This window comes from Heptranchias perlo (genome assembly GCF_035084215.1).
Source record: "Heptranchias perlo isolate sHepPer1 chromosome 15 unlocalized genomic scaffold, sHepPer1.hap1 SUPER_15_unloc_1, whole genome shotgun sequence".
Lineage (NCBI taxonomy): Eukaryota > Metazoa > Chordata > Chondrichthyes > Hexanchiformes > Hexanchidae > Heptranchias > Heptranchias perlo.
In genome coordinates this window covers 565,940-638,028 of record NW_027138214.1, presented here as the reverse complement: position 1 = coordinate 638,028, position 72,089 = coordinate 565,940, and the positions used below count along the sequence as shown (strand labels likewise).

Genomic DNA, 72,089 nt, shown 5'->3' with positions numbered 1-72,089 from the left:
AGAGGCTGGGCAGAGGCTGGGAGCAGAGGCTGAGCAGAGGCTGGGAGCAGAGGCTGAGCAGAGGCTGGGAGCAGAGGCTGGGCAGAGGCTGGGCAGAGGCTGGGAGCAGAGGCTGGGCAGAGGCTGGGCAGAGGCTGGGCAGAGGCTGGGCAGAGGCTGGGAGCAGAGGCTGGGCAGAGGCTGGGAGCAGAGGCTGAGCAGAGGCTGGGAGCAGAGGCTGAGCAGAGGCTGGGGGCAGAGGCTGGGCAGAGGCTGGGCAGAGGCTGGGAGCAGAGGCTGGGCAGAGGCTGGGCAGAGGCTGGGGGCAGAGGCTGGGAGCAGAGGCTGAGCAGAGGCTGGGAGCAGAGGCTGAGCAGAGGCTGAGCAGAGGCTGGGAGCACAGGCTGGGCAGAGGCTGGGAGCAGAGGCTGGGCAGAGGCTGGGAGCAGAGGCTGGGCAGAGGCTGGGAGCAGAGGCTGAGCAGAGGCTGGGAGCAGAGGCTGGGCAGAGGCTGGGCAGAGGCTGGGAGCAGAGGCTGGGCAGAGGCTGGGCAGAGGCTGGGCAGAGGCTGGGCAGAGGCTGGGAGCAGAGGCTGGGCAGAGGCTGGGAGCAGAGGCTGAGCAGAGGCTGGGAGCAGAGGCTGAGCAGAGGCTGGGGGCAGAGGCTGGGCAGAGGCTGGGCAGAGGCTGGGAGCAGAGGCTGGGCAGAGGCTGGGCAGAGGCTGGGGGCAGAGGCTGGGAGCAGAGGCTGAGCAGAGGCTGGGAGCAGAGGCTGAGCAGAGGCTGAGCAGAGGCTGGGAGCACAGGCTGGGCAGAGGCTGGGAGCAGAGGCTGGGCAGAGGCTGGGAGCAGAGGCTGGGCAGAGGCTGGGAGCAGAGGCTGGGCAGAGGCTGGGAGCAGAGGCTGGGCAGAGGCTGGGAGCAGAGGCTGGGCAGAGGCTGGGCAGAGGCTGGGAGCAGAGGCTGGGGCAGAGGCTGGGCAGAGGCTGGGCAGAGGCTGAGCAGAGGCTGAGCAGAGGCTGGGAGCAGAGGCTGGGCAGAGGCTGGGCAGAGGCTGGGAGCAGAGGCTGAGCAGAGGCTGGGCAGAGGCTGGGCAGAGGCTGGGAGCAGAGGCTGGGCAGAGGCTGAGCAGAGGCTGGGCAGAGGCTGGGAGCAGAGGCTGGGCAGAGGCTGAGCAGAGGCTGGGCAGAGGCTGGGAGCAGAGGCTGAGCAGAGGCTGGGAGCAGAGGCTGGGCAGAGGCTGAGCAGAGGCTGGGCAGAGGCTGGGAGCAGAGGCTGGGCAGAGGCTGGGCAGAGGCTGGGCAGAGGCTGGGAGCAGAGGCTGAGCAGAGGCTGGGCAGAGGCTGGGCAGAGGCTGGGAGCAGAGGCTGGGCAGAGGCTGAGCAGAGGCTGGGCAGAGGCTGGGAGCAGAGGCTGGGCAGAGGCTGAGCAGAGGCTGGGCAGAGGCTGGGAGCAGAGGCTGAGCAGAGGCTGGGAGCAGAGGCTGGGCAGAGGCTGAGCAGAGGCTGGGCAGAGGCTGGGAGCAGAGGCTGGGCAGAGGCTGGGAGCAGAGGCTGAGCAGAGGCTGGGCAGAGGCTGGGCAGAGGCTGGGAGCAGAGGCTGAGCAGAGGCTGGGCAGAGGCTGAGCAGAGGCTGGGCAGAGGCTGGGAGCAGAGGCTGGGCAGAGGCTGAGCAGAGGCTGGGCAGAGGCTGGGAGCAGAGGCTAAGCAGAGGCTGGGCAGAGGCTGGGAGCAGAGGCTGGGCAGAGGCTGGGAGCAGAGGCTGGGCAGAGGCTGGGAGCAGAGGCTGGGCAGAGGCTGGGCAGAGGCTGGGCAGAGGCTGGGCAGAGGCTGGGAGCAGAGGCTGGGCAGAGGCTGGGAGCAGAGGCTGGGCAGAGGCTGGGAGCAGAGGCTGGGCAGAGGCTGGGAGCAGAGGCTGGGCAGAGGCTGGGAGCAGAGGCTGGGCAGAGGCTGAGCAGAGGCTGGGCAGTGGCTGGGAGCAGAGGCTGGGCAGAGGCTGGGAGCAGAGGCTGGGCAGAGGCTGGGAGCAGAGGCTGGGCAGAGGCTGGGAGCAGAGGCTGGGCAGAGGCTGGGAGCAGAGGCTGGGCAGAGGCTGGGAGCAGAGGCTGGGCAGAGGCTGAGCAGAGGCTGGGCAGAGGCTGAGAGCAGAGGCTGGGCAGAGGCTGAGCAGAGGCTGGGCAGAGGCTGGGAGCAGAGGCTGAGCAGAGGCTGGGCAGAGGCTGGGAGCAGAGGCTGGGCAGAGGCTGGGAGCAGAGGCTGGGAGAAGAGGCTGGGCAGAGGCTGGGAGCAGAGGCTGGGCAGAGGCTGGGAGCAGAGGCTGGGCAGAGGCTGGGAGCAGAGGCTGGGCAGAGGCTGAGCAGAGGCTGGGCAGAGGCTGGGAGCAGAGGCTGAGCAGAGGCTGGGCAGAGGCTGGGAGCAGAGGCTGGGCAGAGGCTGGGCAGAGGCTGGGAGCAGAGGCTGGGCAGAGGCTGGGAGCAGAGGCTGGGCAGAGGCTGGGCAGAGGCTGGGAGCAGAGGCTGGACAGAGGCTGGGAGCAGAGGCTGGGCAGAGGCTGGGAGCAGAGGCTGGGCAGAGGCTGGGAGCAGAGGCTGGGAGCAGAGGCTGGGCAGAGGCTGGGAGCAGAGGCTGGGCAGAGGCTGGGAGCAGAGGCTGGACAGAGGCTGGGAGCAGAGGCTGGGCAGAGGCTGGGAGCAGAGGCTGGGCAGAGGCTGGGAGCAGAGGCTGGGCAGAGGCTGGGAGCAGAGGCTGGGCAGAGGCTGGGAGCAGAGGCTGGGCAGAGGCTTCGCTGTCAAAATGTTCATTTCGTTGCTTCTAGTTCAATTTAATCCAATATCTGATCCTACTGTAAAACTTGTGTCCAGTTTATTCATGATGTGGAGATGCCGGTGATGGACTGGGGTTGACAATTGTAAACAATTTTACAACACCAAGTTATAGTCCAACAAATTTATTTTAAATTCCACAAGCTTTTCACACCGTTCACCTGAGGAAGGAGGAAGCCTCCAAAAGCTTGTGGAATTTAAAATAAATTTGTTGGACTATAACTTGGTGTTGTAAAATTGTTTCCAGTTTATTCATTTTGGTCTGTGGAGATCCCAAAGAGCGTTTGATCCTTTGTGGAGATTGCCATCTGGTGGATACAACTCAAACCTGGGAAACAATAAGAAAAACACAACATGCTGGAGAAGCTCAGCCAGTCAGGCAGCACCTGTGGAGAGAGAAAGAGTTCACGTTTCAGGTCGAAGACGTTGCCTTGCTGAGTATTTCCAGCATTTTCTGTTTTTATTTCAGATTTCCAACATCCAGCAGTATTTTGCTTTTGAAACAATAGGTCTCCTCCTGTCTCCTCCCCACTGTCTCCCCCCTCCCCCTGTCTCCTCCTTTCTCTCTTTCCTTTACTCTCCTTGCTATCTTTTCCTCCCTTTCCATTTTCTCCCCTCCTCTCCAATGAGAGCACTGATTCTCACTTGACCTGTGGGGACCCCATGCTAAGGTTCGGTTTGGGGCCTCTACATTTTACTAAACAATGATATTAAATACAACCTACTCGATCCACTGCCAAATCCACACGCACACGATTGTGAAAAAGAGCGTTTATAATATTTAGTATTAAAATAATTGACAAAATGATAAGCAATGAATAACACAAGAGAAAATGACACTGAACAATTATACAGGTCTTGAAACGCTGATGTTATTTCAGTACCTGAGCCTATGATAATTCAGGAACTTGCTTTTCGTGCTTTAGCTGCAGCGAAATCTTGAAACAGCGTGTGGTGCTATTGATGTTTTATTACTCCTAATCTTCCACCCCTGATAACGACCCTTAGGGCTCATTAGTTTCTCTTTGAAGCATGGTACTACAGTCCCAATCTTATATAATACAACAACATGCCCTGATAGATGCTTAATTCAGACAGGAATTGATTTCTGCCCAACGGCAAAAATGAAACTTTGAGGTTAAAAAAAGCTAACCAAAAGACAAGGAATTTATTTCACAAAGGCAAGCAGCCTGAATTCCAATTGACCATTCATGCCCTGGTGGCTCGGTGAGTACCACTCTTGCCTCTGAGGTCAGAAAGCTATGGGTTCAAGTCCCACTCCAGAGACTTTGAGCACATAATCCAGTGTGGTACTGAGGGAATGCTGCACTGTTAGAGGTGCCAGCTTTTGGATGAGACGTTAAACTGAGGCACTCTCAGGTGGACATAAAAAATCCGATGGCACTATTTCGAGAAAAGCAGAGGAGTTCGTTCCGGTGTCCCGGCCATTATTTACCCCTCAACCAACATCACTAAAACAAATTATCTGCTTTATAATATAAACTAAATGGTACAATTTTAAAGGGGGTGCAGGAACAGAGAGACCTGGGGGTGCACATACACAAATCTTTGAAGGTGCCAGGACAAGTTGAGAAGGCTGTTAAAAAGGCAAAGGGGATCCTGGGCTTTATTAATAGAGGCATAGAGTAAAAAAGCAAGGACATTGTGCTAAACCTTTACAAATCACAGGTTCGGCCCCAGCTGGAGTAGTGTGTCCAATTCTGGGCACCACACTTTAGGAAGGATGTCAAGTCCTTGGAGAGGGTGCAGAGGAGATTTACTAGAATGGTACCAGGGATGAGGGACTTCAGTTATGTGGATATACTGGAGAAGCTGGGGTTTTTCTCTGGCATGGATTAAGAATTGGTTGACAGACAGGAAACAGAGAGTAGGAATAAACGGGTCTTTTTCCGGGTGACAGGCAGTGACTAGTGGGTACCGCAGGGATCAGTGCTTGGGCCCCAGCTATTCACAATATATATCAATGATTTGGATGAGGGAACTAAATGTAACATTTCCAAGTTTGCAGACGACACAAAGCTGGAGTGGAATGTGAGCTGTGAGGAGGATGCAAAGAGACTTCAATGTGATTTAGACAAGTTGGGTGAGTGGGCAAGAACATGGCAGATCCAGTATAATGTGGATAAATGTGAGGTTATCCACTTTGGTTGTAAAAACAGAAAGGCAGATTATTATCTGAATGGTGATAGATTGGGAAAAGGGGAGGTGCAATGAGACCTGGGTGTCCTTGTACACCAGTCGCTGAAAGGGAGCATTCAGGTGCAGCAAGCAGTTAGGAAGGCGAATGGTATGTTGGCCTTCATTGCAAGAGGATTTGAATACAGGAACAGGGATGTCTTACTGCAGTTGTACAGGGCCTTGGTGAGACCACATCTGGAGTATTGTGTGCAGTTTTGGTCTCCTTATCTGAGGAAGGATGTCCTTGCCATGAAGGGAGTGCAACAAAGGTTTACCAGACTGATTCCTGGGATGGCAGGACTGACGTATGAGGAGAGATTGGGTCGACTAGGCCTATATTCACTAGAGTTTAGAAGAATGAGAGGTCATCTCATCGAAATATATAAAATTCTAACAGGACTAGACAGACTAGATGCAGGGAGGATGTTCCCGATGGCTGGGGAGTCCAGAACCAGGGGTCACAGTCTCAGGATACGGGGTATGCCATTTAGAACCGAGATGAGGAGAAATTTCTTCACTCAGAGGGTGGTGAACCTGTGGAATTCTCTACCACAGAAGGCAGTGGAGGCCAAGTCATTAAATATATTCAAGAAGGAGATAGATATATTTCTTAATGCTAAAGGGATCAAGGGATATGGGGAAAAAGCGGGAAGAGGGTACTGAGTTAGACGATCTGCCATGATCATTTTGAATGGCCAAGCAGGCCTGAAGGGCCGAATGGCCTGCTCTTGCTCCTATTTTCTATGTTCCTATGTTTCTATGTTAGAGCAGAGAAGGTTAAGGGGAGATTTGATAGAGGTATTCAAAATCATGAAATGTTTTTATCGAGTAAATACGGAGAAATTATTTCTATCGGCAGGAGGGTCAGTAACCAGAGGACACAGATTTAAAATGATCGCCAAAAGAACCAGCGGTAACATGAGGAAACATTTTTTTACGCAGCGAGTTGTTCTGATCTGGAATGCACTGCCTGAAAGGCCGGTGGAAGCAGATTCAATAATAACTTTCAAAAGGGAATTGGATAAATCCCTGAAGTGGAAAAATTTACAGGGCAATAGGGAAAGAGCAGGGGAGGGGGACTCTTTGTGGAGATCCTAAAGAGCGTTTGATCCTCAAAGAGCTGTCACAAGCACAGTAGGCCTCGTTCTGCACTGTATCATTCTATGATTCGATGACTGTATGATTATCACATTGATGTTTGTGGGACCAGGCTCTGCACAAATTGGCTCCACGTTTCCTACATTAAAGAAAGAAAGAAAGAACTTGCATCTTTCATGACACAGGACATCCCAAAGCACTTTACAGCCAATGAAGTACTGTACTTTTGAAGTATAGTCACTATTGCAATGTAGGAAACGCAGCAGCCAAATTGCACACAGCAAGGTCAGTGATAGTGACCAGATATTCTGTTTTAGTGATGTTGGTTGAGGGTTAAATATTGGCCAGGATACGAGAGGGCACTCGGGGTTTATGATGTTTAACGTCTCACCTGAAAGACGGCACCTCTGACAGTGCAGCACTCCCTCAGTACTGTACTGCACTGTCAGCCTAGATTTATGCTCAAGTCTCTGGAGTTAGACTCGAACCCACGACCTCCTGACAATAGTGGCTACACTTCAAAAGCACTTCATTGGCTGTGCACTTTGGGACGACCTGAGGTAATGAAAGGTGCTATATAAATGCAAATCTTTCAAATCGTCAATTTGGGCAGTTTCCGCTTGTGACTCATTATAGAAGGAATGGCTTGAAAGAAAGGTGTTTCAGTGTACCAGTGTGTAATGTCGGAAAAGATGGTGTGTAAGTTGCTTCAGTTGGATCGGATTTTGTTCCCTTGCAAGCGTGTATCTTTACCTGGACAGCTATAACTGTTGCAGCACAATGGGGTGGATTTTCAACTTGCTGCCTGGGTATAAATCTGGCCTTGTGGATCTTTAACCCATTATCGAACCCATTCGATTTTTACTTCCATTTGAATTAATTTCAATAGAATTGAGAATTTGCGGTTTCTATAACGGGCGGCCAATCTTCAATGCCAGATTCATGCCGGGGCAGCAAGTTGAAAATCCACCCCAATAACATTTAATATCTGAATCGTATTTAAATTACAAAACACTGTTGGGTTTTTGATTAATTGGCAAGTAGAGAAAAAAAATTGCTGGAAAACCCAGTTCCGAAATTTAAATTTTTATGGAAATTTCGGGAGGGGGCAGTTTTGCCCACTGGGTACAGTAACCCAGTGGTTATGGTACTCGACTCATAACTCGATATCTGAGTTCAAATCCCACCATGGAAAGTTGTGAAATTGAATTCAGAAAATCTGGTGATTTGTGAAAATGACCATGAACACGACAGATTGTTGTAAACACACAACTAACGTCCTTCAGGTAAGGGAGCCTGATACTCCATCCTGGTCTGGCCTCTACGTGATTAAAGTCCCACACTGTGTAGTCTGAACCTTTGTGTCCTCAAGGCAGCCAGTATCGCCCAGATCCAGGAACAAATACAATTGTCCTTTCTGAGGCTGAGATACATTCTTTCTATCCTCATGCTAAAGGTGTTGGTCATTGGACAATCATCTGGGCAGTACAATAACTTTGGACTACCAGCTTTAGAAATTCATAGCCAGTCTGTGTATGCACACGATCCAGCTCTCACAGCCAGTTTTGTATGCACACAGGCCAACTCTCAGGCAGTCTGTGTATGCACACAGGCCAACTTTCAGGCAGTCTGTGTATGCACACAGGCCAACTTTCAGGCAGTCTGTGTATGCACACAGGCCAACTTTCAGGCAGTCTGCGTATGCACATAGGCCAACTTTCAGGCAGTCTGCGTATGCACGCAAGAAATCTCTCACCTTCAATCTGTGTATGCACACGAGCCTGGTCTCACAGTCAGTCTGTGTATCACAGTATAGTACAGCACAGGAGGAGGTCAATCGGACCATTGAGTCTGTGCCAGCTCTTTGAACGAGCTATCCAATTCGTCCCATTCCCCTGCTATTTTCCCATAGCCCTGTAAATTTCCCCTTCAAGTATTTATCCAATTCCCTTTTGAAACTTACAATTGAATCTGCTCCCTCCACCCGTACAGGCAGTGCATTCCAGATCACAACTCACTGTGTAAAAAAATGTTTCCTCATGTCGCCTCTGGCTCTTTTGCTGATCACCTTAAATCTGTATCCTCTGGTTACCGACCCTCCTGCCACTGGAAACAGTTTCTCCTTATTTACTCTGACAGGGCTAGACAGACTGGATGCAGGGAGGATGTTTCCCCTGGCTGGGCGGTCCAGAACGAGGGGTCACAGTCTCAGGATACGGGGTAGGACATTTAGGACTGAGATGAGGAGAAATTTCTTCACTCAGAGGGTGGTGAACCTGTGGAATTCTCTACCCCAGAAGGCTGTGGAGGCCAAGTCACTGAATATATTTAAGAAGGAGCTGGATAGATTTCCAGATATAAAAGGCATCAAGGGGTATGGGGAGAGAGCAGGAATATAGTATTGAGATAGAGGATCAGCCATGATCATATTGAATGGCGGAGCAGGCTCGAAGGGCCGAATGGCTTACTCCTGCTCCTATTTTCTATGTTTCTATGTTTCCACTCTGTCAAAACCACTGATAATTTTGAACACCTCTATTAAATCTCCTCTTAATCTTCTCTGTTCTCGGGAGAACAACCCCAGCTTCTCCAGTCTCTCCACATAACTGAAGTCCCTCATCCCTGGAATCATTCTAGTAAATCTCCTCTGAACCCTCTCCAAGGCCTTGACATCCTTCCTAAAGTGCGGTGCCCAGAAATGGCCACAATACTCCAGCTGGGGCTTAGCCAGTTTTTTATCAAGGTTTAGCATAATTTCTTTGCTTGTGCAAAGCCCAGGATCCCATATGCCTTTTTAACAGCCTTCTCAACTTGTCCTGCCACCTTCAAAGGTTTGTGTATATATACCCCCAGGTCTCTCTGTTCCTGCACCCTCTTTATAATTGTCCCATTTAGTTTATTTTGCCTCTCCTCATTCTTCCTACCAAAATGTTTCACTTCACACTTCTCAGCATTAAATTTCAACTGCCATGTGTCTGCCCATTTCACCAGACTGTCTAAGTCCTCCTGAAGTCTATTACTATCCTCCATATTGTTTACTACATTACCGAGTTTCGTGTCATGTACAAACTTTGAAATTACATCCTGTATACTCAAGTCCAGGTCACTAATATACAACAAGCACATCAAGCACCTTCAATCTATGTGTACACACACGGGCCATTTCTCACAGTCAATCTGTTTATGCTAACAAGTCTATTATGTGGTACTTTATCAAATGAAGCAGTCTGTGTCCGCATGCAGCAAAACCTGGACAACATCCAGGCTTGGGCTGATAAGTGGCAAGTAACATTCTCCAACAAGAGAGAGTCTAACCACCTCCCCTTGACATTCAACGGCATTACCATCACCGAATCCCCCACCATCAACATCCTGGGGGTCACCATTGACCAGAAACTTAACTGGACCAGCCATATAAATACTGTGGCTACAAGAGCAGATTAGAGGCTGGGTATTCTGCAGCGAGTGACTCACCTCCTGACTCCCCAAAGCCTTTCCACCATGTACAAGGCACAAGTCAGGAGTGTGATGGAATACTCTCCACTTGCATGAATGAGTGCAGCTCCAACAACACTCAAGAAGCTCAACACCATTCAGGACAAAGCAGCCCGCTTGATTGGCACCCCATCCACCACCCTAAACATTCACTCCCTTCACCACCAGCGCACTGTGGCTGCAGTGTGTACCACCCACAGGATGCACTGCAGCAACTCGCCAAGGTTTCTTCGACAGCACCTCCCAAACCCGCGACCTCTACCACCTAGAAGGACAAGGGCAGCAGGCACATGGGAACAACACCACCTGCACGTTCCCCTCCGAGTCACACACCATCCCGACTTGGAAATATATCGCCGTTCCTTCATCGTCACTGGGTCAAAATCCTGGAACTCCCTTCCTAACAGCACTGTGGGAGAACCGTCACCACACGGACTGCAGCGGTTCAAGAAGGCGGCTCACCACCACCTTCTCAAGGGCAATTAGGGATGGGCAATAAATACTGGCCTTGACAGCGATGCCCACATTCCATGAACGAATAAAAAAAAAGTTCATCAAATGCCTTTTGAAAGTCAATATACACAACATCAACTGCACTACACTCATCGACCCTCTTCGTAACTTCATCGAGGATCTCAATCAAGTTAGTCAAACACAATTTTTATTTGACAAAACCGTGCCAATTAATTTTGTCCCAGTTTCCCCACCACCCGATGTTAGGCTGACTGGCCTGTAATTGTCAGGTTTATCCCTCTCCCCTTTTTCGAACAGGGGTGTAACATTTGCAATCCTCCAGTCCTCAAGCACCATCCCCATATCTAAGGAGGATTGGAAAATTGTGGCCAGAGCCTCTGCAATTTCCACCCTTACTTCCCTCAGTAACCGAGGATGAACCCATCCTGACCGGGTGACTTTTCTACTTTGAGTACTGCCAATCTTTTAAGTACCTCCTCTTTATCTATTTTTACCCTATCCAATTTCTCTACTGCCTCCTCCTTTACTGTGACATTCGAAGCATCCTCTTCTCTAGTGAAGACCAATGTGAAGTATTCATTTAGTACCTCAGCCATGCTCTCTGCCTCCACAAGAAGATCTCCCTTTTGGTCCCTAATCGGCCCCACATTTCCTTTGTCTATCCTTTTATTATTCATATGTTTATAAAAGATTTTCGGGTTCCCTTTTAAGTTATCCACTAATCTATTCTCATATATTCTCATTGCCCCTCTTATTCCCTTTTTCAGTTCTCCCCTGTACTTTCTGTATTCGGCCTTGTTCTCTACTATATTATGAAACTGACAATTATCATAAGCCTCTTTTTTCTGTTTCATTTTAATCTCTTTATCTTGAGTCCCTATATCCAGGGAGCTCTGGCTTTGGATGCCCTTCCATTCCTCCTCACGGGAATGTGTCTAGTCTGTAACCAAACTATCTCTTCTTTGAAGGCGTTGTTGGGTCCATTGTCCAATTCCTGTTTTACCTGCCAGTCTTTCATTCCACTCCACCTGGGCCAGATCCCCTTTCAATTCACTGAAATTAATTCTCCTCCAGTTGAGTATTTTAAAAGTCAATGTTTTCAAAACTAAACCCACATTCCAAGATGCAAATGAGCAAAACATTTGAAATCGCCACAATTATGAAAGCAATAAAACATGCATTGTTTATTAAGATTGCTAAATACAATGGTTCTTCCCTGAGTTTCACAACAATCCCTATCTGTGATAGAGGGAGGTGACCTCACGCTGGCTGGTGTTTCTCATTTCCCCTTTGTCCAGTGCTAACTGCTCTGACCTGCCTATTGTAAGGGGTTTTTACTGTTTCTCGGGCTTATTATAGGTCAGCCAGTTATGTTTTCCTGAGCTGTCCTGCCCGCTGTGTGGTTGCGAATCGCTTACCCCTTCCTGATTCTGAGCTGAGGACTTATCGGGCGGTAACAAAGACAGACGAACAGACCAGTGGATTGGTACAAGGAAAACCAATGTTTATTAATAAGAAAACTAAAACTACAAGGTAAACAGTATTATACAGAAGATAAAGAAATCGCTATAGATACAATACAGTCTTACACTTTAAGGGGTGGAAGAAACGGACACATCGAGGGAAAATTCTAAAATCACAAGTTTAGCAATATCCCCTTTAACCCCCACCCTTAGACCTATGCTAGGTTGTCTTGTGGCGGCCAGAAAATTAATGCTCACCGGTGAAACAGATGAAAAGGCCTGGCCTCCTGCTGCTGCCGTCGACATGTGTTTGCGAGGTTTACTGGATGACCTTCCTTCTTGGTTGCTAGCAAGCAGCAGGACCCCGGCCACCAGGCGAAGAGAGAAGAGGGAGAGAGATACTGGGAAGCCCCAGTTATAGTCTCCCTATAATGGGTTATTCCATTGTCCGATTTGGGCTGAAAACGTAAGACAAAAGGGGTCCCAATCTCTGGCCCATTTACATAATGGCCGGTTCCTGCACTGATCTGTTCCATAACTGCTTTACCATTGTTCCGAATGTTCCTTGATGGTCTATCTTTTGTCCTGGAATTTCTCCTGCTCGAATTTTGATGTGTAGGCCGGCCATGTTGATGGCTTGCCTCAGGGCTTGAATGCAACTGCATTGTTTAAAGAAACCTGTCTGAAACACGAAGCCTGCCAAGTTGTTGGAGAATCCAGCAGGCTTTTAGGCCATGTGTCTGACCGCAGCCATTTTGAGAGACCCTGGATTTTTTAAAACAGTCACACCAGGGTTTCTTTAATAACTCCGATAAAATCTTCGGGGGGTGGTGGACATGTGAAATTTTGCGAATCCCTTCACTCCCCCCTGTGGATACTTAAACTTGCTTGAAGTGTCCATGCAAGTTGAGCAAAAATTTCTGACCATCGCAAACAACCTTCCCCTTTATTTACCTATCCCTAATCCCTCGACACATACATTCCCTTACTTGGAGAGAGCCCCAGTGTATGACAGGCATTCGGATAGAAAACAAGGTTGAATTACAACAATCCCAGCACGGAGGGGTCCAAATACCCCTGCACCACTTGGGATGAAACAGTATTTCGCATACTATACAACACAACAATGAACAATCTTTATTCAAAACAACATCAAAACGAAAACTTACTTTATTGAAAACAACAAATGGAAGGGACCATCTTTATTAAAATAATGAAGCAGGCTGCCATCGCTCGCAAGGGATGCGTCCCCGAACTCACACGGGTGTTTCGTCTACCCGAGCATCCTGGTCCTTCCATACCCTTTGTGTTCTAACTACTACCTCGAGACCCCTATTCCTACACTGGACGCAAACCAGGTAGAGGACGATCCCGAGCTGACAGATTACTAGCACGTGTGATGCCAGACGAATCCAGGAGGGGACCGCTATATTCTCAAAGATGTCCCACCAGGGTGGGGTCGTAATACTCAGAATATCGGCCCCTATCTGGACAGTCTTCTGTTCCAGCGTGTAAAAGTGTTTTTGGGACACCCCTACTGCTTTTAATAATTTAACGAGGTGTTCTGGGAGAGGGGGATCTGGTAGCCAAAGTGGGCTACATACATTTGGAGGTTGGTGAAATTCTCTTTCACAGTGAGGTGAACAGTGGATGGTTCAGGGATGGGGACAATTCGTATCTGTGCCACTTGAACTTCTGCCTCGGGTTTAAAGCAGAAACTGCTGTCACTCACCGCACACCAGCTGTGCTGACCATGCTGGTAGTGAGACGCTGTTGTGGTGACGCAATATGTCCCACCTCCTATATACGCCACCTGTGGGGGAACATGGCCTTGTGCCATGGCTACCATGGTGCAGTTTATAGGCTTCGCGTCAGCAGCTCTGAACCCGCACTGCGGTTTTGAACAGGCCGTTCAAGTGCTGGGGACACAGGATTATGTGTGATCCCCGGCTCCGGCACCCCGAGAGGTCAGTACCCATCATACCATGCTCCCACTTTATGACGTAGGGTGGGACCACTGTGAAACGAACGTGTGCACCCCCCTGAATGACACCAATGTTCTCCACCCTGTACACCGGCTTAAATTGCGTTATTAAACCATTAATCTGGGTCTGCAGCTCGATGTCATCTCAGCTGTTGATGACAGAAGACCCCGTGTTAAAACCAGTAAAGACATCGTTTAAAACACCCCTTCTTTGTCTCCCAATCCCGTCCAAAAGCTCGTGGGTGTTTAGTCTGGTTCTGTCAACGCCTGAAAAATCAAACTGATAAAATTTAACATCTGGCCGGGCCCCATACAGGCTGCCTGGCTCGGGTGAAGTGTGAGCGGGTCCCTCGACCTCGGCTCACGTAGACAATACTGGAACGGTTCCATCTTAAAATTACATTACGGTTCCACACCTTATAATAAACCTATACATCTTAACTTCAAACTACAAACTTAACTGCTAAAGTTATATACATCCGCCGCCCGTCTCCGAGCGGCCAGCTCAAATTCTGTCAGGACTGCTGCAGGCTGCTCCCTGCGGCTTGGCTGTACTGAGCTTTACTTCCGGTCCCTCACAGCCCGCGACTGCTGGCTGAGGACCTTTGTCTTTCGACTTAACTTTAGCACGGGAGGTAGCCCTTTTAAACTGGGGAGCCGGCGACCATGCCTTCCTAGGCTGGGGTGTCCGAGGGGACCTCCTAGGAAGTGCTGTTGGTGGGGCTACCCTGGCGAGCGGACCCTTGCTGTGGGTCGCATCCCTCGCTGGCTGGGGGCTTTTCCCCTGTGGCTCCTCCCTTCCCAAGTCTGAGCTGGGGACAGGCAACCCCTCGCTGCCTGCTGCCGGAGGCTGAGAGTCTTCCTCTCCAGGTTCAAAACCTGGGTCGGGGGCGGGGCTACCTGCCTCGGGCTCCTCCTCCTCCCCACCTGAGTCCCAGAAGAGAGGGGGATTGGTTTGGACAGGGGTCTGGGTGACTCCTCCCCTGACTGCCCCTGCAGGTGCTGCCTGTGAGCTGTGACCTGCTGGGAGCTGGGGATTTCTAACCTCGGGTTCGATCCCAGCTGCCTGCTTTTTCACCTCCGCAGGACTGGGGACTGGTAGCTCTTGGACCGCTTCCCTCCGAGCCTTGTCTATGGCTCTTTCCCCTGCGCAGATGGTCAGGCCCAGGAATTTCACCTCCTGCTGGCCGATCCGCGCTTTCTTATCCAGTCATAGTGGGGCATCGTCAGGGGGGGCTGAGGGAGCTCCCACACCCCGAGTGGCTGCTATTCTTCCCTGGCTGGCCATAAAAGATCGCATGGCCTCAAAAAATGACTCCATGGCAGCGGGGGCAATTCCTGTCTCTGCCTCCCCCGTCGCTGCCTTTTGGGCTGGGGCGGTGGGATTCTTTCCCTTGGTATCCTTCCAGGGGTTTTTACAATCTTTTCGCCAGTGGCCGTCCTTCCCGCACCCAAAGCAGTTTAACTTAGCCTGGGCGGGACGATTCCCTTCCTGGTGCCACTCCCTTTGATGCTGGGCCCCTGGTTTAACCTCGTGGACTTTCCCCTTGGGTTGGGGCGTCTCGATACCCCTGATATTTTTAAATGCTATCGTGAGCTGGCGGATCACCGTTTCCTCGGTGGTCTGGGGGCTACGGGGGTCAAACCAGGCCGCAGCTCGAGTACGAATTTGGGGCAGGCAGTTTGTAATGAGACAGCGGAGCCAGTGGGCCGATTGATCTCTGTTCAGGAGTGTCCGCCCTGGCATTCCCGGGCATGCGCTCCGGTAGACTGGCCACAGCCTGTCTGCGAAAGCCTGTGGGGACTCCCCGGGAAGCTGTACCGTTCTTCCCACCCGGGCGAACGGACTCCCATCATTTAGTCCCATGGCCTCCAATATCTCATCCTTTAACTCCTCATAATCTTTCTGCCCCCTTTTGCACTCATCTGATAAGGTTTGGAGGAGGTCACCCCCCAGAGAAAACAGCAGCATTTTTGCTTGTTCTGCTTCATCGCAGTCATTAACGCACGCTGCCTGCTCTATCTCACGGAAGTGTAGAGAGGGGTCTCCCTCCACTGTAAGCTTAGGGATATGGCTAACCATGGCCCTGAGCTGTGGGGTGCCATGCGGCACTACAAACTGGTTCTGGATGGCCCCTAGGTCCTCGCCATCGGCGGGCGGGCCGTACCTCCGTTGTCGGAGGGGGTACACTGGTCCCAGTCCTGGTCTATCTGCCAGGAATTGCTGGGTCTCCCCTAATGCTTCATCCTCCACCCCCCCTTGCTGCCAGACCTCCTGAAAACTCGGGGCTATGGGTGGTGGCCGTGAAGCCTCTGGTTCCCTAACCAGTGTCGTTCTGGGAGCTGCCTGTGGGACTTCCCTGCTTGGGTTGCCGGTAAAATCCGACTGGCCCGCCTTCGGGTTAAGGAGGCATACCATGCCCTTCGCCCTCGCTAAGGCCATGCCCAAACCTTCTATTTCTTGCCTGCAGGGGCGATGATCTGCGTCTTCAAACCTCTGGGCGCAGGCCAGCTTATATGCTGCCTTTACCTCGCCTATTTTCTCCTCCTGCTCTTTTAATTCTTGCGTGAGGCTGTGGATCTTATCCATTAACCTAACCTCACTGCCTCTCGCCTCTCTGACCTGGTATTCCAGGTGTTCCATTCTACCTCTAGCGCTACTTTTGAGCTCAGCGATCTGGTATTCCAGGCGCTCTACCTTTGCCTGGTGGTCCCTTGCCATCTGCGCCCTTTCTTGGTTTATTGCCTCGAGCGCCGCTACCCCTTTCTCTTCCGCTGCTGTCTTTTCCTGCAGCTCTAGGGTCAACTGCTTAATCTTGGCTGCTCGCGCTGCTACAGCACGGTCTAGTACAAAGACCTGCTTTTTAAAACACAAGAGCCAGACCGCCTTCTCAATACCTTTCTTGTACTGTTTACTTGCTGTCCACTGGATGGCTGCATCTATGGGACGCTCGGCCTTTAACATATCGCCCACCCACTTTTTCGCGATATTTACCTTGCCGCACACATAGGCAGACAACCTTATCTCCATTGCGGATTCCTCCTCCGCACCACTGTCTGTCTTGTTACACACTTTCGCCTCAGCTCCTACCTGGCTCGCCATTTCTGTAAGGGTTTTTTTTTACTGTTTCTCGGGCTTATAATAGGTCAGCCAGTTATGTTTTCCTGAGCTGCCCTGCCCGCAGTGCGGTTGCGAATCGCTTTCCCCTTCCTGATTCTGAGCTGAGGACTTATCGGGCGGTAACAAAGACAGACGAACAGACCAGTGGATTGGTAGAAGGAAAACCAATGTTTATTAATAAGAAAACTAAAACTACAAGGTAAACAGTATTATACAGAAGATAAAGAAATCGCTATAGATACAATACAGTCTTACACTTTAAGGGGTGGAAGAAACGGACATATCGAGGGAAAATTCTAAAATCACAAGTTTAGCAATATCCCCTTTAACCCCCACCCTTAGACCTATGCTAGGTTGTCTTGTGGCGGCCAAAAAATTAATGCTCACCGGTGAAACAGATGAAAAGGCCTGGCCTCCTGCTGCTGCCGTCGACATGTGTTTGCAAGGTTTACTGGATGACCTTCCTTCTTGGTTGCTAGCAAGCAGCAGGACCCCGGCCACCAGGCGAAGAGAGAAGAGGGAGAGAGATACTGGGAAGCCCCAGTTATAGTCTCCCTATAATGGGTTATTCCATTGTCCGATTTGGGCTGAAAACGTAAGACAAAAGGGGTCCCAATCTCTGGCCCATTTACATAATGGCCGGTTCCTGCACTGATCTGTTCCATAACTGCTTTACCATTGTTCCGAATGTTCCTTGATGGTCTATCTTTTGTCCTGGAATTTCTCCTGCTCGAATTTTGATGTGTAGGCCGGCCATGTTGATGGCTTGCCTCAGGGCTTGAATGCAACTGCATTGTTTAAAGAAACCTGTCTGAAACACGAAGCCTGCCAAGTTGTTGGAGAATCCAGCAGGCTTTTAGGCCATGTGTCTGACCGCAGCCATTTTGAGAGACCCTGGATTTTTTAAAACAGTCACACCAGGGTTTCTTTAATAACTCCGATAAAATCTTCGGGGGGGTGGTGGACATGTGAAATTTTGCGAATCCCTTCACTATTGGGAACAGTCTGCAAGCAGACCCTAGTGGTAAAGGACTCTACTGTGCTTTATGTGTGGGGAAATCATAAGGACATAAGAAATAGGAGCAGGAGTAGGCCATATGGCCCCTCGAGCCTGCTCCACCATTCAATCAGATCATGGCTGATCTTCGATCTCAACTCTACTTTCCCACCCAATCCCCATATTTCTTGATTCCTTTAAAGTCCAAATATTCATTGATCTCAGTCTTGAATATACTCAACGACTGTGACCATCCACAGCCCTCTAGGGTAGAGAATTCTAAAGATTCACAACCCTCTGAGTGAAGAAATTCCTCCTCATCTCAGTCCTAAATGGCCGACCCCTTATCTTGAGACTATGTCCCCTGGTTCTAGACTCTCCAGCCAGGGTAAACAGCCTTTCAGCATCTACCCTGTCAAGCCCTCGAAGAATTTTATATGTTTCAATGAGATCACCTCTCATTCTTCTAAACTCTAGAAAGTATAGGCCCATTCTACTCAATCTCTCATCCCAGGAATCAATCTAGTGAACCTTCGTTGCACTGCCTCTAAGGTAAGTACATCCTTCCTTTGATAAGGAAACCAAAACTGTATATAGTACTCCAGGTGTGGTCTCATCAAAGCCCTGTACAATTACAGCAAGACTTCCTTACTCTTATATTACAACCCCCGTTGCAATAAAGGCCAACATATCATTTGCCTTCCTAATTGCCTGCTGTACCTGCATGGTAACTTTCTGTGATTCGTGTACAAGGATACCCACAGCTCCTCACAGATTACTTTCCCACCTAGCTTTGCATCGTCAGCAAACTTGGATACATTACACTCGGTCCCTTCATCTAAGTCATTAATATAGATTGTAAATAGCTGAGGCCCAAGCACTGATCCTTGCGGCACCCCACTAGTTACAGCCTGCCAACTCACTCCTCATACCTTCGTAGTTTCCTTTGTTTAGATTTAGGACCCTAGTTTCGGATTGGACTACTTCACTTTCCACCTTAATGAAGAATTCTATCATGTTATGGTCACTCTTCCCTAAAGGACCCCACACAACAAGATTATTAATTAACCCCTTCTCATTGCACAATACCCAATCTAGGATAGCATGTTCCCTGGTTGGCTCCTCAATGTATTGGTCGAAAAAACCATCTTGTACACACTCCAGGAATTCATCCTCCACAGTGTTATTGCTAATTTGATTTGGCCAGTCTATATGCAGATTAAAGTCACCCATGATTACTGTAGTTCCCTTGTTACATGCATCTCTAATTTCCTGTTTGATGCCATCCCCAACATTACCACTACTGTTTGGAGTCCTGTAGACAACTCCGACCAGTGTTTTCTGCCCCTTGGTGCTTCTTAACTCCACCCAGACTGATTCTACACCTTGATTTTCTGAGCAAATATCCTTTCTCACTATTGCTCTGATTTCATCCTTTACTAAAAATGCCACCCCACCTCCTTTTCCTTTTTGCCTGAAAACGCACCATCCCCGGCCACTCGATCTACACTGACCAGTCCTACATCGTCCCGGGACACCCGATCCACACTGACCAGTCCTACATTGTCCCGGGACACCCGATCCACACTGACCAGTCCTACATCGTCCCGGGACACCCGATCCACACTGACCAGTCCTGCATTTTCCCAGGCCACTCGATCCACACTGACCAGTCCTACACTGTCCCGGGCCACTCGATCCACACTGACCAGTCCTACACTGTCCCGGGCCACTCGATCCACACTGACCAGTCCTACACTGTCCCAGGCCACTCGATCCACACTGACCAGTCCTACACCGTCCCAGGCCACTCGATCCACACTGACCAGTCCTACACTGTCCCGGGCCACTCGATCCACACTGACCAGTCCTACACTGTCCCGGGCCACTCGATCCACACTGACCAGTCCTACACTGTCCCGGGCCACTCGATCCACACTGACCAGTCCTACACCGTCCCAGGCCACTCGATCCACACTGACCAGTCCTACACTGTCCCGGGCCACTCGATCCACACTGACCAGTCCTACACTGTCCCGGGCCACTCGATCCACACTGACCAGTCCTACACTGTCCCAGGCCACTCAATCTACACTGACCAGTCCTACACTGTCCCAGGATACTCGATCCACACTGACCAGTCCTACACTGTCCCAGGCCACTCGATCCACACTGACCAGTCCTACACTGTCCCAGGCCACTCGGTCCACACTGACCAGTCCTACACTGTCCCAGGCCACTCGATCCACACTGACCAGACCTACACTGTCCCAGGCCACTCGATCCACACTGACCAGTCCTACACTGTCCCAGGCCACTCGATCCACACTGACCAGTCCTACACTGTCCCAGGCCACTCGATCCACACTGACCAGTCCTACACTGTCCCAGGCCACTCGATCCACACTGACCAGTCCTACACTGTCCCAGGATACTCGATCCACACTGACCAGTCCTACACTGTCCCGGGCCACTCGATCTATGACAACATCCCCCTGGTCCAGACCCTGTGCACCATTCCCGGCGAACTGGTCATTTGGGCACCTTCCTGTCCCTGGATCAGGAGAAGGCCTTTGATCGGATGGATCACGAATATTTATTCGGGACTCTGCAAGTATTCGGATTCGGGTTGCATTTTATTGCCCGGATCCGACTTTCATAAGCTGCCATGGAGAGCCTGATTAAAGTTAACGGAATTTTGACGACCCCCCCACTTTGTTTCGGGAGAGGAGTGCGTCAGTGATGCCCCATATCCGGCCAATTATACACCGTCTGCGTGGAGCCTTTCCTATGCCTCTTGTGGAGGAGCTTGTCGGGACTGGCTCTGCCCGAGCCGGGCGTGGAGGCCGTCCTTTCGATTCCGCCGATGACGTGCTCCTCGTGGTCACGGATCCCGTTGACTTGTGGAGGATGCGTGAGTTCCAAAAGGTGTACTCTGCACGTCCTCCGCAAGGATCAACTGGGAGAAATGTTCCGGACACCTGGTGGGTCAGTGGTGGGCATACTCCCTGCCGGAGGAACTACGGCCTTTTGCCTGGAGCATCACCCACCACCGTTACCTGGAAGTCCACCTGAGCCCTGCCGAGGAAGCCTGGCTGGCGAACTGGCAAGAGCTGGAGGCCAAAGTCACCTTTCCCACTGGATAGGTCTGGGCCGAGTGTTATCCTACAGGGGTCGGGCACTGATCATAAACAAACTGGTAGTCGCTATTTTATGGTATTGGTTCATCACTTTGATCCCTCCCCCTGAGTTTGTCACCGAGATTCAGAGGAAGCTCGTTGACTTCTTCTGGGGCCAAAGGAAACATTTGGTCACGACTGCGGTCCTGAGTGCTGTCAGGGGTTGGTATGCCTTCACACCCATGTCGTCTTCAGACCCTGTGGAGATACCTGTAGGTCGAGGATCCTCTGAGACGGTGTGCGTTGGCCATGTATTTCTTCTGCCAATGCACAGCCTGAACTATGACATGCACTCCTGTTCCTCAAGTTCCCGGGAATCCATGTGTTCTTGCGGGAGCTGCCTCTCTTCTACCGTCACCTGATCAGGGTCTGGAGCTCTCCCCGATCAGCGGTGGTGACCATCCTACGGGAGCTGCTGCTCCGGAATCCTCACCTCCGCGTGGTCAGTTTCGGCCACAAGCAGCAAGTGGGTCCTGGCTGGTAAGGTAACCAGAGTAAGGGACATACTGGATGGCAGAGGAGCGGGCTGGATGTCACCAGAATCATTGGCACACAGGATGTCCTGGTGAGTAGGTTCAGGTGAGTATTTCTACTTATCTACAGTAACTAAAGTAAAAAGAAAGGGAAGGTCTGCAGGTCTTATAGGAAGTAGCGTTTATTTTTTAGTGAATCAAGGTCCCTAGTGTAGTTAACATTCTCTAAATTAAGAACAATTTAAAGGAGTAAACTCCTTAAAGGGAGTGGTAAGTAGTTTTTCTTTCCTTTTTTTTCTCTTGACATTGTAGTTGTTGTTAAGCTAACTTAAGGGTTAAGTCATGGCAGGAGATCCCACAGCCGTGTCATGTTCCTCTTGTGGGATGTGGGAATTCAGGGCTCCTTCCTGTATCCCTGATTCCTTCACCTGCGGGAAGTGTGTCCAGCTGCAGCTATTGTTTGACCGCTTGACGTCTCTGGAGCTGCGGATGGACTCACTTTGGAGCATCCGCGATGCTGAGAAAGTCATGGATAGCACGTTCAGTGAGTTGGTCACACCGCAGATACAAATTACTGAGGGAGATAGTGAATGGGTGACCAACAGACAGAGGAAGAGTAGGAAGGCAGTGCAGGGGTCCCCTGCGGTCATCTCCCTCCAAAACAGGTATACCGTTTTGGATACTGTTGGGGGAGATGGCTCACCAGGGGAAGATGGCAGTGGCCAGGTTTATGGCACCGTGGCTGGCTCTGCTGCACAAGGAGGGCAGGAAAAAGAGTGGCAGAGCTATAGTGATAGGGGACTCGATTGTAAGGGGAATAGACAGGCGTTTCTGCGGACGCAACCGAGACTCCAGGATGGTATGTTGCCTCCCTGGTGCAAGGGTCAAGGATGTCTCGGAGGGGGAGGGTGAACAGCCAGTTGTCGTGGTGCATATAGGCACCAACGATATAGGTAAAAAACAGGATGAGGTCCTACAAGCTGAATTTAGGAAGTTAGGAGTTAAACTAAAGAGTAGGACCTCAAGGGTAGTAATCTCAGGATTGCTACCAGTGCCACGGGCTAGTCAGAGTAGGAATGACAGGATAGCTAGGATGAATATGTGGCTTGAGAGATGGTACAAGAGGGAGGGATTCAAATTCCTGGGACATTGGAACCGGTTCTGGGGGAGGTGGGACCAGTACAAATTGGACGGTCTGCATCTGGGCAGGACTGGAACCAATGTCCTAGGGGGAGTGTTTGCCAGTGCTGTTGGGGAGGGTTTAAACTAATATGGCAGGGGGATGGGAACCGATGCAGGAAGTCAGTGGGAAATAAAGTGGTGACAGAAACAAAAGGCAGTAAGGGAGAGTGTACAGAACATGACCGGACAGATGGTCTGAGAAAGCAGGGCAAAGACCAAGGGAAGTCTAGATTAAACTGCATTTATTTCAATGCAAGAAGTCTGATGGGCAAGGCAGATGAACTCAGGGCATGGATGGGTGCATGGGACTGGGATGTTATAACTATTACTGAAACATGGCTAAGGGAGGGGCAGGACTGGCAGCTCAATGTTCCAGGGTACAGATGCTATAGGAAAGATAGAGCAGGAGGTAAGAGAGGAGGGGGAGTTGCGTTCTTGATTAGGGAGAACATCACGGCAGTAGTGAGAGGGGATACATCCGAGGGTTCGCCCACTGAGTCTATATGGGTAGAACTGAAAAATAAGAAGGGAGAGATCACTTTGATAGGATTGTACTACAGACCCCCAAATAGTCAACGGGAAATTGAGGAGCAAATATGTAAGGAGATTACAGACAGCTGCAAGAAAAATAGGGTGGTAATAGTAGGGGACTTTAACTTTCCCAACATTGACTGGGACAGCCATAGCATTAGGGGCTTGGATGGAGAGAAATTTATTGAGTGTATTCAGGAGGAATTTCTCATTCAGTATGTGGATGGCCCGACTAGAGAGGGGGCAAAACTTGACCTCCTCTTGGGAAATAAGGAAGGGCAGGTGACAGAAGTGTTAGTGAGGGATCACTTTGGGACCAGTGATCATAATTCCATTAGTTTCAAGATAACTATGGAGAATGATAGGTCTGGCCCAAAAGTTAAAATTCTAAATTGGGGAAAGGCCAATTTTGATGGTATTAGACAGGAACTTTCAGAAGTTGATTGGGAGAGTCTGTTGGCAGGCAAAGGGACGTCTGGTAAGTGGGAGGCTTTCAAAAGTGTGTTAACCAGGGTTCAGGGTAAGCACATTCCTTATAAAGTGAAGGGCAAGGCTGGTAGAAGTAGGGAAACTTGGATGACTCGGGAGATTGAGGCACTAGTCAAAAAGAAGAAGGAGGCATATGACATGCATAGGCAGCTGGGATCAAGTGGATCCCTTGAAGAGTATAGAGATTGCCGGAGTAGAGTTAAGAGAGAAATCAGGAGGGCAAAAAGGGGACATGAGATTGCTTTGGCAGATAAGGCAAAGGAGAATCCAAAGAGCTTCTACAAATACATAAAGGGCAAAAGAGTAACTAGGGAGAGAGTAGGGCCTCTTAAGGATCAACAAGGTCATCTATGTGCGGAACCACAAGAGATGGGTGAGATCCTGAATGAATATTTCACATCGGTATTTACGGTTGAGAAAGGCATGGATGTTAGGGAACTTGGGGAAATAAATAGTGATGTCTTGAGGAGTGTACATATTACAGAGAGGGAGGTGCTGGAAGTCTTAACGCGCATCAAGGTAGATAAATCTCCGGGACCTGATGAAATGTATCCCAGGACGTTATGGGAGGTTAGGGAGGAAATTGCGGGTCCCCTAGCAGAGATATTTGAATCATCCACCGCTACAGGTGAGGTGCCTGAAGATTGGAGGGTAGCAAATGTTGTGCCTTTGTTTAAGAAGGGCGGCAGGGAAAAGCCTGGGAACTACAGACCGGTGAGCCTGACATCTGTAGTGGGTAAGTTGTTCGAGGGTATTCTGAGGGACAGGATCTACAGGCATTTGGAGAGGCAGGGACTAATTAGGAACAGTCAGCATGGTTTTGTGAGAGGAAAATCATGTCTCACGAATTTGATTGAGTTTTTTGAAGGGGTAACCAAGAAGATAGATGAGGGCTGTGCAGTAGACGTGGTCTACATGGACTTCAGCAAAGCCTTTGACAAGGTACCGCATGGTAGGTTGTTACATAAGGTTAAATCTCATGGGATCCAAGGTGAGGTAGCCAATTGGATACAAAATTGGCTTGACGACAGAAGACAGAGGGTGGTTGTAGAGGGTTGTTTTTCAAACTGGATGCTTGTGTCCAGCGGTGTGCCTCAGGGATCGGTGCTGGGTCCGCTGTTATTTGTTATTTATATTAATGATTTGGATGAGAATTTAGGAGGCATGGTTAGTAAGTTTGCAGATGACACCAAGATTGGTGGCATTGTGGACAGTGAAGAAGGTTATCTGGGATTGCAACGGGATCTTGATAAATTGGGCCAGTGGGCCGATGAATGGCAGATGGAGTTTAATTTAGATAAATGTGAGGTGATGCATTTTGGTAGATCGAATCGGGCCAGGACCTACTCCGTTAATGGTAGGGCATTGGGGAGAGTTATAGAACAAAGAGATCTAGGAGTACAGGTTCATAGCTCCTTGAAAGTGGAGTCACAGGTAGATAGGGTGGAGAAGAAGGCATTCGGCATGCTTGGTTTCATTGGTCAGAACATTGAATGCAGGAGTTGGGATGTCTTGTTGAAGTTGTACAGGGCATTGGTGAGGCCACACTTGGAGTACTGTGTACAGTTCTGGTCACCCTATTATAGAAAGGATATTATTAAACTAGAAAGAGTGCAGAAAAGATTCACTGGGATGCTATCGGGACTTGATGGTTTGACTTATAGGGAGAGGTTAGACAGACTGGGACTTTTTTCCCTGGAGAGTAGGAGGTTTAGGGGTGATCTTATAGAAGTCTATAAAATAATGAGGGGCATAGATAAGGTCGATAGTCAAAATCTTTTCCCAAAGGTAGGGGAGTCTATCACGAGGGGGCATAGATTTAAGGTGAGAGGGGAGAGATACAAAAGGATCCAGAGGGGCAATTTTTTCACTCAAAGGGTGGTGAGTGTCTGGAACGAGCTGCCAGAGGCAGTAGTAGAGGCGGGTACAATTTTGTCTTTTAAAAAGCATTTGGACAGTTACATGGGTAAGATGGGTATCGAGGGATATGGGCCAAGTGCAGGCAATTGGGACTAGCTTAGTGGTATAAACTGGGCGACATGGACATGTTGGGCCGAAGGGCCTGTTTCCATGTTGTAACTTCTATGATTCTATGATTCTATGATTTCGTCTGGCCCGTGAACAATTCCATCCTGGCGCTAAGAGTCGCACTGGGCAGTGACTCCACCAGGTGTATCGAGGAGGCGCGAGCGTGTGGAGCGATCCCGTCCGATCTTACCCCCGATCAGATGGAATTTCTCAACGACTCGAGGCCCCGAAACCTCCCTCAGGAAACTCTGCTCACAACTTAAGCCGTCTCTCGGGAATTCCCTTTGTGACATTCCACTCTTCACGGAGGGGCTTCCTACACAGGCGTTACCTGCAAACTCTCCACTTCCCCACCCTCATCTCCCATCAAGACACCACCTTGCCTTCTGGTTGGCTCTCTATGCGGGAAACCTCCTGCTGATTACCACCTACCGTCCTCCCTCAGCTGATGAATCAGTCCTCCTCCATGCTGAGCACCACTTGGAGGAAGCACTGAGGGTAGCAAGGGCACAGAATGTACTCTGGGTGGGGGACTTCAATGTCCATCACCAAGAGTGGCTCGGTAGCACCACTACTGACCGAGCTGGCTGAGTCCGAAGGACACAGCTGCCAGACTGGGCCTGCGGCAGGTGGTGAGCGAACCAACACGAGGGAAAAACCTACTTGACCTCGTCCTCAGCAATCTACCTGTCGCAGATGCATCTGTCCATGACAGTATTGGTAGGAGTGGCCACCGCACAGTCCTCGTGGAGACGAAGTCCCGTCTTCACACTGAGGACACCATCCAACGTGTTGTGTGGCACTACCACCGTGCTAAATGGGATAGATTCAGAACAGATCTAGCAGCTCAAAACTGGGCACCCATGAGGCGCTGTGGGCCATCAGCAGCAGCAGAATTGTATTCCAGCACAATCTGTAACCTCATGGCCCGGCATATTCCTCACTCTACCATTACCAACAAGCCAGGGGATCAACCCTGGTTCAATGAGGAGTGTAGAAGAGCATGCCAGGAGCAGCACCAGGTGTACCTAAAAATGAGGTGCCAACCTGGTGAAGCTACAACTCAGGACTTTATGCATGCTAAACAGTGGAAGCAACATGCTATAGACAGAGCTAAGCGATTCCACAAACAACGGATCAGATCAAAGCTCTGCAGTCCAGTCGTGAATGGTGGCAGACAATTAAATAACTAACGGGAGGAGGAGGCTCTGTAAACATCCCCATCCTCAATGATGGCGGAGTCCAGCATGTGAGTGCAAAAGACAAGGCTGAAGCATTTGCAACCATCTTCAGCCAGAAGTGCCGAGTGAATGATCCATCTTGGCCTGTTCCCGATATTCCCACCATCGCAGAAGCCAGTCTTCAGCCATTTCGATTTACTCCACGTGATATCAAGAAACGGCTGAGTGCACTGGATACAGCAAAGGCCATGGGCCCCGACAACATCCCGGCTGTAGTGCTGAAGACTAGTGCTCCAGAACTAGCCGCACCTCTAGCCAAGCTGTTCCAGTGCAGCTACAACACTGGCATCTACCCGACAATGTGGAAAATTGCCCAGGTATGTCCTGTCCACAAAAAGCAGGACAAATCCAATCCGACCAATTACCGCCCCATCAGTCTACTCTCAATCACCAGCAAAGTGTAAACAATTTTACAACACCAAGTTATAGTCCAGCAATTTTATTTTAAATTCACAAGCTTTCGGAGATTTTCTCCTTCCTCAGGCAAATGTTTCAAGATTTGCCTGAGGAAGGAGAAAATCTCCGAAAGCTTGTGAATTTAAAATAAAATTGCTGGACTATAACTTGGTGTTGTAAAATTGTTTACAATTGTCAACCCCAGTCCATCACCGGCATCTCCACATCACCAGCAAAGTGATGGAAGGTGTCGTCGACAGTGCTATCAAGCGGCACTTACTCACCAATAACCTGCTCACCGATGCTCAGTTTGGGTTCCGCCAGGACCACTCGGCTCCAGACCTCATTACAGCCTTGGTCCAAACATGGACAAAAGAGCTGAATTCCAGAGGTGAGGTGAGAGTGACTGCCCTTGACATCAAGGCAGCATTTGACCGAGTGTGGCACCAAGGAGCCCCAGTAAAATTGAAGTCAATGGGAATCAGGGGGAAAACTCTCCAGTGGCTGGAGTCATACCTAGCACAAAGGAAGATGGTAGTGGTTGTTGGAGACCAATCATCTTCGCCCCAGGCCATTGCTGCGGGAGTTCCTCAGGGCAGTGTCCGAGGCTCAACCATCTTCGGTTGCTTCATCAATGACCTTCCCTCCATCATAAGGTCAGAAATGGGGATGTTCGCTGATGACTGCACAATGTTCAGTTCCATTCGCAGCCCCTCAAATAATGAAGCAGTCCGAGCCCGCATGCAGCAAGACCTGGACAACATCCAGGCTTGGGCTGATAAGTGGCAAGTAACAGCGCCAGACAAGTGCCAGGCAATGACCATCTCCAACAAGAGAGAGTCTAACACCTCCCCTTGACATTCAACGGCTTTACCATCGCCGAATCCCCCACCATCAACATCCTGGTGGTCACCATTGACCAGAAACTTAACTGGACCAGCCACATAAATACTGTGGCTACAAGAGCAGATCAGAGGCTGGGTATTCTGTGGCGAGTGACTCACCTCCTGACTCCCCAAAGCCTTTCCACCATCTACAAGGCACAAGTCAGGAGTGTGATGGAATACTCTCCACTTGCCTGGATGAGTGCAGCTCCAACAACACTCAAGAAGCTCGACACCATCCAGGACAAAGCAGCCCGCTTAATTGGCTCCCCATCCACCACCCTAAACATTCACTCCCTTCACCACCGGTGCACTGTGGCTGCAGTGTGTACCATCCACAGGATGCACTGCAGCAACTCACCAAGGCTTCTTCGACAGCATCTCCCAAACCCACGACCTCTACCACCTCGACGGACAAGGGCAGCAGGTACATGGGAACAACATACAGTTTTGGTCTCCATACTTAAGAAAAGACATACTTGCTCTCGAGGCAGTACAAAGAAGGTTCACTCGGTTAATCCCGGGGATGAGGGGGCGGACATATGAGGAGAGGTTGAGTAGATTGGGACTCTACTCATTGGAGTTCAGAAGAATGAGAGGCGATCTTATTGAAACATATAAGATTGTGAAGGGTCTTGATCGGGTGGATGCAGTAAGGATGTTCCCAAAGATGGGTGAAACTAGAACTAGGGGGCATAATCTTAGAATAAGGGGCTGCTCTTTCAAAACTGAGATGAGGAGAAACTTCTTCACTCAGAGGGTGGTAGGTCTGTGGAATTTGCTGCCCCAGGAAGCTGTGGAAGCTACATCATTAGATAAATTTAAAACAGAAATAGACAGTTTCCTAGAAGTAAAGGGAATTAGGGGTTATGGGGAGCGGGCAGGAAATTGGACATGAAGCTGAGTTCGGATCGGTCAATGCCCTGTGGGTGGCGGAGAGGGCACAGGGGCTATGTGGCCGGGTCCTGCTCCGACTTCTTGTGTTCTTTAGATTTGTGGTTGGGATCAGATCAGCCATGATCTTATTGAATGGCGGAGCAGGCTCGAGGGGCCGATTGGCCTACTCCTGCTCCAATTTCTTATGTTCTTATGTTCTAACACCACCTGCACGTTCCCCTCCAAGTCACACACCATCCCGACTTGGAAATATATTGCCGTTCCTTCATCGTCGCTGGGTCAAAATCCTGGAACTCCCTTCCTAACAGCACTGTGGGAGAACCTTCACCACACGGAGTGCAGCGGTTCAAGAAGGCGGCTCACCACCACCTTCTCAAGGGCAATTAGGGATGGGCAATAAATGCTGGTCGGCAGCGACGCCCACATCTCATGACTAATAAAAAAAATCCTCCCCTGCACCATTCGGAATCTGTGGTGGAGAGTCTTGCACGGACCAGTGCCGACCAATAGATTTTTAAGCTGTTGTACAGACTCCCAGGCTGCCTGTAATTTTTGTAGCCGGGATGAATCATGGAATCATAGAATCGTTGCAGCACAGAAGGAGGCCTTTCAGCGCATCGAGCCCATGCCGTCTCTTTTAAGAGCAATCAGTTAGTCCCATTCCACCGCTCTTTCCTGGTAGCCCTGCAAATTTTTTCCCTTCAAATATTTATCTAATTCCTTTTTGAAAGACACGATTGAATCTACTTCCTCCATCCATTCAAGCAGCAGATTCCAGATCAGAACAACTCGCTGCGTTAAAAAAAAATTTCCTCATGTCATCTTTGGTTCTTTTGCCAATCACCTTAAATCTGTGTCCTCTGGTTCTCGACCCTTCTGCCAATGGGCACGGTTTCTCTTTATTCACTTTATCTAAAACCTTCATGATTTTGAACACCTCTATCAAATCTCCTCTCAACCTTCTCTGCTCTAAGGAGAACAACCCCAGCTTCTCCCGTCTCTCCACGTAAATGAAGTCCCTCATCCCGGAATCATTCTAGTAAATCTCTTCTGCACCCTCTCTAAGGCCTTCACATCTTTCCTAAAGTGCGGTGCCCAGAACTGGTCACAATACTCCAGTTGTAGTCAAACCAGTGTTTTATAAAGGTTCAACATAACTTCCTTGCTTTTGTACTCTATGCCTCTATTTATAAAGCCCAGGATTCTGTATGCTTTTTTAACCACTTTCTCAACCTGCCCTTCCACCTTCAATGATTTGTGCACATATACCTCCAGATCTCTCTGTCTCTGCACCCCCTTTAGAATTGTACCATTTAGTTTAAATTGCCTCTCCTGATTTCTCCTGCCAAAATGTATCACTTTGCACGTCATCTGCCACGTGTCCGCCCATGCCACCAGCCTGTCTATATCCTCTTGAAGTCTATTACTATCCTCCTCACTGTTCACTACCCTTCCAAGTTTTGTGTCATCAATAAATTTTGAAATTGTGCCCTGTCTGGTCCAAGTCATTAATATATATCAAGAAAAGCCGTGGTCCCAGCACTGACCCCTGGGGAACACCACTGTAACCTCCCTCTCTAACCCTAACCCGAAAAACAACTGGACTACTCTCAGTTTCTTGTCACTTAGCCAATTTCTTATCCATGCTGCCACTGTCCCTTTTATTCCAATTTTGCTGACAAGCCTATTATGTGGCACTTTATCAAACACCTTTTGAAAGTCCATATTCACAACATCAACCGCATTGCCCTCATCAACCCTCTGTTAACTCATCAAAAAACTCAATCAAGTTAGTTAAACACAATTTGCTTTAGTACATAAGAACATAAGAAATAGGAGCAGGAGTAGGCCATCCGGCCCCTCGAGCCTGCTCCCCCATTCAACAAGATCATGGCTGATCTTCTACCTCAACGCCATTTTCCTGCACCACCCCCTATTCCTTGATGCCTTTAATATCTAGAAATCTATTGATCTCTGTTTTGAATGTACTCAATGACTGAGCCTCCACAGCCCTCTGGGGTAGAGAATTCCAAAGATTCACCACCCTCTGAGTGAAGAAATTCCTCCTCATCTCAGTCCTAAATGGCCTACCCCTTATTCTGAGACTGTGACCCCTGGATCTAGACTCCCCAGCCAGGGGAAACATCCTCCCTGCATCTACTCTGTCCAGCCCTGTAAGATTATTGCCTTTAACAAATCCTTGCTGGCTTTCCTTTGTTAATCCACATTTGTCCAAATAACTGTTAATTGTGTCCCGGATTATCATTTCTAAAAGTTTCCCCACCATCGAGGTTAAACTGATCTTCTTGTAGTTGCTGGGTTTATCCTTACACCCTTTTTTGAACAAGAGTGTAACATTTGCAATTCTCCAGTCCTCTGGCACCACCCCAGTATCTAAAGATGTTTGGAAGGTTATGGCCAGCAACTCTGAAATTTCCATCCTTAATTCCCTCAGCAACCGAGGATGCATCCCATCCGGACCAGGTGACTTATCTACTTTGAGTACAGCCAGCCTTTCTAGTACCTCTTCTTTATCAATTTTTAGCCCAACCAGTACCTCAACTACCTCCCCTTTTACTGTGACTTTGGCAGAATCTCCTTCCTTGATAAAGACAGATGCAAAATATTCATTTAGTACCTCGGCCATGCCCTTTGCCTCCATGAATAGATCTCTTTTATGGTCCCTAATCGGCCCCACCCCTCCTCCTACTACTCGTTTACTGTTTATGTGCCTGTAGAAAACTTTTGGATTCCCTTTTATGTTGGCCACCAGTCTATTCTCATACTCTCTCTTTGCCCCTTTTATTTCCTTTTTCACTTCCCGTCTGTACTTTTTATATTCAGTCTGGTTCTCACTTGTGTTATCAACCTGACATCTGTCATACGCCCCCTTTTTCTGCTTCATCTTACTCTCTATCTCTTTTGTCATCCAGGGAGCTCTGGCTTTAGTTGCCCTGCCTTTCTCGTTCGAGACAATGTACCTAGACTGTACCCAAACCATCTCCTCATCAAAGACCACCCATTGTTCGATTACAGTTTTGCCTGCCAACCTTTGATTCCAATTTACCCGGACCAGATCCGTTCTCAACAAACAGAAATTGGCCCTCCTCCAATTTTAGAGTATTTTTACTCTAGATTGCTCCTTGTCCTTTTCTATAACTAATCCAGACCTTATGATACTATGATCGCTGTTCCCTAAATGTTCCCCCATTGACACTTGCTCCACTTGACCCACCTCATTCCCCAGAACCAGATCCAGCAATGCCTCTTTCCTCATTGGGCTGGAATCATGCTGTTCAAGAAAGTTCTCCTGAACACACTTCAGAAATTCCTCCCCCTCTCTGCCCTTTACACTGTTACTATCCCAGTCTATATTAGGATAGTTGAAGTTCCCCATTATCACTACTCCATAGTTCTTGCACCTCACTGTAATTTCCCTGCAAATTTGCTCCTCTATATCCTTCCCACTAGTTGGTGGCCTATAGAATACACCCAATAGTGTAATGGCGCCTCTATTGTTTCTTAACTCTAACCAAATAGATTCTGTCCTTGACCCCTCCAGGACATCCTCTCTGTCCAGCACTGCAATGTTCTCCTTAATCAATACTGCCACCACTCCCCCACCCCCCCCCCCAACCTCCTATCTTTCCTTCCCTATCTTTCCTGAACAACTTGTATCCAGGAATATTTAGTACCCAATCCTGCCCTTTTTTGAGCTAGGTCTCTGTTATCATATTCTCTCTCAGTCTGACCCCACCTAATACCGTACTATTTCTTACTCTAGTGCTATCTGTCTCTCACAATCTTTTGTGCACCTTGTTTCCCTTTTCCGATGTATCCTGGTGCCCATCCTCCAGCTAACTTAGTTTAAACCCTCCCCCACAGTACTAGTGAACGTCCCCATGAGGACATTGGTCCCAGCTCTGTTGAACGGGTCCCTCCTGCCCCAGAACTGGTCCCAATGCCCCAAGAATCTGAAGCCCTCCCTCTTGCACCATGTCTCTAGCCACACATTAACCCGCCTTATCTTCCTATTTCTGTACTCACTGGCGTGTGGTACTGGGAGTAATCCAGAGATTACTACCTTTGAGGTCCTATTTTTTATCTTCCTCCCTAACTCCTGAAAGTCTGACCGCAGGACCTAATCCCTTTTCTTGCCTATGTCATTGATTCCCACATGGACACAACTTCTGTCTGTTCCCCCTCCCCCCACAGAATGTTCTGCACCCTCTCCATGATGTCCTTTACCCGGGGACCAGGGAGGCAGCACACCATGGGGAACTCACATCGACAGTCACACAAACTGTCTGTCCTCCTGACTATTGAATCGCCTATGACTACTGCATTTCTACTCTTCAATGTGCCCCCCTGTGCCATCCTTTGCCCCATGGTGCCATGCTCAGGACTGCACTCCTTCGAGGTGTCGTCACCCTCACTGGGATTCAATGCTGAATACCAGTTTGAGAGTGGCCACACTCCCAGAAGATTCCCGCACTGCCTGCCTCTTCCTGCCCTTTCGGACGGCCACCCACTTGCTATCCTGAACTCTCTGTGGCTGCAGGGTGACCATCTCCTGGAACGGACCATTCAGGAAACCGAAACCTCCCTTATGCTCTGCAGTGACTCCAGCCGCCCCTCGACCTCAGAAACCCTCAGCTTCAGCTCGAGCAACTGGAGGCATTTTCTGCACACGTGGCCCTCCAGGACACACGAAGAGTCCTGAAGTTCCCACATGGTGCGGGAATTGCAGGCAATCGGTCTCAGTTACCCCTCCATTATGCTTAGAAACCTGTTTTCTCTAAACTCCTTTTAGATTCTCGATTATTATTACTTTAATTATTGTTTACTAACCCTGATTAACCTCCCCTTTTATTCCAGTCTCTCAGAGCTCCTCCTCTCTGTTCACTGTCCTTACCCCTCTACACCTAATTCCCCCTCTCACCAAACTCTCAAGTTCCCACACAGTTCGCAATCACTCCATTCACAATACTCACTCTGTGTTTCAGCTGATACACCTTTTGAGAACAGCAGTTCCAACTGTTCAATCAGCTCCCAGCTCCCGGTAATGTCCCTCTATTCAGCCCCTCTTCTATGTATATGTGGAGTGTGAGAGGTTGCAGCCCCTCTTTCATTATTTGAAGGGGCTGCTCCTCGACATCTGGTTGCAATTCAGTCCCACACTCCTGGTCTTTGGCCACCCAGTGCGGAGGGGGGCAGGTAAGTGGGAGGACTTCCTCGTGGGTCTGCTCCTGGGCCTGGCCAAGGTGACCATCCACGGGTCCAGGATGGACGGGGCCCGTGGGGGGGTCGCTCTATCTGTCTGCCTCTCCTCTACAGTCTTTTCTGTGCCCAAGTGACCCTGGAGCATGTGGTGTCCGTCAATACATGTGAGGCCTTCCGTGGCCGGTGGACACAAGGACTGGAATGTATAGTCGACACCAGGTATAATATTATTATTTAGTTTATAAGTTTTCTTTCTTTTTATGGTTAAGTTCCTTAACAGTTTTGCCCCTTTGGGGGGCACCTTTATTTGATTTATAGTTGATGAGACTGGGGCAACCCAGTGTCCCATTTATTGGAGACTAAATCCAGGGACCACTTACACTGAGACTATAATTTGGAAACCAGAGTGCCTCAGTACGGGGGACGGTCATGGTGGTGAAACCAGCTCCAGTGAAGGTGAAAGGTGGGTAATGGGTGAAGATATCATGGTGGAATCAGATGGTGACTGGAGGGATCTGTTGATATGTTATTGTCAGAACCCCTTTGCAGGCAGCCCGATGACCTAATGGAACCAGCACAACACCTAAACCCACCTGTTCTTGTGCCAAAATCCCAAAGTCTAATGTCCCTGAAGTCTTTTTCTGTAAGAAATGTACAAAAGAAGGGAGGAAATTGGGCTCGGGCCAGCAAAACGTTTCTTGAATGAACAATTCATGAGCCTGTTTTGTGACTCATCTGCATGAGGTAAAAACACGAAATGAAAAAGGGCGGGTATAGTGACAATGGCTTTGTCAATAATGGTTTCTAACCCTAACAAATAATCCTAACCCCAGCCCCTCACTCTAACCATGAGAGCCAACCACTGACCCCAATCCTGTACAATAACCACTAACCGTAAATCGTGCAGTGTTGATAGCATGATATAGGGTCGTGTTGTGACATCAGCAGTCATTGGGATGTCATGGTGATGCAGGTTGGCCATGTTGTCGATAGTCACCCTGAACCGGGGAATGGGGGTGGGGAGGTAATCCAAATAAACCATGCAAATAGCCAGAAGGGAGTTACTTTATTTGAACAGTAAAGGTTACAGATTAAAATACCAGATTGCCGTGGGCTCCCCTTTTCTCCTCCTCTTGCAGTTTTGCTCCCCACTGTGGAGGACCCAGAGATAATGTTTACCAGGTGTGTGCAGCAGAGAGTGTTACATTCCTGTGGCTTATAGCTATTAATCACATTGGCCTTGGATACCTGGGCAGAAGACAACAATGTACGCTCTCGGTAAAGGGAGACAGTGCCGTCACCAACCTGTCCAGCCTGGAGACATCCCTGTTCTTACATACTGTCTGGTATGGTGGTTGGTACCATAACTCTACTTACAACGCATTGATGACTAGTTATGAAGTTCCAGAAGGACGAGGGATATGTATTTTATGCTGCTGCCCCTTTGTACGTTTGGCCACAGGCTCACTGGGCACTCCGGCCGAGATACAACCAGCACTCATATTCTGGAAGAGGGGTCGAGGAGGATCCAAGTGGAATCAGATAGGTGACGGTGTGATGCCAGCCTCAATGCTGTATGGTTACAAATACAAAAGGACAAGGTGCCAAGGAAGATGATCCAGAATCACACCTGTCCCTCGATGGAAAAGGGACCCACCAATGGACTAATAGCCCAAAGTACAGGACGATCTCTATTTAATGACGTGCGATATAAAATACTTCAGTGGTGTTTAACTTTAATAATGTGTCCGTGCCAAAGACACTGTAACATTTGTAACCTTTTACAAACAGTTGGTAGAGCCCACGCTCCAGAACTTCCTCCATCGAGCTCCAGCCCCTGCCCCCGCCACAACAAATGAGGTTAACTAATCCTCTGCTTTACCCCCATCCCACCACCAGAACAGGCAGGGAGTGTCTGAATGGCTGGGTATTAGAGCTGGGGGGTCACTGCTGGGTGTATAGAATGGACATTGAGTCACTAGCGGAGAGCGATGAGAAGCTGCAACGGAAGCTTAAAGGAATTTTGCTGAAGGAAAAGCAAAAGCTCGACGAGCAGTGAGGGGAGGGGAGGGGAGGGGAGGTTAGACAGGTGTTGTTCTCAGTGTCTGGCTTGGTGTCAAATGACTAGAGAATTCAGGACAAAATTAATAACCTCATCAAAGAGGATGCCCAGGCTTCAAGTGACGCCTTGAAGGGAGTCGCTTGTAGCAGGTGTGGGAGATTCGTTCTGTCCCAAACACAACAGGGACTGGATGAAATCGGGAACAACCATATCCCCACCTTTCGGTCCGGAGGACAGCTCGCAAAATGGAAAGTAATTACTTCCTCACACCCCGTCTGTGAATTAAGGAGGTTGGGCAGGGTATGGTCGACATCTTATCGGTGTGATGAAAAGCCCAAGAGTCTGGTAGGGATGGTTATCACACTCCCAATCTTTGAGGCCCATCTAGCCTTAAAGGTATAGGCAATAGGATCAATTATAGTATTGCAAGGGCAAATGCATAAGGAGTGTCACCCCTTCCCACCGTACGGATAAGTGAAACATGGACAGAGCCAGTCATGGCAGGATGCTCCTTGATCAAAGACATGTGGATGTGTTGATATGGTCCCATCGAAACTAATAAACCAGCATGTGGATTTGCATGGGATATGGAAACCCCCAACTGTACCATGTCTGTAACAAGGTGGCACTCGAGACAAACTAAGCATAGTTATGTCGAGCAGGGACGCTATTGTGACACAATGACCGCGACCTCTGTTGAGTATGGACCCCTCAGCCGCCCTGTCACCCACTCCTCTTTTTGCTTTGAACCGACACAGGTCACCAGGATAGATCAGGAGCTCCTGATACCAGAGGCCAGACATGATGCCACTGACAAATTGCTAATTTGATCTGGATATAATGATTCTCCCCTTGACACTTAAAATGAAGGAGATCTTAGGATGAACTGAGATCTCAATAAGACATCTGTACCGGCTACATCAGGAAAATCAGAATGTGGAAAAAGAAACTGAGGAGTTAGGAAGGAAATCATGATGGGAGCACGTAACTAATATATCAACACATGCGTGGATGAGAATTATTGCACAACTGTTAATTATTTTACAATGTTGTTATTGTTGCTGGTAATTATCATGTACAGGTTGCTTAAACAAAGCCTCGCCAAGTTGAATAGTAAACAAGGAGCCAGGTAGAAGGGCTCTCTCAAGTATGGAGTACAGGGAACTAAACAGGATGAGGGCAGAATACAATTTTTTTGACAACCTGATACACTGTAAGTGGAATGCGTAATATTAACCAAATGAAAGTTAGAAGCAATATGTATTTGTTTATGTAAACTCAAGATGATCTTAGGCAAGACCAAGGAGATAGTTGAGGGATAAAGTGAATATTGAACCAGAGAGGTTCCACTCAGGTTCAAGAGGAGGGAGATGGAAGAATATGTTTTACAACAAGCATAGAAAATATTGGGTTGCATAGTGTCGAGCATCTTAGCAAGAGGGCAGGTGTACAGAGGAGGGCAAAGGTCCACATCTCTGTGAGGCAAATAACTTACAGAAACTCAAGAGGTCATTGAAAGAGTGCTGAGGCATTAGAATATTGAAAAACAGTAAGATTCATTTGTGCAAAAACAATCGGGCAGTAATAGTAGGGGATTTCAACTACCCTAATATTAACTGGGACACAAACAGTGTGAATGGTATAGAGGGCACAGAATTCTTAAATTGCATGTAGGAGAATTTTTTTATCCAGTATATAGCAAGCGTTTAAGTGAAGACAAATGTAGGTCCCTTACAGTCAGAAATGGGGGAAATTATAATGGGGAACAAAGAAATGGCAGAACAATTAAACACATAGTTTGGTTCTTCACAAAGGAGGACACAAATAACCTTCCGGAAATGTTAGGGAACCAAGGGTCTAGTGAGAGGGAGGAACTGAAGGAAATCAGTATTAGTAAAAAAATAGTGCTAGAGAAATTAATGGGGCTAAAGGCTGACAAATCCCCAGGGCCTGATAATCTACATCCCAGAGTACTAAAGGAAGTGGCCCTGGAAATAATGGATGCATTGCTGATCATCTTCCAAAATTCTATAGACTCTGGAACTGTTCCTACAGATTGGAGGGTGGATAATGTAACCCCACTATTTAAAAAAGGAGGGAGAGAAAAAACAGGGAATTACAGATCAGTAGTGGGGAAAATGCTCGAGTCTATTATAAAAGATGTGCTAACAGAACACTTGGAAGGTGTTAACCGGATTGGACAAAGTCAGCATGGGTTTATGAAAGGGAAATCATGCTTAACAAATCTACTGGAGTTTTTTGAGGATGTAACTAGTAGAATAGATAGGGGAGAACCAGTGGATGTGGTGTACTTGGATTTTCAGAAGGCTTTTGATAAGGTCCCACACAAGAGGTTAGTGTGCAAAATTAAAGCACATGGGATTGGGGGGAATATACTGGCATGGATTGAGAATTGGTTGACAGACAGGAAATAGAGAGTAGGAATAAACGGGTCTTTTTCCAGGTGGCAGGCAGTGACTAGTGGGGTACCGCAGGGATCAGTGCTTGGGCCCCAGCTATTCACAATATATATCAATGATTTGAATGAGGGAACTGAATGTAACATTTCCAAGTTTGCTGACGACACAAAGCTGGGGTGGAATGTGAGCTGTGAGGAGGATGCAAAGAGACTTCAACGTGATTTAGACAATTTGGGTGAATGGGCAAGAACATGGCAGATCCAGTATAATGTGGATAAATGTGAGGTTATCCACTTTGGTTGTAAAAAGAGAAAGGCAGATTATTATCTGAATGGAGATAGATTGGGAACAGGGGAGGTGCAACGAGACCTGGGTGCCCTTGTACACCAGTCACTGAAAGCGAGAATTCAAGTGCAGCAAGCATTTAGGAAGGCGAATGGTATGTTGGCCTTCATTGCAAGAGGATTTGAGTACAGGAGCAGGGATGTCTTACTGCAGTTATACAGGGCCTTGGTGAGACCACATCTGGAGTATTGTGTGCAGTTTTGGTCTCTTTATCTGAGGAAGGATGTCCTTGCCATGGAGGGAGTGCAACGAGGGTTTACCAGACTGATTCCTGGGATGGCAGGACTGACGTATGAGGAGAGATTGGGTCGACTTGGCCTCTATTCACGAGAGTTTAGAAGAATGAGAGGGGATCTCATCGAAATATATAAAATTATAACAGGACTAGACAGACTAGATGCAGGGTGGATGTTCCCGATGGCTGGGGAGTCCAGAACCAGGGGTCACAGTCTCAGGATACGGGGTATGCCATTTAGAACTGAGATGAGCAGAAATGTCTTCACTCAGAGGGTGGTGAACCTGTGGAATTCTCTACCACAGAAGGCAGTGGAGGCCAAGTCATTAGATGGATTGCAGAAGGAGATAGTCATAGAGTCATAGAGTCATACAGCACGGATAGAGGCCCTTCGGCCCATCGTGTCCGCGCCGGCCATCAGCCCTGTTATTAGTTATTAATGCTAAAGGGATCAAGGGATATGGGGAAAAAGCGGGAGCAGGGTACTGAGTTAGACGATCAGCCATGATCATTTTGAATGGTGGAGCGGGCCCGAACGGCCAAATGGCCTACTCTTGCTCCTATTTTCTATGATTCTATGAAGCCCAATGAAAGGGGGATGTAGCGGGTGGTGGTGTGTGTCAGCATCACGTCTGACTTCTAAGCAGTTCGAATCGCTCCCACTCCCTGGGTTCTAGACCTTGGACTTATTTGGGGGTTGTGACAAAGTGCAGCAGACAACTGGTTTTGGTGCAAGAAACTTTGATCTTTATGTCGAAAACTTAATTACCTATTATACACAATGCATTAACTACAAACACTTAATTCAGACAATTAAGAATTTATTAAGAAACTTGTACAAGTTGGAAGTGTATCTCAATCAAGGGTTGAGACTACGACTTCAATTCGAACAAAGGAAGCTGTTATCTTTTATACACTTAATTCAGTAATGTCTATCATTGAATATGGGTGTACATTTACACTCTCAGTGGTCAAGTGGTTAGTCAATCAAAAATAGGGAACCCCCCCCCCCCTGACATCCATAGCTCATTCCTGCTTTGGCACGTAGGCTTTACAGGCATGAGAGAACACGAACTCCCTAAATTCCGAGCTGGTTAATCAGTAAGGCTAAAGTCAGAATCAAGGCTACATGGCCTCTCAAGACACTGTATTCTCATTATATTATAAGCCAGCAATATCCTTATCTACACGGGGGGAGGGGGGGAGGCCAGACAGTACCAAGCACCTGGACAGCCAACTTAATTATCAACGTACTAAGGACAATTGTGTCTTTCTGTGTGTGTGTGTGTGAAATTGTAACTACCCTATATATGGGAGTCAAGGAGTTAACATTGGTCAAATACTCATCATGCTTTTCTCTTTTATGGTCAAGTAACTGTTCACGTATTTCTACATTAATGTGGTCTTTATAGTTTTCCACATTTATTCAAAAGAGGAAATACAACACAACAATCTTAACACTCTAATAAAATGGGGAACACTTTGATACACATGAGGGAAATTACAGTAGAAAGAGACCTCACCCCTCCCAATCCCACTTTACGAGCTAAGTTGGGCTCTAAAGGACCAGAGATAATGCTCACCAAACGAATCCTTGACAGTTGAGCTGGTTCGTGATTTCGGGGTTCGCTGTATGTGTTGGTTGGGGTCTGCCGTACCCCGGACGTGGTAGAGGACTTCAACTGCGTAGCTGGTCAGTCTTCGCGAGTCCGCTGATGCGGTAGGTGCGTCTTGGATCTATCGAGTGAGTACCCACTTTTCTTTGTAAAGGGATAGGATTTAGAGTCTTTTGAGTAGAAAACTCACCCAAGGGTAAGTCAGGAATAGATTGTAGAGTGGAAACTTTGCGGATCTTCGGTTTTCTCCCGAGTTGGTTTTCTTTGGTCGCGATGGCCCAATATTACCCTGTTGGTTGATGGTAATATTCGCTTGGTTGTTTCGTAAGGCCCTTGTTGCTGCGAGGTGTCCGATGGTCACTGGGACTGTTGCTCTGGTTTCTTCTTGTGTGTCGGCCTGCTTCTAGACCTGCTGACCTTCTCTGTTGAACTTCTTTCTGTTGCCCCCTCGCCTTGTTGAACTGTTGTCTCCCGAGCTGTCGAACTCCTGGCTGAACTGAACTTCTTGAGAAAATGGGCCTTCAATTATACTAATTGAAGCCTCCTTATCTGCGCGCCAAATCTGACCCGGCTTATTGTAAGGTTTTGGCTGGCTCGTTAAGAGTAACATGTTTATGAAATGTGTGAAGTGGTTTTGGGATGGTTTCATGAGTTGTTGAACTCTTGCTTGATTGTAGTCATTGTCCTCAGGTTTCGAGTTTCCTGACTGGGCCTGAGATTTCTATGGAGTGGGCTGATTGGATTTGTTTTATGCATGTTTTGGATGGGTCCTGTAATTTGGGTGGGGACTGCTCTTCTGTGGGTCTATTGTCTGATAGGGGCTGAGTGAGGTCACACAGTTCCCCAGACAATTTGATTAACTCCAATACTCAAACCGTCTATTACAGAGGTTGATCCCAACTCCTGTTGCAGCCTTTTCCTTCACAAGCCCAAAACATGCCTTTTTAAAATACCAAATCTTGGTTTTTGACCTTGAATCACCCTCTGTTAGGCCCAATACATTTCATCACCCTGAAATGGTTAGAAAAGAGTCCAAAGTCTTTAGGGTTTTTCTCCGAGTTTTGGGGGATCTGAATTTTGAGAATCTTACAGGTGGGCAGTTCTGGATTTAGTTCTTGGATATGTAGAGGGGCAGGTGGAAGAAGTAGCAGTGGGAGAGCCCTTTGGTGGTAGTGATCATAATACAGTTAGTTTTAGCATAGTTATGGAAAATGACAACGATAGAACAAGAATTAAAGTGTTCAATTTGGGAAAGGGCAATTTTACTAAACTGAGAAGTGATTTAGCAGAAATAAACTGGAAACAGCTACTTGAAGGTAAATCATTGTCAGAGCAGCGGGAGACATTCAAAGGGAAAATTCAAGGGGTTCAGAGTAAACATGTTTCCACAAAGAAAAAGGGAGGGGCTGCCAAATCTAGAGCCCCCTGGATGTCATAAGGCAGAAAAAGAAAGCCTATGATAGACACCGGGAACTCAATACTGCGGAAAGCTTAGAGGAGTAGACAAAGTGCAGGGGTGAAGTTAAAAAGGAAATTAAGAAAGCAAAGAGAGGCATGAAAAAATACTAGCAGGTAAAATCAAAGAAAACCCAAAGATGTTTTATGAATACATTAAGAGAGTAGGGCCTATTAGAGACCAAAAAGGTAAACTATGTGTGGAGGTGGAAGATGTGGGTATGGTTCTTAATGAATACTTTGCATCTGTCTTCACAAAGGAGAGGGATGATGCAGGGATTGTAGTTAAGGAGGAGGAGTGTGAAATATTGGATGGGATAAACATAGTGAGAGAGAAAGTGTTAAGGGGATTAGCATCTTTGAAAGTGGATAAATCACCAGGGCCGGATGAAATGTATCCCAGGCTGTTAAAAGAAGCCAGGGAGGAAATAGCAGAGGCTCTGACCATCATTTTCCAAACTTCACTGGATACAGACATAGTGCCGGAGGATTGGAGGACTGCTAACGTCGTACCATTGTTTAAAAAGGGAGCGAGGGATAGACCGAGTAATTACAGGCCAGTCAGTCTAACCTCGGTGGTGGGCAAATTATTGGAATCAATTCTGAGGGACAGGATAAACCGTCACTTAGAAAGGCACGGATTAATCAAGGACAGTCAGCATGGATTTGTTAAGCGGAGGTCGTGTCTGACTAACTTGATTGAATTTTTCGAGGAGGGTCGATGAGGGTAGCGCAATTGATGTAGTCTACATGGATTTTAGCAAGGCTTTTGACAAGGTCCCACATGACAGACTGGTCAAAAAAGTAAAGGCCCATGGGATCTAAGGGAATGTGGCAAATTAGATCCAAAATTGCCTCAGTGGCAGGAAGCAAAGGGTAATGGTCGACGGGTGTTTTTGCGACTGGAAGGCTGTTTCCAGTGGGGTGCCACAGGGCTTGGTACTAGGTCCTTTGAATTTTGTGGTATACATTAACGATTTGGACTTAAATGTAGGGGGCATGATTAAGAAATATGCGGATGACACAAAGATAGGCCGTGTGGTTAATAGTGAGGAGGAAAGTTGTAGACTGCAGGAAGATATCGATGGACTGGTCAGAGGGGCAGAAAAGTGGCAAATGGAATTCAATCCAAAGAAGTGTGAGGCAATGCATTTGGGGAGGGCAAACAAGGCAAGGGAATACACAATAAATGGGAGGATACTGAGAGGTGTAGAGGAAGTGAGGGACCTTGGAGTGCATGTCCACAGATCCCTGAAGGTAGCAGGTCAGGTCGATAAGGTGGTTAAGAAGGCATATGGAATGCTTTCTTTTATTAGCCGAGGCATAGAATATACAAGCAGGAATGTTATGCTGGAAATGTATAAAACACTAGTTAGGCCACAGCTTGAGTACTGTGCACAGTTCTGGTCACCACATTACAGGAAGGATGTAATTGCACTAGAGAGGGTACAGAGGAGATTTACGAGGATGTTGCCAGGACTGGAGAATTTTAGCTATGAGGAAAGATTGGATAGGCTGGGATTGTTTTCATTGGAACAGAGGAGGCTGAGGGGTGATTTAATTGAGGTGTACAAAATTATGAGGGGCCGAGATAGAGTGGATAGGAAGGACCTATTTCCCTTAGCAGAGGGGTCAATAACCAGGGGGCATAGATTTAAAGTGATTGGTAGAAGGATTAGAGTGGAAAAAAATTCAACCAGAGGGTGGTGGGGGTCTGGAACTCACTGCCTGAGAGGGTGGGAGAGGCAGAAACCCTCAACTCATTTAAAAAATCCCTGGATGTGCACCTGAAGAGCCGTGACCCACAGGGCTACGGACTAAATGCGGGAAATTGGGATTAGGCTGGGTGGCTCTTTCTCAGCCGGTGCGGATACGATGGGCTGAATGGCCTCCTCTGTGCCGTCAATTTTCTATGATTCTATGATTCAAGAGACAGGGTGTCCTAACCTAGTATAAACATACTAAGACCTGTTAACAGTGAAAAGCTACATAAACACTAAGGCATTAAACAATCCTTGGCGATTTTTGGAGAGTCAGCACAGTAGGGTGGTTTACAAACAGGAGATAAGACCAGAGGTGCTTATATGCAGACCAACGCAGCCGAATAGTATAAGGATAGGGCATGCTCCTTCCGAAAAGTTAGAGCTCTCAAGAGGGGACGGTCAGAAGTCCATTGTCACAGGCAGTCCATGAAGGCTAAGTCTGATCAACTTGGGTTCTTTCGATAGATCAGGCTGTATTAATTGCTTGTTATTTAATGTAATCTGTAGACAGTTGAATTAAAATGAGAATACTGTTGAATGTAATGTTGAAGATAGCTGTAGTGCAACTCTGTTGTAAGTCAATCTATTAAACTTACTATTTTATAACCACTCGGGCTAGAATTAAGTGGAAGTAATTGTTGAAGGATTAACAACCCGTAGTTGCAACAGTAATGGGGAAAATCCACAAACAAGGGTTCAAAGATGAGGAACCAAAGATACAAGGTTAAATATAAGAGATTTAGAACAATGATCAAGAGAAGCTTCTTTACACAGAGAGTTGTGAGGCGGTGGAATTCACTTCCAGGGTTAGTGGTTGGGGCGCAAAGTTCTGTGGTGACAGGTGGTCCTCATGTCTTTATCCAAGACAGGCCTCAGCTCAGTCATTTGCTCCAAATGTTGATGCAATGGATCAAGCTAAGAGGTGCCAGGTATCGGGAGCAGCAGTAGCAGTAAATAAAATCTAAATGTAAGTAAGTATCAATATAGTTTATCTTTATCTATTTGTATTTTAATAAATTTTGCTGAATGTGGCCCAATGCCAAGTGTCAAATATCAGATCAGACCCACAGTAGAAAATCAGTTTGACGTCCCTGTCCTAATACAGGTTAATCTGTGGAACATTCTGGATCAAACAGCACTACAGTCTCTACAAATGGAGGAGTAATGTTGATAGGTGTGACGTACAGGAGATCATGTCAATCTATTCTAAGTGCACTCCTCACCACCTGCTGTACAGCTTCCAAATGGTCTTTCAGTGAATCCTTCAGTAACTTGTAGGTAAAAGCAAAGGATGACACTGTCCCAAAGATAGAGAGGGTCACCGGACTGAAGCTGTGTTTGATCCCAGCTATCATGCAGGTGATGACGGTGATTCCTAACAGTACCTTGGTAAATGCTGGTGGGATCTTACTTGGCAATCGACGACTCATTTCAGTTTTCAGAACTGAAGTGGGTTTACCAACTTTGCTGGCCAGGCTTTGCAGAGACTTGTCATTGAGTCCCACCTGTTTCTGGAGGTATATCCGTCCAAAAACTGTCAACCCAATGCCAGTAATGAAAGACAACCCTGGCACTGGCACTGCACCCACTGCTCCAGCGAGCACGGCCAACAGAAAGACTCTCTTCTTCAACATTCTTATTCTGGGTTCTGTAATTTCCATCATAATCTTTGGGAGTGAGAGCGAGAAAGCAGTTGACTTTATTCTCAGGAGATCATTGGCGAGAGTGGACTTTAATTTAGGAAAGTCATATTTGTTCAGGTCAAAACTTGAGATCAGAAAAATGGCTGGTGGTGTAACTCCAACACTTTGGAAGTTGCTGACACAGTCCATGCGGATTTTCCTCAGCCCCTCACTAAAGTCGGCACCTTGCATCTTCAGTGCATGGACATCATTGTCTATTTTGGACCGGATATAGTAGAACGCTTTGCCCTGTTCTTGAATCTTTTTGGCAAGCTCTGCATCGTTCTCTCTGAATCGTGACTGGGACACAATGATGAAAAAGTCATATCTTTCAAACCTCACCATCTTTAGGTAATTATTGATTTCAAAACCGAAGGAATTTGTTCCTGGAAGATCCCAGAGTTGAAGATTAGGCAGAGCTCGATAGGGATACCTGGTTGGCTCCAACTGGGTTTCTTTATTCCCAGTTGGAGCAGCTCCCTGATCTTCGTTCCGAAGACCTCTCACAGCGTTGATGAAGGTGGATTTCCCTGAGCCCGCATCACCCACCACTGCAATGTTAAGCTGCATGTTGTCTAAATTGTCTAACTTACTCTTTATCTGAAGAATCACTGCTTCCAATTCACCAGTGCTATACTCAGATTGCAGGTTCCTGCTCTCCTCAGCAGTGAAGAACTTGGAGAGTGTGGACTGGGCCATTTGATCTCTGAAAATAGCATCAATACACAAATGTTACACATGAGTTCAGGAATGATTGAGAAGTTTCAGCTCTTTAGGAAGATGTGATCTGGCCCCATGTTACTGAATATAGGCAAAGTTTAACAACAGAGTTGATTAAGTGTTGAACAAGGCTGGCAGAAAACTCCGTCTTGCTCCCAAATTAAACTGCTGGCTAAAGTTAGACCGCCAAAAGAAAGAGTTTTAGGAGTGTTAAGTACTTGTTAAAAGTACTTTAAAACCCAACTCAGCATTGGATGATTACACTGACTGAAATCATTGCTCACGGTCGTGGCTGAGAGGCGATTGTGTGAATGGAGCGAAAGATTTCAAGGTTGTAGCAGAACACTGACAGGAGCAGCAGTGATTTTAGCAGAGACCCTCTCTCCAGGCAGCCCCTAGCCCATACCTGGACACAACCCACTGCCAGTTCACATGCAGTGAAAATAAAGAATTAACAGCTAACAGGCCCACAACTCTTAACACAGATAGAAGGGGGAGTGAAGTGAAAAGTTGCATAAAGATTAATGAAATAAAACATTGATATACTGGAATGAGAGCTGTAGATGGGCAGTGCTGTCCCTCTGTTATGTGAGTTGTACATTGATGTACTGGAATGAGCACTGTAGATGGGCAGTGCTGTCCCTCTGTTATGTGAATTGTACATTGATATACTGGAATGAGAGCTGTAGATGGGCAGTTCGATCCCTCTGTTATGTGAATTGTACATTGATATACTGGAATGAGAGCTGTAGATGGGCAGTGCTGTCCCTCTGTTATGTGAATTGTACATTGATATACTGGAATGAGAGCTGTAGATGGGCAGTGCTGTCCCTCTGTTATGTGAGTTGTACATTGATATACTGGAATGAGTGCTGTAGATGGGCAGTGCTGTCCCTCTGTTATGTGAGTTGTACATTGATATACTGGAATGAGAGCTGTAGATGGGCAGTGCTGTCCCTCTGTTATGTGAATTGTACATTGATATACTGGAATGAGCACTGTAGATGGGCAGTGCTGTCCCTCTGTTATGTGAATTGTACATTGATATACTGGAATGAGCACTGTAGATGGGCAGTGCTGTCCCTCTGTTATGTGAATTGTACATTGATATACTGGAATGAGCACTGTAGATGGGCAGTGCTGTCCCTCTGTTATGTGAATTGTACATTGATATACTGGAATGAGCACTGTAGATGGGCAGTGCTGTCCCTCTGTTATGTGAATTGTACATTGATATACTGGAATGAGAGCTGTAGATGGGCAGTGCTGTCCCTCTGTTATGTGAATTGTACATTGATATACTGGAATGAGAGCTGTAGATGGGCAGTGCTGTCCCTCTGTTATGTGAATTGTACATTGATATACTGGAATGAGAGCTGTAGATGGGCAGTGCTGTCCCTCTGTTATGTGAGTTGTACATTGATGTACTGGAATGAGTGCTGTAGATGGGCAGTTCGATCCCTCTGTTATGTGAGTTGTTCATTCATTTCTCAGCAGCAGTGCAGGCAATTACTTTATTCTCAAATATAATTGAAACAATTTCTAATATAAATAAAAGTCAATAGTCTGAGCAGGACCGGGACCAATGTCCTCGTGGGGGTGTTTGCTAGTGTTGTTGGGGAAGGTTTAAACTAGAATGGCAGGGGGATGGGAACCTGAGCGGGGAGTCAGAAGGGAGTAAAGTTGAGAGCAGCAAGAGAGGGGAAGACCCAGGGGAAATCTACAATACAAATAGTACAAACAGTTGTTCAAGAACAAGTGAAAAGGAAAAGCGTAGAGCAGCGGAAAGAAAGTGTACTTTAGGCACGACAGATAAAGTGAAAACTAGAAGGGGTAAGGCGATTAACCCAGCATCAAAGCTGAAGGTCAGGCTAGGGTGTGTGGCCCAACTAAGAGTTCTATTTACAAATGCACAAAGTATTCGGAATAAATTAAATGAACTGCAGGTTCAAATTCAAATTGGAGGGTATGACATGATAGCTATTACTGAGACATGGCTGCAGGATGGTCAGGATTGGGAACTAAATATACCGGGTTATAAGTTCTACAGGAGAGATAGGGAAAATGGAAGAGGGGGAGGAATAGCCTTAATGATTAGAGATGAAATCACTTCAATGATAAAGGAGGATATAACGAGAGGTAAGCAGCCAACAGAGAACTTATGGGTTGAATTGAGAAATAGGAAAGGATCTAAGACTATAGTGGGAATTGTGTATAGGACCCCTGGCAGCAGCTCTGAAGTGCTAGATTGTGTAAATGCAGAGATTAGACAAGCGTGTAACAAAGGCATAGTGGTCTTAATGGGGGACTTTAACCTTCACACAGATTGGGAAAAGCAGACTAGCAACTGTCAGAAAGGTAGTGAATTTCTTGAGTGCGTCCGGGATAGTTTTCTACAGCAGTATGTCCTAGAGGCAACAAGGGGGCAAGCCATACTAGATTTAGTAATGAGTAATGAACCAGATTTAGTTAACGGCTTAACTGTGTGTGAACATCTATCCAATAGTGATCATAACATGATCGAGTTCAATGTAGTGTTTGAAAGGGAAAAAAGTGAATCAGCTGCTCAGATTCTAGACTTGGGTAAGGCCGACTTCAATGGGATGAGACAGAGACTGTCCACAGTAAACTGGGCAAATCTGTTAATGGGTAAAACGACTGATGATCAGTGGGAAATGTTTAAAGAAACATTTAACGTGATACAGAATCGGTTTATACCCCTGAGGGGCAAGAACTCTACTTGCCAAAAAAACAGCCATGGACAACTAAAGAGGTAAGAGACAGTATAAGACATAAGGAAAGGGCATACAAAAAGGCAAAAAATGGCACAGATCCTGGCGAATGGGAAAGATACAAAGATCAATAAAGGGTCACAAAACAAATAGTAAGAGCAACAAAAAGAGAGTATGAAAAGAAACTTGCAAGGGATATCAAAACCAATACGAAGAACTTTTATAGTTATATTAGGAAAAAGAGGGTGGTCAGGAGCAGTGTTGGCCCCTTAAAAACTGAAAGTGGGGATATTGTCATTGACAATGGGGAAATGGCGGACATGTTGAATAATTACTTTGCGTCAGTATTTACAGTAGAAAATGAGGATCGCATGCCGGAAATCCCAAGAAAACTTATATTGAATCGGGGACAGGGACTCAATAAAATTAACATAAGTAAAGCAACAGTAATGAAGAAAATAATAGCACTAAAGAGTGACAAATCCCCAGGACCAGATGGTTTCCATCCCAGGGTTTTAAAGGAAGTAGGTGAGCACATTGCGGATGCCCTAACTATAATCTTTCAAAGTTCTCTAGATTTAGGAACTGTCCCTCTCGATTGGAAAATTGCACATATCACTCTGCTTTTTAAGAAAGGAGAGAGAGGGAAACCAGGGAATTATAGACCAGTTAGCCTAACATCTGTTGTGGGGAAAATGCTGGAGTCTATAATTAAGGATAGGGTGACGGAACACCTCGAGAATTTTCAGTTAATCAGAGAGAGCCAGCATGGATTTGTGAAAGGTCGGTCGTGCCTGACAAACCCAATTGAATTTTTTGAAGAGGTGACTAAAGTAGTGGACAGGGGAATGTCAATGGATGTTATTTATATGGACTTCCAGAAGGCATTTGATAAGGTCCCACATGAGAGACTGTTAGCTAAGATAGAAGCCCATGGAATCGAGGGAAAAGTACGGACTTGGTTAGGAAGTCGGCTGAGCGAAAGGCGACAGAGAGTAGGGATAATGGGAAGGTTCTCACGTTGGCAGGATGTGACTAGTGGAGTCCCGCAGGGATCTGTCTTGGGGCCTCAATTATTCACAATATTTATTAACGACTTAGATTAAGGCAGAGAAAGTCTCATATCTAAGTTTGCCGATGACACAAAGATTGGTGGCATTGTAAGCAGTGTAGATGAAAACATTAAATTACAAAGCGATATTGATAGATTAGGTGAATGGGCAAAACTGTGGCAAATGGAATTCAATGTCGACAAATGTGAGGTCATCCACTTTGGATCAAAAAAGGGTAGAACAGGGTACTTTCTAAATGGTAAAAAGTTAAAAACAGTGTATGTCCAAAGGGACCTTGGGGTTCAGGTTCATAGATCATTGAAGTGTCATGAACAGGTGCAGAAAATAATCAATAAGGCTAATGGAATGCTGGCCTTTATATCCAGAGGACTAGAGTACAAGGGGGCAGAAGTTATGCTGCAGCTTTACAAAACCCTGGTTAGACCGCACCTGGAGTACTGTGAGCAGTTCTGGGCACCGCACCTTCGGAAGGACATATTGGCCTTGGAGGGAGTGCAGCGTAGGTTTACTAGAATGATACCCGGACTTCAAGGGTTAAGTTACGAGGAGAGATTACACAAATTGGGGTTGTATTCTCTGGAGTTTCGAAGGTTAAGGGGTGATCTGATCGAAGTTTATAAGATATTAAGGGGAACAGATAGGGTGGATGGAGAGAAACTATTTCCGCTGGTTGGGGATTTTAGGAGTAGGGGGCACAGTCTAAAAATTAGAGCCAGACCTTTCAGGAGCGAGATTAGAAAACATTTCTACACACAAAGTGTGGTAGAAGTTTGGAACTCTCTTCCGCAAATGGCAATTGATACTAGCTCAATTGCTAAATGTAAATCTGAGATAGATAGCTTTTTTGCAACCAAAGGTATTAAGGGATATGGGCCAAAGGCAGGTATCTGGAGTTAGATCACAGATCAGCCATGATCTTATCAAATGGCGGAGCAGGCACGAGGGGCTGAATGGCCTGCTCCTGTTCCTACGTTCCTATGCTTTTTGGCTGTTACAGCGTAGGTTTGTACGATAATGATAAAGAGAAAGAACCATAATAAGCACAACATTCATGGAATCATACAGCACAGAAGGAGGCCATTCAGCCCATCGTGCCTGTGCCGGCTCTTTGAAAGAGCTGTCCAATTCGTCCCACTCCCCGCTTTTTCCCCATAACCCTACAATTTTTCCTTTCCAAGCTTATATACAATTTCCTTTTGAAAATGACTATTTTATCATATTCCACCATACTTTCAGGCAGTGCATTCCAGGTCATAATAACTCACTGCGTAAACAAAATTCTCCTCATCTCCCCTCTGTTTTTTTTGCCAATTATCTTAAATCTGTGTCCTCTGGTTACTGACCCTCCTGCCAACAGAAACAGTTTCTCCTTATTTACTCTATCAAAACCCTTCATAATTTTGGACACCTCTATTAAATCTTCCCTTAACCTTCTCTGTTCTAAGGAGAACAATCCCAGCTTCTCCAGTCTCTCCACATAACTGAAGTCCCTCATCCCAGGCACCATTCCAGTAAATCTCCTCTGCACCCTCTCCAAGGCTCCAAGTTACCATTCTGATAACTACTGTAAGGTGCCCCCTATTTTGTCAAGGAATGTGAAGCACTGCCTTGAGCTGCCAATGGTTCTGTTCTACAATGAGGCTACTGACTGCGTGGGCCTCACTATCAGTGCTTTGATTTTGTCCATACATCAAGGCTGGCAGAGGTAGCCTTGGTCTCTTAGGAGCCATCTTTCCAGGCTACCTTTAACAACTTTTTTTTATTCGTTCATGGGATGTGGGCATCGCTGGCAAGGCCAGCATTTATTGCCCATCCCTAATTGCCCTTGAGAAGGTGGTGGTGAGCCGCCTTCTTGAACCGCTGCAGTCCGTGTGGTTCCAGCCATGCCTCAGTGATAACACTCTTGCCTCTGAGTCAGAAGGTCGTGGGTTCAGGTCCCACTACAGAGATTTGAGCCCATAATCCATCCAGGCTGACACTCCAGTGCAGTACTGTGGGAGTGCTGCACTGTCGGAGGTGCCGTCTTTCAGATGAGACGTTAAACCGAGGCCCTGTCTGACCTCTCAGGTGGATGTAAAAGATCCCATGGCATTATTTGGAAGAAGAGCCGGGGAGTTCTCCCCGGTGTCCTGACAATCATTTACCCCTCAACCAACATCACTAGAACAGATTATCTGCTCATTATCACATTGCTGTTTGTGGGATCTTGCTGTGCACATATTGGCTGCCGTGTTCCCTACATTGAAACAGTGACTGCATTTCAAAAATACTGCATTGGCTGTAAAATGCTTTGGGACGTCCTGAGGTCATGAAAGGTGCTATATAAATGCAAGTTCTTTCTTTCTTTGAACAAGCCTGGCACAGGTGATTGTCTTAAAGTGACTGCTGCATGGGAAGTGGGTATTGACCTGTATTGTATGGCATTGTGGGCCGTGACCAGCTGCACATTGCAAAAATGGAAGGCCTTTCCATTCGTGTAGGCCATTGGTTTATGCGAGGGGCCGGGTTGGCCACTTACTTTGGGAGATCCAGCAGTGTGGTGAAATTGGGCAGCTTTGCTGTATTGTTCAGCAGGAAATGAGATGGAGATGTTGACCCAGATGAACAAAGCATTGGTCACCTGATTGACCCACCAGTGGGCAACAGTTTGCCTGATACAACAGGTGATCCTCATGTTGCCTGGAAGTTCAACGGGCAGTTGAAAAAACTGTCTGTAATCACCAAGCATTGTTCTGTGATTTATAAATGAGATTTCATTTCGAGGATTTCATTTCCAACAACGTTCACCTGAGGAAGGAGGAAGCCTCCGAAAGCTTGTGAATTTAAAATAAAATTGCTGGACTATAACTTGGTGTTGTAAAATTGTTTACAATTGTCAACCCCAGTCCATCACCGGCATCTCCACATCTTGCCTGGAAGGAGGAAGAGATATAAACATTGAGAGTGGTGGTGACCATGACTGCCACGGACTCTACCATCCATTGGCAGAGGTTGGTTGCAGGAGTCCCCGTGGTAAATGTCACAGCTTCTCTGCCTCCTCTCTATTGGACCTGAGCCCATGGAGCCAGTTCACCTCCCTCACTGTCAGATAGCTGTGTCTGGGCCATCAGATATGGTTCAATGTAGAATGGTGGGTTTGGACAATCCACATCTGATGCCATCGGATCTCTCCAGATTCCCTCCTTTCTTTTTCCTCATCTTCCTCCGTCAAATCCAATGATATTTTTGATCAGTTGAGTATCTGACAAACTCAGAAACCCATTCCCATGTTTAAAAGACTCCAATTCTAAACCACGGTGAAATCTGCACCCAGCACAGGGGTTCTGGTTCCTCAATTTGATTGGGTCGAGTTCCTCTGTAGGCGTCCAGGGAGCGCCAGAATCATTTAAAAACCTCATTATCATATTTAAATAAGGGTCCTACGCTTGTTGGAGGACCTTTTGTGATATTGGGCTGCCCCAATGCCTGACTCGCCTCGAGATAAACTCACTCAGCAACTTGTGGTGCTAAAAGGGCCCTATTTAAAGGGCTCATCCACTACATTCAGGTTAGTTATTGGTTTGTCCCATTAGGCTGCTGGTTAACCTGGGTGTTTTTTGTCTTTGAACCAGGGCATAGACTGCACAGCCTGTGGCTGTCAAAATCACCGTGGCCCTTAACTTTTATACCATGGACTCCTTCCAGGCTGCAGCAGGTGAGATCAGAGACATCTCCCAGTTTGCAGTCCAGTGCTGTATCAGGGAGGTCACTGAGGTTTCTACACCACAAGGAACACCTATATCTCCTTCCTCATGGACAGAGTGAAGCAGGACGAGAGAGCACGAGACTGTATACACATGGCAGGAAGGTGCCGTAGACTGTACACACATTGCCTTACGTGTTCCCTGTAATCAGCCTGGACTCTTTATCAATCGATAGGTATTCCACTCCCTCGATGTACAGCTGGTTTGTGGCCACAATCCAACCAGATCGACCTTGCCCTCACTCCACGACAAACATTAACAGCAACACCAAATGCAGAACAAAAAAAGTCCAACAACTCTATTCCATCTGTGTATAATATTTAACAGGAATAATCATGAATCACCCTACTGCCAATCTTTACTGCCTGTCTTCTGTGCTTGTTTACCTATCCTCGTGCTCCTACAAAGTGTATCCCCAATGGCTACAGATTGGGAGGTGGGAGCACCTCCCTTGATCTTTAACCAACAATCCTGCAGCACCAATGAACATCTGTCCACGGATTCTCCCCCTCCTCGGGGACCAGGATCCACTTGTTTTCCAGCTCTCAGTGACCCAGAACATGAGATTATTTTACTGTAATAAAAAGCCAATGTGCCTTAATAAAATGCCTCCTCACTGCATCACTGATCATGACAAGCTTTGGGACAGATTTTGCTCTCAAAATAATGGCGAGCCGAACAGCGCTCACCGTTATCTCAGTACAAATGGTAGAGGAACTTCCAGTGACCGCGCATGTGCAGTGAGACACGGAAATCCGTCAGTAACTCTATCGGATCCTCTGCTCATCCAGAAACTTTGTGGGAAGGAGATCTCTCCGGCTGACTCACCGTTGAAATGACTGCAACAGTGCAAAGTTCCTGCACGGCCCTGATTGGTAAACAAAGTCATCTGCCAGAAATAGGTACGTCAAGTTTTTTTTAGTCCAACCAAACTTTTAATATCGTGGTAAGTCTTAATGACTGTCAAACAACCTCCCGGGCACTGAAAATTTACTTTTACAAGTGTGGAGTTTTATCCCTTCAGATTTTAATTGTTGTTGGACAATTAAAAATATTTTTAAATTGTTTATTTTTTTACTCTTTCTTTCTGTCTCTTTTTAATCTCTCTTCTAGATCAATTTGTCTAAGCCTTTCCTTATTTCACTTTCTGTACTTGTAGCACCAGCATTCTGGCCATTTTTATGAAACATATTTTAAATCTAATATCCCAAGAAAGAACTGGACTGTTTACCAAGCTTGTGGGAGTGGCTTAGGGAATAGGATTGACTGGCAGGAGTTTCGAGCCAGACTAACCTGACTGAGGTGCATTCATATCCAAACGGACATTTCACACTGACAGGCTGGGTGGGAGGGAACCCAGGCCGATTGACGTCATCACCATTTAACATGATTACTGGGAACAATACCCCGAGAGGGAACTCAGAGACACTCAGTCCCAACCGAAACTGGGGTGGAAGGCAGGAGATGGCCGGGCCATTGTCTTCCAGGAGAGAAACCAGTTAAGCAAGATCGGTTTGAGATTGAAACCCATTACCTGCTAATGGGGGCCGTCAACTCAGGAAACAACAGACACCCAGTAATCAGCACCCACTGTCTCTCCAGGGGCAAGGCCTGGGAGCGGGAAAACAAAATAACATTTTTCACAAAGATTTCAAAGGTTATGGGTGGGGGTCCAGACAGGCCATGGTGGGGGTCCAGACAGATCACCTGATCAATACGTCGATCAGTATTGGCGGGAGAAAAGGTGATGGGTTTTGGGGATATAAGGAGCCATTTGGCAATGGTTCCGGGCTCTGCTCTGCTCTCGGCTCTGATCTCTGCTCTCTGCTCTGCGCTCGGCTCGGCTCTGCGCTCGGCTCTGCTCTCTGCTCTGAGCTGGGCTCTGCTCTCTGCTCTCTGCGCTGGGCTCTGCTCTCTGCTCTGCTCTCTGCTCTCTGCTCTGCTCTCTTCACTCTCCCCTCGCCATCAATCTACAGCGAGTCTCCCGAGTGGGGCTCGGCTCGATTCGATGGAACGCCGCCAGAAGCTGAGCGCTGCTCTTCATCTCTCATCAACGGACCTCGACTCAAACTGGAACTTGGATACTGTGTCGGGGGTACGGAACCAGGAGCGAGACGTGCAGGAAGAAGCTGCAATCAACAACGGGCAATCGGGGTGAGCATATTACCTGCGCCGACACATCCACAAGACCACTGAGCTGTGTGAGGGGGTGATTGTAAGTCCCAACCAAACCTGAGAGGGTTTTAGTGCTGGGGGGGGGTTCCTGTGTTAATTTATTTCATGGGAGGGTTCTCTTATTAGGCCGTGGTAATCTAGCACGGTGGGGCTTATTGGACGAGCCAGGGTTGTACTGTTTGTACTGTTTACTAGTGTTATTGTTAATTTTATTAAACACAATACGGGTGAGCCTGAAATCGTGTGTCCCAGTCTGATCAGTCCTTATAATCCCCATCGTTCCAGAACTTATAGTAAGAGGTGTGTTTTCGGTACGCCCGAGAAAACCACTCACAAACTGATCTGACATTGAATTGACTTTTCTAACGTACACTTGCTGGCTTGAAGTCTGCGCTGCTGAATAACGATGCTTCAGTCTGATTGGTTAAGGGAACAGACAGCAGCTTGCACCGTTCACACAGGTCCCAGATGCCGGAGAGAGGAGGGAGCCGTCGGTGGGGGGCGTCGGGGGGGGCCATTGGTGGGAGGGGCCATCGGGAGGGCGGAGGGCGGGGCGTCGGGAAAGGGGGCCGAGAGAACGGGGGATTGAGCAAAATCCAGTCCATTAATTTTAATCTGGATGCCAAGTAATGTTTCAGTCATCCTGTAAGGAAGTCTTGCTGCAATTGTACAGGGCTTTGGTGAGACCTCACCTGGGTTAGTGCGTACAGTTTTGGTCTCCTTATCGAAGGAAGGATATACTTGCCTTAGAGGCAGTGCAACGAAGGTTCACTGGATTGATTCCTGGGATGAGGGTTGTCCTATGAGGAGAGATTGAGTAATATGGGCCTATACTCTCTGGAGTTTAGAAGAATGAGAGATGATCTCATTGAAACATATAAGATTATGAGGGGGCTTGACAGGGTAGATGCTGATAGGTTGTTTCCCCTGGCTCGAGAGTCTAGAACTAGGGGGCATAATCGCAGGGTAAGGGGTCGGCCATTTAAGACTGAGATGAGGAGGAATTTCTTCACTCAGAGGGTTGTGAATCTTTGGAATTCTCTACCCCAGAGGGCTGTGGATGCTCAGTCATTGAGTATATTCAAGACTGAGATCGATAGATTTTTGGACTCTCGGGGAATCAAGGGATATGGGAATCGGGCAGGAAAGTGGAGTTGAGATCGAAGATCAGCCATGATCTGATTGAATGGCGGAGCAGGCTCGAGGGGCCATATGGCCTACTCCTGCTCCTATTTCTTATGTTCTTACGTTCACCTTCTAAAATGCGGCAGATTTCAAGGGTCATTTTCCAGAAGGTCCAATGTCCGATGATTATATCTTGTACCCTACACCCGCTTTGTGTCCCATCTCAGACTATTATAAAAAAAATGTTGGCAGGCCAAGAGATAGAGCAGTAGTAGGAAATATTTTAGAAGTGATCAATAGAGTTCAGGAGAAATATATTCCGCTAAGAAACAAGAACAAACTAGCCAATAATGAAACCCATGGATGGATAAAGAGATATGGGTAAAATTGAAACTAAAGAAAAAGGCATACTCTAAATACACAGACAATAAAGGAGAGGATGACAAACGGGAATAGGAAGAGATTAGGATAGAAGTCAAAAAAACAATTAGGAAATCAAAGAGAAACTACAAAATTAAATTATCAAGGAATATAAAAAGAAACAGTCAGGTATTCCACAGACATAAATAACAAAAGAAAAACCAGGATAGGCCATTAAGGTAAACTCACAGATAACAACAGTGAAATGGCAGAAATATTCAATAATTATTTTGCCTCAGTATTTACCAGGGAGACTAACAGGGTGGGCAGGACATTAGAAGAAGAGATCAAAAAGATATAAAGATATTTAAGATAGAAAGGGGGGAGATAATTGATAAACTAATCAAACTTAGAGAGGATAAAACCCCTGGTCCGGATGGATTGTATCCACGAATATTAAAAGAAGTTAGGGAGGAGATAGCAGAGGCTCTATTACATATATAGAAACATTCATTAGTAAAGGGAATGGTGCCAGAGGACTGGTGGACAGTTAATGTGATTCCTATATTTAAAAATGGAGATAGAACATCCAGGGGACTATAAGAACATAAGAAATAGGAGCAGGAGTAGGCCATGCGACCCCTCGAGCCTGCTCCGCCATTCAATAAGATCATGGCTGATCTTCAACCTCAACTCCACTTTCCTGCCTGATCCCCATATCCCTTGATTCCCTTAATATCCAAAAATCTATCGATTTCAGTCTTGAATATACTCAACGACTGAGCATCCACAGCCCTCTGGGGTAGAGAATTGCAAAGATTCACAACCCTCTGAGTGAAGAAATTCCTCCTCATCTCAGTCCTAAATGGCCGACTCCTTATCCTGAGACTATGCCCCCTAGTTCTAGACTCTCCAGCCAGGGGAAACAATCTCTCAGCATCTACCCTGTCAAGCCCCCTCAGAATCTTGTATGTTTCAATGAGATCACCTCTCATTCTTCTAAACTCCAGAGAGTATAGGCCCATTCTACTCAATCTCTCCTCATAGGACAACCCTCTCGTCTCAGGAATTAATCTAGTGAACCTTCGTTGCACCGCCTCTAAGGCAAGTATATCCTTCCTTAGATAAGGAGACCAAAACTGTACACAGTACTCCAGGTGTGGTCTCACCAGAGCCCTATATAATTGCAGCAAGACCTCCTTACTCTTATACTCCCACCCCTTGCAATAAAGGCTAACATATCATTTGCCTTCCTAATTGCTTGCTGTACCTGCATGCTAACTTCTGTGTTTCGTGTACAAGGACACCAATATTTAATAGTTTCTCAACAATTAAAAGATATTCTGTTTTTCTATTTTTCCTACCAAATTGAATAACCTCACATTTCCCCACATTATACTCCATCTGCCATCTTATTGCCCACTCAGTTAACCTGTCTATATCACTTTGCAGTCTCTTTGCACCCTCCTCACAGCTTACTTTCCCACCCAGCTTTGTATCATCAGCAAACTTGGATTATCATAGTATCATAGTAGGTGCAGCACAGGAGGAGGCCATTTGGCCCATAGTGCCTGTGCTGGCTCTTTGAAAGAGCTATCCAGTTAGTCCGATTCCCCTGCTCTTTCCCAATAGGCCTGTAAAATTACACTCAGTCCCCTCAACTAAGTCATTAATATAGATTGTAAATAGCTGAGGCCCAAGCACTGATCCTTGTGACATCCCACTAATTACAGCCTGCCAACCTGAAAATGACCCGTTTATCCCTACTTTCCGTTTTCTTTCTGTTAACCAATCCTCTATCCATGCTAAAATATTACCCCCTATCCCATGAGCCCTAACCTTTTATATGGCACCTTATTGAATGCCTTTAGAAAATCCAAATATACTACATCCACTGGCTCCCCTTTATCCACCCTGCTAGTTACACCCTCAAAATTTCTAATAAATTTGTCAAACACAATTTCCCTTTCATAAAACCATGTTGACTCTGCCTAATCATATTGTGATTTTCTAAGTGCCCTGTTACTGCATCCTTAATAATAGATTCCAGCAATTTCCCAATGACTGATGTCAGGCTAACCGGCCTGTAGTTCCCTGTTTTCTCTGTTCCCCCCTTTCTTGAATAGTAGGGTTACATTTTCTACCTTCCAATCCATGGGGACCATTCTAGAATCTAGGGAATTCTGGAAGATCAAAACCAATGCATCCACTATCTCTGCAGCTGCCTCTTTTAGAACCCTAGGATGTAGGCCATCAGGTCCAGGGGATTTGTTGGCTTTTAGTCCCATTAATTTCTCCAGTATTTTTTCTTTACTAATCTTAATTACTTTAAGTTCCTCATTCTCATTAGACCCTTGGTTCCCCACTATTTCTGGTATGTTTTTTGTGTCTTCTACTGTGAAGACAGATACAAAATATTTGTTTAACGTCTCTGCTATTTCCTTATTCCCCATTATAATTTCTCCCGTCTCTGCCTCTAAAGGACCCGTGTTTACTTTCACTAATCTCTTCCTTTTTGTATACTTGTAGAAGCTCTTACAATCTGTTTTTATATTTCTTGCAAGTTAACTCTCATATTCTATTTTCTCCCTCTTTATCAATTTTTTGCTCATCCTTTGTTGATTTCTAAAACCCTCCCATTCCTCAGGCTCACTATTCTTTTTGGCAACATTATAAGTCTCTTCTTTTAATCTAATATTATCCTTAACTTCTCTAGTTAGCCATGGTTGGATCACTTTTCCCATGGCGTTTTTATCCCTCAAGGGGATGCATATTTGTTGAGAATTATTTCTTTAAATGTTCACCATTGCTTATTTACCGTCACATCTTTTAATCTAATTTCTCAAACTATTCTTAGCCAACTCGCTTCATACCTACATAATTGGCTTTGTTTAAATTTAAGACCCTCTCAAACTCAATATGAAATTCTATCATATTATGATCACTCTTCCCCAGAAGATCTTTAACTATAAGATTACTAATGAACCCTGTCTCATTACACAATACCAGATCTAAAATAGCCTGTTCCTTGGTTGGTTCCTCGACACATTGTTCTAGGAAACTGTCTCGAATTCATTCCATGGACTCATCCTCCAAACTACTTTTGCCAATTTGATTTGCCCAGTCTGCATGAAGATTAAAGACCCCACGATTATTGAATTACCCTTGTTACATGCTCCTCTAATCTCCTGGTTTATACTCTGTCCAACACTATATCTACTGTTAGGGGGCCTATAAACTACTCCCGCTGGTGTTTTCTGCCACTTGTTATTTTTTAGCTCAACCCAGACTGATTCTACATCCTGATTTTCTGAGCTAAGATTTCTTGCTATTGCCTTTATTATCGGAGCTATCCCCCCCACCCTTTTCCATTCTGTCTATCTTTTCTAAATGTCCAGTACCTTGGAATATTTAGTTCCCACCCTTGGTCACCCTGCAACAACGTCTCAGTAATGACTATTAAATCAACCCATTTATCTCTATTTGTGTCATTCATTCATCTATCTTGTTACGAATGCTTCGTGCATTCAGATACAGCGCCTTTAATTTTAACTTTTTACTTTTTTTCCCTGATGTGACCTCAGTCACTGATGTCCTATTCCCTTTGTTAAACTCCCTGTCCCTTCCTGACACACTCTGCTTGTTTTTACCCATATCACTACTCTGCTCTACAGCCATGACTTTACTCTTCAGACTTATAAATTTACCCTGACCTGAACCCTCCCCCCTTCTTATTAGTTTAAAGCCCGATTTACAGCCCCAGTTATTCAATTCACCAGGACACTGCTCCCAGCTCGGTTTAAGTGGAGTCCGTCCCAATGGAACAGCTCCCTTTTTCCCAGTACTGGTGCCAGTGCCCCATGAATCGAAACCCCTGTCTCCCAAACCACTCTTTGAGCCACGCATTTAACTCTCTGATCTGTTTGTCCCTATGCCAATTTGCGTGTGGCTCGGGTAGTAATCCAGAGACTATTACCTTTGAAGTTCTGCTTTTTAATTTGGGCCCTAGCTCCTTAAACTCCCTCAGCAGAACCTCATTCCTAGTTCTAACTATGTCACTGGTTCCTCGTGGACCACGACAACTGGATCCTCCCCGTCCGAGTTCTTCTCCAGGTGTGAAGAGATGTCCTTAACCCTGGCACCGGGGCAGACCAGGTTAACGTCGGTGGTCAGAAAGAGAATGGAATCTTTACTCAAAAATGTAATAGAAAAAGATCTAGAAACTGAAAATATAATAAAGAATAGTCAGCACGGATTTCAAAAGGGAAGGTCATGCTTGACCAACCTTATTGAATTCTTTGAAGAGGTAACAGAAGTAGACAAGGGTAATGTAGTAGATGTAATATATTTGGATTTTCAAAAGGTCTTCGATCAGGTACCGCATTGTAGACTCGTGACTAAGGTCAGGGGACAGGTAGCAAAATGGATAACAAGCTGGCTGCAAAATAGAAAACAGAGAGTAGGGGTTAAGAGTAGTTATTCAGACTTGAAAAAGGTGGGAAGTGGTGTTCTACAGGGATCAGTGCTGGGACCATAGTTGTTCAAGTGGACATTAATAAATTTGCAGAATGGGCGTGAAAATGGCAAATGAATTTCAATACAGGTAAGTGTGAGCTGGTGCATTTTGGTAGGAAGAATAAGGAGGCCACATACTCCTTGGATAATAAGAGTCTAAATGGGGTAGAGGAGCAAAGGGATTTATGGGTACAGATACACAAATCACTAAAAATAGTGACACAGGTTAATAAGGCTATAAAAAAAAGCAAATCAAGCACTGGGGTTCATTTCTAGAGGGATAGAATTGAAAAGCAGAGAAGTTATGTTCAACTTGTATAGAACCTTTTTATCATTTGTTCATGGGATGTGGGCCTCGCTGGCAAGGCCAGCATTTATTGCCCATCCCTAATTGCCCTTGAGAAGGTGATGGTGAGCTGCCTTCTTGAACCGCTGCAGTCCGTGTGGTGAAGGTTCTCCCACAGTGCTGTTAGGAAGGGAGTTCCAGGATTTTGGCCCAGTGACGATGAAGGAACGGCGATATATTTCATTGATTAGACCACACTTAAAGAGCACTGTGCACAGTTCTGGTCTCCATATTATAAATGGATATAGAAGAACTTGAAAAGGTGAAAAAAGATTTACAAGGTTGATACCAGAACTGAGAGGTAAAACTATCAGGAAAGATTGAACAGGCTGGGGCTCTGAGGGGTGATCTGATAGAGGTCTTTAAGATTGTGAAAGGGTTTGATAGGGTAGGTACAGGGAAGATGAAGATGTTTCCACTTGTGGGGGCGACCAAAACTAGGGACCATAAATATAAGATGGTCACTGATTAATCCAATAGGGAATTTAGCAGAAATTTCTTTACCCAGAGAGTGGTTAGAGTGTGGAAATCACGACCACAAGGAGTAGTAGAGGCGACCAGCATTTAAGGGGAAGCTGGACGAGCATTTAAGGGGAAGCTAGATAAACACAAGAGGGAGAAAGGAATAGAAGGATATGCTGATAGGGTCAGACAAAGAGGGGTAGGAAGAGGCTCTTGTGCAGCATAAAAACCGGCAAGGACCAGTTGGGCCGAAAGGCTTGTTTCTGCGCTGTACATTCGATGTAATCTTACAACCTACACCCGCTCTGTGCCGCATCTCAGACTATTACATCCTGTACCCTATTCTCGCCGTGTGCCCCATCTCAGAATATGACATCTTGTACCCCACACCCGTTAAGTTTCCCATCTCAGATTATTACATTCTGTAACCTACACCCATTCTGTGTCCCATCTCAGACTATTACATCTTGTTCCCTACACCCATTCTGTGTCCCATCTCAGACTATTACATCTTGTTCCCTACACCCATTCTGTGTCCCATCTCAGACTATTACATCTTGTTCCCTATTCCCGCTCTGTGTCCCATCTCAGACTATTACATCTTGTTCCCTATTCCCGCTCTGTGTCCCATCTCAGACCCTGTGCACCACACTCTCTGGACCCTGGGTTTCAGGATTATGATGACTCCAGTTATTAAAGGAATTGAAAAGCACACAGACATTCACCACACAGAGGCCTGTTACTGGACCCACCAGTGAGACAAGGTTCGATATGAAGGTATTAAAAACGAATAGTTCCTTCACTACCTGCAATCTCTGTTTCTCTTCAGGTTCTGGATGTGTTTGAAGCTCAAACTGCTGAAATTCAGATGTTTTCGTGAGGACTCGGAAGCTGCAAGAGGTTTCAGTGAAAATAAAACTCTCAGAACTGAAACTGAAACTACAGGAAATGTCAAAGGTCGGGCCTTTTATGGGAATGGGGAGGGGCGTGTAACAAGGGGGCAGGGAGTGGGAATTACTCTCACTAAAGGTGAAGATGCAGTCAATACAGAGACAGTAACAGAACAACTCACTGCAAACATTTCACACAACCTTCACTGGGGGCTGAGCTTCAGATACTTTTACTGATAACAGAACAGGTTCAGCAGTGACTGGGAATCTGAATTCAGTTTTTGTCTGTTTTTGTTTATCACCCAGACAACAGGTCATTCAGTGAATGAGGTTGTTTCAGAACCTTCTGATCTGGTCCATAGTCTCAGAGCTGTGGTCAGCCTGGGCTCAGTGGCAGCAGTCTCACCTTATGTTACACAACACCAGACGAGCTCAGTATCTCTGCTGCCTTCAGACCGACTGCTGAACTGGCAAAGATTCAGGCACAGTTTGTTCACAGAGAAATGGCCAAACACCATAATCATTTCGGAGACGTTGGACGATCTCCACCAAACCCTCTCTCCTCTCCGAGGAGTTTTAAATACAGATGTTACAGTGGCTGCAAAACCAAACATCTGCACCTGGTGGTGCTATTGAGCTATTAGAAATTACTTCCCAGCATGCACCATTACTACTACAACAACACCATGCATTTATATAGCGCCTTTAACGTAGTAAAACATCCCAAGGAGCTTCACAGGAGCGATTATCAAACAAAATTTAACACCGAGTCACATAAGGAGATATTAGGACAGGTGACCAAAAGGTTGGTCAAAGAGGCAGGATTTAAGAAGCACCTTAAAGGAGGAGAGAGAGGTGGAGAGGTTTAGGGAGGGAATTCCAGAGCCTAGGCAGCTGAAGGCACGGCCGTCAATGGTGGGGTGAAGGAAATCGGGGATGGGCAAGAGGCCAGAATTAGAGGAACACAGAGATCTCGGAGGGCTGTAGGGCTGGAGGAGATTACAGAGAGGCGAGGCCATGGAGGGATTTGACAACAATAATAAGAATTTTAAAATCGAGGCGCTGGCAGATCAGTGAGCACAGGGGTGATGGATAAACGGGACTTGGTGCGAGTTAGGATATGGGCAGAGGGTTTTGCATGAACTGAAGTTTATGGAGGGTGGAAGATGGGAGGCCAGCCAGGAGAGCATTGGACTAGTCAAGCCTAGAGGTAACAAAGGCACAGATGGGTTTCAGCAGCAGATGAGCTGAGGCAGGAGTGGAGACGGGCGATGTTATGGAGGTGGAAGTAGGCGGTCTTGATGATGGAGCGGATATGGAGTCAGAAACTCATCTCAGGTCAACATAAGAACATAAGAAATAGGAGCAGGAGTAGGCCAATCGGCCCCTCGAGCCTGCTCCGCCGTTCAATAAGATCATGGCTGATCTGATCCTAACCTCAAATCTAAATTCATGTCCAATTTCCTGCCCGCTCCCCGTAACCCCTAATTCCCTTTACTTCGAGGAAACTGTCTATTTCTGTTTTAAATTTATTTAATGATGTAGCTTCCACAGCTTCCTGGGGCAGCAAATTCCACAGACCTACTACCCTCTGAGTGAAGAAGTTTCTCCTCATCTCAGTTTTGAAAGAGCAGCCCCTTATTCTAAGATTATGCCCCCTAGTTCTAGTTTCACCCATCCTTGGGAACATCCTTACCGCATCCACCCGATCAAGCCCCTTCACAATCTTATATGTTTCAATAAGATCGCCTCTCATTCTTCTGAACTCCAATGAGTAGAGTCCCAATCTACTCAACCTCTCCTCATATGTCCGCCCCCTCATCCCCGGGATTAACCGAGTGAACCTTCTATGAATGGTCTGGTTCATCCTCAGACGGAGGTCAGGGAGAGGGATGGAGTCGGTGGTGAGGGAACGGAGTTTGTAGCGAGGACCAAAGACAATAACTTCAGTCTTCCCAATATTTAGTTGGAAGAAATTTCTGCTTATCCAGTACTGGATGTTGGACAAGCAGTGTGACAAATCAGAGATAGTGGAGGTGCCAAGTGGTGGTGGTGAGGTAGAGCTGGATGTCGTCAGCGAACATGTGGTTGTGTTTGCAGATGATGTCACTGAGGGGCAGCATGTAGATGAGAAATAGGAGGGGGCCAAGGATAGATCCTTGGGGGACTCCAGAGGTAACAGTGTGGGAGTGGGAAGAGAAGCCATTGCAGGAGATTCTCTGGCTATGACTGGATAGATAAGAATGGAACCAGGCGAGAGCAGTTCCACCCAGCTGGACGACGGAGGAGAGGCAATGGAGGAGGATGGTGTGGTCAACCGTGTCAAAGGCTGGAGACAGTGGAGAAGGATGAGGAGGGAGAGTTTACCACGGTCACAGTCACAGAGGATGTCATTTATGCCTTTGATACGGGCCGTTTCAGTGCTGTGACTGGGGCGGAAACCTGGTGAGTATAAGAGTTGTTTAAATCTTACTTGTCCACTCGGTATCGATTAAATAAAATAGACCTGCTTAAACATAAATACTACGACCAACTACAAGCAATAAGACAAGACACAACTTCTCAATTACAAGCACTAATCAAAACATATAACATAAGTCTTTAAAGACACAGGGAATTTAAAATTACGCTTTATCTGAATAACGAAAACTAGATCTGTTCAGACATACTTAAAATCTCATCCAATTAAAAGATTTTATAGGGTGATTTTAGAAACTTGTGAATTCCAGGATACTTTCCTCATTGTTTTTGTCCACACTTTGTGAGATCAGCACTTCCTTTAACGACAACTTAACTCCCTGTTTGAAACTCCCAGAAACTGGGCTGCCAACTGGGCAGGAGTGGAAGACCAACATATGGGGTTAGAATTGGTGGAGCCTCCTGTCCAATCGATGGGTGAGTCTCGGTTGTTGTGGGTGTGCTGATGGGAGAGGAGCCCAGTCTTGAACGTACGAACACGGCCGCACGTATCGCAATGGGAGCCCGGTGAGGTGGAGAGAGGAGTCGCAGCCAGATCTCACAACCCCAAATTCAGTCACAGCCACCCAGCAGACGTGACACCATCATGATCTGTGAGTACTGCATCTTCCCAAGTGTCGGGGTTAATGTGGCCAGAGTTCAAGTGGCCTTTAGTGTTCTAATAATATTAGGAGTGAGAGAATAAGTAAAAATGGAGGAGCAGGAGGATTGGCGACATTGGGGAAGGAGCAATCCTATCTGTAGAGAGAGAATTGATGTCCACAAAAGAGGTACAGACAGAGTCAATGTGGTTGGAGATCAAAGATAAAAAGGGATTGTTACATTGGTTGGGGTTGTACTACAGACCCCCTAGGTGGGGGAGGAGAGCACTGCACAGGAGGCCACACCCACAGAGGGTCTTCAGGAATCACTTCTCCAACCTGAACACAACAACACCAACAACAACAACTTGCATTTATATAGCACCATAAATGTAGTAAAATGGCCCAAGGCGCTTCCCAGGAGCGATTATCAAACAAAATTTGACACCGAGCCACACAAGGAGATATTAGGACAGGTGACCAAAAGCTTGGTTAAAGAGGTAGGTTTTAAAGAGCGTCTTAAAGGAGGAGAGAGAGGCAGAGAGGCGGAAAGGTTTAGGGAACTTAAGGCCCAGGCAGCTGAAGGCACGGCCGCCAATGGTGAAGCAATTAAAACCAGACTCCTCCAGAATCGGAGGAGTGCAGTGATCTCGGAGGGTTGTGGAGCTGGAGGAGGTCACAGAGATAGGGAGGGGCGAGGGCCAGGGAGGGATTTGAAAACAAGGAAGAGAATTTTAAAATTGAGATGTTCCCAGACTGGGAGCCGACGTAGGTCAGCGAGCACAGGAATGATGGGTGAACGAGACTTGATGCGAGTTAGGATACGGGGCAGCAGAGTTTTGGATGAACTCAAGTTTACGGAGGTTGGAAGATGGGAGACCGGCCAGGAGAGCATTGGAATAGTCAAGTCTAGAGGTAACAAAGGCATGGATGAGGGTTTCAGCAGCTGAGGCAGGAGCGGAGACGGGCGATGTTACGGAGGTGGAAGCAGGCGGTCTTGGTGGTGGAGCGGATATGGGGTCAGAAACTCATCTCAGAGACACTGAGGAGTAATGTTTCAGGCAGCTTTGTTTCACCGAGGAGACTGTCACGGAACTGTCACCTGCTGCAGTCACAACTCGCGCCTCAAACCAGGGCATGGACAGCGCTGCCTCTGGCTGTCAAGGTCACTGTGGCCCTTAACTTTTATACCATGGACTTCATCGTCGCTGAGTTAAAATCCTGGAACCCTCTAGCTAACAGCACTGTGGGAACACCTTCACCACATGGAGAGGTTCAAGAAGAAGGCCCACCACCACCTTCTCAAGGGGCAACTCGGGATGGGCAATAAATGCCAGAAACACCCACATCCTGAGAATGAACTAAAAAAGATATTTAGAGGCGTGTTAGTTTAACATCTGTGGTAACATTTTTTGGAATCTATAATTAAAGATGGAATTACTAAATATGTACATGAAGAGAAAATAATTAGAAGAAGCCAACTTGGATTTCAGAAAGGGAGATCGTGCTTGACAAACCTGATTGAGTTCTTTGAGGAGGTGACAGATATAGTGGATAGGGAAATGCAGTGGATGTGGTGTACATGGACTTTCACAAAGGGGACTATTGAAGAAGATTAAGGGGTACGGAATTAGTCTTTAAGTCTTTAAGTTTATTTTTGTTAAGTTTAGTTAATAATATAATAAATGGAGGGATGGCAGGGCTGCTCAGCCCCGTGGACTGCGCTTCCTGAGCCATGTGAGAACTCCAGGACGCTTCCCGTGTCCTGGACATCCACAGGTGCAGGAAGTGTCGTCAGCTGGAGGAGCTCAAGCTCCGGGTTTCGCACCTTGAGCAGCAGCTGGTGACACTGCAGTGTATCGGCGAGGCTGAGAGTTTTGTGGTTAGCACATTTCAGGAGGTGGTCACCCCACAGCTTAAGAGAGTGCAGGCAGAGAGGGACTGGGTGACCACCAGACAGACAATGAGGAGCAGGCAGGTAGTACTGGAGTCCCCTGAGGGCATCTCACTCTCTAACCAATATTCTGTTCTGCATACTGATGAGAGGGTTCCTCTGAGGCGTGCAGTCAGAGCCAAGTCCATAGCACCATGAATGGTTCAGCTGTACAGGGGGGAGGACAAACGTCGGGAGAGCAATAGTGAGAGGGGATTCTATAGTTAGGGGAACAGACAGGTGTTTCTACGGCCACAGACGTGATTCCAGGATGGTATGTTGCCTCCCTGGTGCCAGGGTCATGGATGTCACTGAGTGGCTGCAGAACATTCTGGAGAGGGAGGGTGAACAGCCAGAGATCGTGGTCCACTAACGACATAGGTAGAAAAAGGGATGAGGTCCTGCAGGCAGATTTTAAGGAGTTAGAAAAGAGATTAATAAGCAGGACCTCAAAGGTAGTCATCTCTGAATTACTCCCAGTGCCACGCACTAGTGAGTATAGAAATAGGAGGATAGAGCAGATGAATGTGTGGCTGGAGAGATGGTGCAGGAGGAAGGGCTTTAGATTCCTGGGGCATTGGGACCGGTTCTGGGGGAGGTGAGACCTGTACAGGCCGGACGAGTTGCACCTCAACAGGGCTGGGACCAATATCCTTGCAAGGAGGTTTGCTGGTGCTGTTGGGGACGGTTTAAACTAGCTTGGCAGGGGGCTGGGAACCTGAGCGTAGATTCAGAAGGGAGAGAAGCAGAGCTGGAGATAGAAGGCAGAAAATTAGTAATTGAGTTTGGAAGGCAGAGGAAACAAAGGTTCAAAACTAGACAACAAAGGAGTTTGGCAGTGCTTAATGGTATATACCTCAATGCAAGGAGTCTAGTGAATAAGGCAGATGAGCTAAGGGCACAGATAGACATGTGGAAGTACAATATTATAGCTATTACTGAAACATGGCTGAAACAGGGGCAGGAATGGCAGCTCAACGTTCCTGGTTACAGGGAATTCAGATGAGATAGAGAGGGGGATAAAAAAGGAGGGGGGTGGAAATATTGGTTAAAGAAACAATTACAGCTGTGAGGAGAGATGATATGTTAGAAGGTTCATCAAATGAGGTCATATGGGTTGAGCTAAAGAACAAAAAAGGGGCAGTCACACTACTGGGAGTGTACTATAGACCCCAAACAGTTAGAGGGAGATAGAGGAGCAAATATGTCGGCAAATTTCTGAGAAGTGCAAAAACGATAGGGCAGAAAGAGTAGGGGATTATGAATACCCGAATATTAACTGGGAAACGATCAGTCCAAAAGTATAGACGGCACAGAATTCTTAAATTGCATTCGGAGAACTTTTTTAGCCAGTTTGTAACAAGCCCAATAAGTGGGGGCACAGTTCTCGATTTAGTTTTAGGGAATGAAGCTGGGCAGGTGGAAGGAGTATCAGTGGGAGAGCATTTTGGTGGTAGTGATCATAATTCAGTTAGATTTAGCATAGTTATGGAAAAGGATAAAATAGAACAGAAGTAAAAGTTCTAAATTGGGAAAAGACCAATTTTACTAAGCTGAGAAGTGATTTAGCAAAAGTGGACTGGAAACAGCTACTTGAAGGTAAATCAGTGTCAGAGCAGTGGGAGGCATTCAAGGGGGAGATTCAAGGGGTTCAGAGTAAACCTGTTCCCACAAAGAAAAAGAGTGGGACTGCCAAATCTAGAGCCCCCTGGATGACAAGGAGCATTCAGGGTAAGATAAGGCAAAAAAGGGAAGCTTATGTCAGACACTGAGAGCTCAATACTGCAGAAAGCCTAGAGGAGTATAGAAAGTGCAGTTGTATAATTAAAAAGGAAATTCGGAAAGCAAAAAGAGGGCATGAAAAAATAATGGCAAGTAAAACTCATGAAAACCCAAAGATGTTTTATAAATACATAAAGAGCAAGGAGGATAACTAAGGAAAGAGTAGGGCCTATTAGAGATCAAAAAGGTAACCTATGTGGGTATGGTTCTTAATGAATACTTTGCATCTGTCTTCACGATGCAGAGATTGTAGTTAAGGAGGAGGAGTGTGAAATATTGGATGGGATAAACATAGTGAGAGAAGAAGTATTAAGGGGTTTAGCATCTTTGAAAGTAGATAAATCACCAGGCCCGGATGAAATGTATCCCAGGCTGTTAAGAGAAGCCAAGGAGGAAATAGCGGAGGCTCTGACCATCATTTTCCAATCCTCCCTGCTTACAGGTGCCGGAGGATTGGAGGACTGCTAACGTTGTACCCTTGTTTAAAAAGGGAGAAAGAGATGGACCAAGTAATTATAGGCCAGTCGGTGGTGGGCAAATTATTGGAATCAATTCTGAGGGACAGCATAAATTGTCATTTAGAAAGGCATGGGTTAATCAAGGACAGTGAACATGGATTTGTTTGGGGAAGGTCGAGTCTGACGAACTTGATTGAATTTTTTGAGGCGGTAACAAGGAGGGTCGATGAGGGTAACACGTTTGATGCAGTCTACATGGATTTTAGCAAGGCTTTTGACAAGGTCCCACGTGGCAGACTGGTCAAAAAAGTAAAAGCCCATGGGATCTAGAGGAAAGTGGCTAATTGGATCCAAAATTGGCTCAGTGGCAGAAAGCAAAGGGTAATGGTTGACGGGAATTTTTTGCAAGTGGAAGGCTGTTTCCAGTGGGGTTCCGCAAGGCTTAGTACCAGGTCCCTTGCCTTTTGTGGTATATATTAATGATTTGGACTTGAATGTGGGGGGTTTGATCAAGAAGTTTACAGATGATACAAAAATTGGCCATATGGTTGATAGTGAGGAGGAAAGCTGTAGACTGCAGGAAGATATCAATGGACTGGTCAGGGAGGCAGAAAAGTGGCAAATGGAATTCAATCCAGAGAAGTGTGAGGTAATGTATTTGGGGAGGGCAAACAAGGCAAGGGAATACACAATAAATGGGAGGATACTGAGAGGTGTAGAGGAAGTGAGGAACCTTGGAGTGCATGTCCACAGATCCCTGAAAGTCGCAGGACAGGCTGGGGTTGATTTCTTTGGAACAAAGGCGGCTGAGAGGAGATTTAATTGAGGTGTATAAAATTATGACAGGACTAGATAGAGTGGATAGGGAGGACCTATTTCCCTGAGCAGAGGGGTCAGTGACCAGGGGGCATAGATTTAAAATAATTGGTAGAAGGATTAGAGGGGAGCTGAGGAGAATTTTTTTCACGCAGAGGGTGGTGGAGATC

The 72,089-nt window shown here is 46.9% G+C and overlaps 1 protein-coding gene and 1 long non-coding RNA gene across 2 annotated transcripts; one reads left to right on the top strand and one right to left on the bottom strand.

Annotated features, from left to right (window-relative positions):
• Positions 1 to 40,018: 40,018 nt before the first annotated feature.
• On the bottom strand, positions 40,019 to 63,911 carry LOC137307461 (interferon-inducible GTPase 5-like). Its single transcript, XM_067976819.1, has 2 exons — positions 63,788 to 63,911; positions 40,019 to 46,436 (listed from the first exon to the last, which is right to left on the bottom strand). The coding sequence occupies exon 2, from the start codon at positions 46,427 to 46,429 to the stop codon at positions 45,245 to 45,247; it is 1,185 nt and encodes a 394-aa protein (XP_067832920.1). The 5' UTR covers positions 46,430 to 46,436; positions 63,788 to 63,911; the 3' UTR covers positions 40,019 to 45,244.
• LOC137307463 (uncharacterized) lies at positions 54,507 to 63,928 on the top strand. Its single transcript, XR_010959107.1, has 3 exons — positions 54,507 to 54,900; positions 55,112 to 56,152; positions 63,811 to 63,928. It is a non-coding gene; the product is annotated as an uncharacterized lncRNA (long non-coding RNA).
• The last annotated feature ends 8,161 nt before the right edge of the window (positions 63,929 to 72,089 follow it).

What these genes read in the sequence shown, in the direction of transcription:
- LOC137307461 (XM_067976819.1), bottom strand. Translation starts at nt 46,429, where the DNA reads ATGGCCCAGTCCACACTCTCCAAGTTCTTCACTGCTGAGGAGAGCAGG.